At 36.8% G+C, this 72,089-nt stretch overlaps 1 protein-coding gene across 1 annotated transcript; it reads left to right on the forward strand.

Moving 5' to 3' along the window:
- The first annotated feature begins 24,525 nt into the window (after positions 1 to 24,525).
- LOC132306122 (protein TIC 100) lies at positions 24,526 to 54,231 on the forward strand. The gene is made up of 11 exons (XM_059803364.1): positions 24,526 to 25,469; positions 25,845 to 25,916; positions 26,122 to 26,211; positions 26,329 to 26,502; positions 27,797 to 27,887; positions 28,296 to 28,361; positions 28,471 to 28,537; positions 45,519 to 45,622; positions 45,784 to 45,910; positions 46,852 to 47,615; positions 53,500 to 54,231. The coding sequence occupies exons 1-11, from the start codon at positions 24,844 to 24,846 to the stop codon at positions 53,815 to 53,817; spliced, it is 2,499 nt and encodes an 832-aa protein (XP_059659347.1). The 5' UTR covers positions 24,526 to 24,843; the 3' UTR covers positions 53,818 to 54,231.
- Positions 54,232 to 72,089: the final 17,858 nt, after the last annotated feature.

A 72,089-nucleotide genomic window follows, 5' to 3' on the forward strand; every position in this document is an offset into this window, starting at 1 on the left:
TGTATTTTGGAGGATCAGTTGTATCAGAAGAGTTTATTAATTAATGGAAATATGTTATGAGGTTTATTATTAGATTATCATTTTAGTTTCTTGTCAGCATTTTATTTATTTTTCTTTATTCTTTTGTACTCTGTATTCGTTTATTATCAATTTGTTTTGATATCCTCGGGTATTCGGGTGTGGGCCTGGCCAACCCGCATTCGGAAATTCGGGGGTATCACAAGAAAAGTTCGATCGATCCAACTTTCATCGATCTCAGCACTTCAAGATGGATCTGAGCCATGTTTGTCCCTGTTCAAAGATCTCAAAGTTCGATCGATCCAACTTCCTTCTCTGATCGATCGAACATTCTTCTCCTTATCCAAACGATTGATCTTATCCAGTTGTACCACCCTATCAACCACTTTTGTCCTATTCCCAAAAATATCTTCAAAATATTTCAGATTTGTTTTTATCCAAAAAGGCGCCGCCATCAAGGATCGATCCAACTTCAGTTCGATGATCTCAGCCATGTTCGATCGATCCAAGTCTAAGGTTCGATCGATCGAACTTCCTCTAATACAAAAAAGTTAAATTTCCAGCTCACAAAAAGTTGTCATTTATCCAATTATTGGAGAATATTTGTTGTACGACCCCAGCTCATTTTGGGTGTCATTTGACTTACCTATATAAAGATAAGGATTACTTTTTACATCATATCATATCATACCTTGTAGAACTCTTAGGGAGGAAAAAAAGAAGAGGAGGAGGCTAGAGACACCATTGGAGACTTTTCATCAACCAAGGAACAGATTTCTTCCATGGAGTTTGCCCTTGAAGGTTAGAGGACATCATCCATGAGTGGCTAGACATCCTCTTGGGGCTAGAGTTAGCCCTAAACATGCTTTCTACTTCTTGATTTATGTATTTTTTAGGGGATTTGTATTGTGATTCATGTTTTGACACTTTTATATATATATATTTTGTTTATTCAATGATTTATGTGGTTTAATGCTTCCAATTGATAATTTCATTCTATCCATATGTTTATGTATGCTAGAATAGATGTTCATGTGTTTATCTCTATTTCTTGTGTTATTGATGCATGTCTATGTGTATTGATGTTATAGATCTAGAGATTGTCAAGATATAGTGCTTAATGTCATGTTCTTGTGGTTTATTTAATGGTTCATACTCATTACTTGATCGATTGTGCCTCTCCCATAGTTTAATTAGTTTAATTTCATGTCATTAGCTTAGTTGTAGTGTAGTTGTTAAATGGGAGGACAATCCATGCTTGTTGTTGATGTTCCATACTTATGAAAGTAAGTAACATGTATCTCTAACCTTGTGATGTGTTTAGATTATGAGCTTAAAGAAAGGATTAATGGCTTAATTTGATATGTTGCGCTATCCACCATGTTGTTTAGACAATATATGCTTAATTTGTCATCCATGCTTATTGAAACAACCGCACACACACACACTTTACTGCAATACATGTTTTTCCCCTTATTAATTATTCATTAAAGGTGTAGAAAAGCTATGCTTAGTGGCGATCTCTAAACCCCAAGATCTCTCTCTCTCTTTTATTCTCTCTATTGCATTATTGCTTACTTTAATTTAATTTGCATCTAGTTTAATTCATCCAGCCAATCACTATTTTGATCACTTGACCTACTAACCCTAATTTTGATTCCTCAACCTAGTACGACAACTCAATCCCTTGGGACGATCCCTTCTCACTCATACTACATAGTATAGGTGTTAAGCGGTTTATAAATTTAAATTATGGTGCCCACTTGACACTAATTTCCAAACTCAAAGTTTTGTGCACCGCCCGAGAAGACACCACGGGGTCATTAGCACATATTTGTTCCATATGGAGGAGGAAACGGAGGAGGAGAGTACTGTAGCATTGGATGGTATACCAATTGTACAGGATTTTCTGAATGTTTTTCAGGAGATTCCAGGGTTGCCACCTAGGCGAGAGATCGATTTTGTGATTGACTTAGCCCCAGGCACTACGCGTATTGCTAGGGCACCGTTCAGGATGGCACCAATGGAGATGCGAGAGTTGAGGGATCAGATTCAGCAGCTACTCAGCAAGGGTTTTATTCGCATGAGTACTTCATCCTGGGGAGCATCGGTTTTGTTTGTGAAAAAGAAGGATAGTTCACTTCGCCTGTGTATAGATTACAGGGAGTTGAACAAGGTTACTATTCATAACAAGTATCCTTTGCCCAGGATTGATTATCTTTTTGATCAATTGAAGGGAGCTACATATTTCTTTAAGATTGATCTGCAGTCTGGATATCATTAATTTCGGGTTAGGGAGCAAGATGTTCCAAGGACAGCGTTCTCACTAGATATGGATCTTATGAGTTTCATGTGATGCCGTTCGGGTTGACTAATGCACTAGCGGTCTTCGTGGATTTAATAAACAGAGTCTTCAGGGCTTATTTGGATCAGTTTGTCATTATTTTCATAGATGACATTTTGATTTATTCAAGGTCAGAGGACGATCATACTAGATATCTGCGGATAGTCTTGCAGACGCTTTGTGAGCATCAATTATATGCCAAATTCCAGAAATGTGAATTTTGGCAGCGGGAGGTGAAATTTCTGGGTCATGTGGTGTCAGAAGGAGGAATAGCGGTGGATCCAGCCAAGGTTTCAGCAGTGGTTAAGTGGGGACAACTTACTTCACCTACCGAGATTCGGAGTTTCCTCGGATTGGCAGGATACTATAGTAGGTTCATCCAGGGGTTCTCATAGATAGCAGGACCACTTACTCATTTGACTAAGAAGGATGTACGATTCATGTGGGATGAGCATTGTTAGAAAGCTTTTGATGAGATGAAGACTAAGTTGACCTCTGCACCAGTTTTGTCTACCCCACAGAGCGGGATAGAGTATCTTGTCTACACAGATGCTTCATTGCAGGGTCTTGGATGTGTTTTGATACAGGAGGAGCGACTAATTTCATATGGATCTCAGAAGCTTAAGCCTCATGAGCTTAATTACCTAACACATGATTTGGAGTTGGCAGTTGTGGTCTTTGCCTTACGTATTTGGAGGCATTATCTGTTGGGTGAGTCCTTCAGGTTATTTAGCGATCAAAAGAGCTTACAGTTTTTGTTCACTCAGCGGGAGCTGAATATGAGACAGCGTCGATGGTTAGAGTTTGGGAAAGACTATCACTTCTCTATACAGTACCATCTAGGGAAAGTGAATGTGGTGGCGGATGCACTCAGTCGCAGACCCGTTGCTAGTCTTTCTGCTGTATTCATTACTGAGTGGAATGCTTTGAGGTCGGTGGATGAGTTGTCGGATGCTTTCATAACTTGCATGGTAGTTACACCTTCTATCATTCACAAGGTTTTGAAAGCACAACTCGTGGATCAGCAGTGCATTAACAGAGTTGCAGAGATAGCTTCTAGAGAGGTCCCATTTTACTATGTTGGGACTGATAGAGGTTTGAGGTACAAGGGCCGTTTGGTGGTACCTTTTACTGATGATTTGAGGAAGGATGTGATGACTAAGACTCACAACTCTGAGTTTTATGCTCATCCAGAAGGCGACAAGTTGTATCAGGATATGAAGCGGCAATTTTGGTGGGCAGGTATGAAAAAGGACATTGCTATGTTTGTTTCTCGTGGTAGTACTTGTTAGATGGTCAAAATTGATCATTAGAGGCCGCTAGGAGCTCTATAGCCACTACCGATACCGGAATGGAAATGAGAGAGCATTTCTATGAATTTTATGGAGGGATTGCCTAATTCCTTTAAGGATCACAATTCCATTTGGGTTATCGTGGACAGATTGACTAAATCAGCTCATTTTTTTTTTTGCCTATTCGCACTGACTTCACTTCGGAGCAGTTGGCGAGACTTTACCTTATAGAGATTGTAAAGTTGCATGGCATTCCATTGTCTATTATATCGGACAGGGATTCAAGCTTTGTGTTAGGATTTTTGAAAGAGTTTTCAATAGGCTTTGGGTATAGAATTGTATCTTAGCACTGCTTATCATCCTCAGACTGATGGACAGACTGAGAGGGTGAATCAGATTATGGAGGATATGCTTCGGTTATGGGTTATTGATTTCAAGGGCCACTGGGAGGATTATTTGCCACTAGTGGAGTTTGCATATAACAATAGTTTCCAGAAGACTATTGGTATGGCACCATTTGAGGCATTGTACGACCGACCATGTCGATCGCCTGTTTGTTGGATGGAGGCTGGTGAGAGCAGATTCTTGGGTCCTAAGTTCATTAAGGATACCTTAGAGAAGATTACTCTTATTTGGGATCGCATACGCACTGCGCAGAGTCGGCAGAAGAGTTATGCTGATCGTCGCACTCGTGCTTTGGAGTTTCAGGTTGGGGATTAGGTTCTACTCAAAGTGTCTTCTATGAAAAGAATAATGCGCTTTGGGAAGAAAGGGAAGTTGTCACCGCTGTTTGTCGGTCCATTTATGATTACGGATCGAGTTGGAGCTGTCACTTATCGGTTGGCACTTCCGGATAATTTGGATCATGTACACAATGTGTTCCATGTTTCTATGTCACGAAAATTTCTGCACGATGAGGATCGGTATTAACATATCGATGTTGGGGGGATTGAGTTGCAGCCGGATGTAACGTATTTGGAGCCACCGTGTCGTATTGTCGACCATAGAGATCCAATCCTTCGTAATAAGGTTATCCTTTTGGTGCATGTTCAGTGGAGTCATCACAATGAGGCTGAGTCTACTTGGGAACGGAATGATTTCATTCGCTCGCAATTTTCTGAAATATTGGAAGAAGGTAAGAGCGAATTCCGAGAACGGAATTCCTTTTGTTAGGGGGGAAGAATGTAATACCCCTAATTTTAAAAGGATAGTCTCGGCATTTTATTATTTATTTTATTGCTTTTTTATTTGTTTCATTATTAATTTTGGTGGTTTAATTGTTTATTTGCATTTACTATTTGATTTTATTATTTGATATTTGACTTATTTGAATTAAATGGAATTAATTGTATTCTTTGTTTTATTTTCGCTACATGAATTAAATGTTTTAATTTTAATTTGAAATTGCTTTAACTGTATTCTTTGTTTTATTGTCGTTAAGTGAATTTAATGTTTTAATTAGGTAACTTAGTTTTATTAATTGGTAGCGAACATAGATTTAACGTAGGTTTTGTTCTATGGGCCGACTAAGGTTTAACTTAGATTAGGGTTTCCGTCTGGGATTACCATTAGACTTAGGTTATATTTGGGCCTATAAATACACGGTAATAGTCTGTAATAAGGGTTGGAGAAACCCTATTCACGTACCAAAGCTACAGAAAGAAATAGAGGGTGGTTTTGAGAAAACAGAGCACGTTCGGTGAGGGTTTCGGCTGCTGCTTAAAGGTCGGACCTAGGAGAAGGGAAGAGCCAGAGTAGTAGGAGGCTTGACGGTGTTCAGTATTGCCGGAACTTTGAGACGACGTCGAGATTTCGTTATTGAAATCACAGGCAAGTTCTTTTCTTCCTCTCTCCCATTGGCTCGTGTTCTGTGCACCTAGATACTCTCTAAGGTTTAATTGATCATTAACTGAAACTTACATGCTTATTATATGTTATATTGATGATTTGTATGCGTTGAATAAATTCTGTTTTAGTTCTTGCATGTCTAAGTTTTAATTTTTGTTCTTTAAGCATGCTAAATCAGTACGGTTGTAATTATTGTAATGGCTTTCAACTATTGTAAACAAACCATGGGGATGCTACTGGGGTTATATAAGACTCTTAGGTTTAGTATTGAAGAGGAACAGAGGGGTTGGAATGGCCGGAGACGGAGCAGATGGGCTGAAACGGAACGAAACGGGACAGAAAACTCTCAGAGGAGGAGAAAGCCGGCTCCATGGAAGTGGGAGCCGAGTCCCACACTCATAAAGCCGGCTCCAAGAGTCATGGAGCCGGCTCCATGCACAAAAGAGCCTGCTCCCAAAGTTATGGAGCAGGCTCTCTCAAGTTTACCTTTTCTGATGGTTTTTAATGCATTGTTTTGAGACTGTTTAAGGGTTGAACTATTCTGAATGGTTCTGGGACTTCACAGAGGGATTAAGAAGTTAATTTTGGATGTTATTAAGACCTTTAATTGATTAAAGTTTACCTCTAAGTTAATGGGACAAATAATTTAAAATTAATGCACTTGTTATGCTGTTAACGGATGGAAGAGAATTAATTGCTTAATTTAATTTTAGCAATATAATGGGATATGGTCTGATTATAAAACTTATTTTATATGCATGATAGGGTCATTTATTTATTAGATTTGATTTATGCATGTTCTGAATGCTAATTGTTGGAATATTAAACCTTTTTCTACAACTTCATGGATTAACGCTTGGATGTTAATTGCTGGAATATTAGACTCTATTATGCAATTACCTGGATTATCGTTTTGGATTTTAAATTGTTGTACTATTAGTTATGGTCTGTAATTTACATGATTTTGGACTTTAATTGCTGAATTATTATATTAAATTCTGCCAATTATCTGGATATTGTGGATTGTATGAACCGGTATGGGACAGTGGCATACTAAGGATGGTTTAGCTCAAAATGTTAAGACCTACCCTATTAGATTAAAGGAAAGGATTGTAAAATATTGAATCCTAATTTTATTTAAGTTATATCGACTGAGTAAGTTGAGTGACTATCTAGATTAATTGTTGTTTGTGGTTAAGATCAACTGAGTAAGTTGAATAACTACCTGGATTTATTGTTATTCGCGGTTAAGTCAGATCGACTGAGTAAGTTGAGTGGCTAACCGGATTAGTAGTCTTATGTCAGATCAACAAATAATTGAATGACATACTCTGGTTTTAGACGGACTTTATATATATGATTATAGTACTACGATATGAGTTTGAGTCTCAGAGTCGATGGTTAGGCCGCATATATGCAGTGGATGCGTAGCTGGTTATGATAGGTTGAGGTATACCCTGTTAGGCTTAGGTACTCATGCCCACTTAGGTGCGTTTTGCATGTTGCCTTCTATTCAGGTTGAAACCCCCTATATAGTCTAGTGAATGTCCTTAGTGTGGATATGTATATATGTATGGACTAGATAGATATTGTTGGGATATCTAGGATGTATTTGCATATCGAGTCACCATATGGATTGCAGTTAGATTAGAACTTGTTCGTGGGCCTGACCCACTCTTATATTTTTCAGGTATCGGACGGTTCCAGTCTTAGGCTTGATCGTGCTGAGCAGAGACTATCATTCACTTTACCAATGACGTAGGGTTTCATTCCATATTTTGGATTTGGTTTTATTTCCAGTTATTCAGTTTCAGTTGGGATTTTATTTAGGGGTCTACTTAATGGATTCCCGAGTTGTACTTTGGAGGTTTTGGAGAGTTGGATTATGTAATGTTTAACTTTAGAGGATTTTTTTATTTAGTATTTCTTTCAGCTTTATTCTATTTCATTTTTATTTTCTGTGTTCATTTTAAAATATTAATTTTTTGATATTCCCTCGGGTTTGGACGTGGGCCTGATCAACCCGTGTCTCGGATCCGAGGGGTATCACATATACTCTCATAGGTAAGGTGCTTAATATTTTTAAGTCATTTAGCAGTCTCCTGATCTACAGAACTTCACAAATCCCATATGCAACTGATTTAAACTCAGCTTCAGCACTACTTCTAGCCACCACATTTTGTTTTTTATTGCACCAAGTAACCAAGTTTCCTCCAACAAAGGTGCAGTAGCCAGAAGTTGATTTTCGATCAATAACGCTCCCAGCCTAGTCTGCATCAGTGTAGACTTCAATTTGTAAGTGTCCATGTCTCCTGAATATATAGGATGCCTTTACCAGGAGTTCCCTTTAGATACCTCAGTACTCTGTATACCGCCTCGAAGTGTTCTTGTCCTGGTGAATACATGAATTGGCTCACTCTGCTTACTACAAAAGCTATGCCAGGACGAGTATGGGATAAGTAGATAAGTCTTCCAACAAGTCTCTGAAACTGTTCAATATTCATCACATCCTCCTTTCTTGCAGGCTGTAGTTTTTGGTTGGGCTCGGTTAGAGTCTCAGCTGCTTTACATCCGAGTAAGCTTGTTTCACTTAACAAATTAAGTATATATTTGCGTTGAGTGACAAAAATACCTCTTAGATCTAGAAAATTCCATGCCGAGGAAATATTTCAACGCTCCAAAATCCTTGACTTCAAAATCTTTAGCGAGACCTTCTTTTAATCTTTCCAGTTCAATACTATCATCAACTATGAGGATTATGTCATCTACATAAACAACCAAGATAGCAATTTTACCTTCTCTTGAGTGCTTATAGAACACTGTATGATCTATTTGACTCTGATAGTAGCCATAGTTCTTTACAGCCTTCCTGAATCGTTCGAACCATGCTCTTGGAGACTGTTTGAGACCGTACAATGATTTCTTCAGCTTGTAAACTTTGCCTTCTCCGAATCTCTATTCAAATTCTGAAGGTTGGTTCATGTAGACTTCTTCTTCTAAATCTCTGTTCAAGAAGGCATTTTTAATGTCTAATTGGTGTAGGGGCTAATTGAAATTTACAGCCAAGGATAACAAAACTCGTATTGAGTTTATTTTTGTTGTTAGAGTAAGGGTTTCTTGGTAGTCAATTCCAAAGGTTTGTGTAAACTTTTTCACTACAAGCCCTGCCTTATACCTCTCTACGCTACCATCAGACTTGTATTTTATTATAAACACCGATGTGCACCCTATAATCTTCTTATCCCTTGGTATTGCAACGACTTCCTATGTACCATTTTTCCTCAAAGCATTCATCTCTTCCATAACTGCTAACTTCTAATTCGGATCATCTAGAGCTTCTTTGACGGTTCTTAGCATAAACAGGTTAGATATTTTAGAAGTAAATGCTTTATAGCTACTGGTGATTTTGTGATAGGATAGATAGTTGGTAATGGGGTGTTTAGTGCATTCTCGGGTTTTTTTCCTAATGGCTATGGGAATTTCAAGATCTGTGCGAATCGGTTTTGGTAAGGCAGTAGGAGGGACAGAATTTGAGGTAGGATCAGATGAAAATGATGAAAAAGTTGTTATAGGAATAGAAATTGGAAGGAGAATGGGATTAGACTTACCTGAACTACCCGGAGGACATTCGCTTAGAGATTCTGATTGACCTTGTGGTTGGATGATCTATTGGTCTTTATTTCCTTGCTAATTTTTTTTTCGAGTATAAACCAGTAGCTCAGGTTTAGTTTGATCTTCCTATAGTATTTCTCCCCCTATTTGTGACTATTCTGCATTTGGCAAACCTTGACTTGGAACTTCATTTTCAATATCGTTAACAAGTTGTTTTTGTAAGTCAGAAAAAACAGTTTCAGAGAGAATGAGATTCGGTAAAGGGTCTATAGTCTCCCAAAAAATTGTCTTTTTCCCTTTCTCTCTCCCCCTGAAGATAATTTTTGCTAAAAAAGGATTGATTTTTAAGAAATTAAACATCCATACTCGCCTGAATTTTTTTCCGTTTGTGGATTATAGCACTTATATCCTCTTTTATTTGGAGCATAACCTATAAAGACACATTTTTCAGATCTCGGGTCAAGTTTAGAGTGAAACTTATTAGGTATATGAACAAAAAACAATGCAGCCAAAAATTTTCAATGGTAAATCTGAGGTAATTCTACATTCGGGAAAGATTAATTTGAAATAATCTAAGGGTGTGACATATTTAAGAACACAGGCAGGCATCCTATTAATTAAATATGATGTTTTTAAAACAGCCTCTCCCCATAAATATTTTGGCACATGCATAGAAAACATCATGGCACGAGCTACCTCAAGTAAAAGTTTGTTTTTTCTTTCTGCAATTCCGTTTTGTTAAGGAGTATCCCGACAAGTAGATTGATGAAAAACACCTTTTTCCTTTAAAAAAACTTCCCAAATGTTCATTGAAATACTCAATTCCATTATCGGAGCATAGTATACTAATTTTTTATTGAAATCGGTAATCGACCATTTTGTAAAAATATTTAAATAGTTTTTCAACTTTAGATTTCACATTCATCAAATAAACCCAGCATAATCGAGTGTGATCATCTATGAAAGTTATAAACCATTTTTTCCAGACCCCATGGTAACCTTAGAGGGTCCCCACACATCATTGTGAATCAAGTAGAAAGGTTTTGAAGCACGATATGGTTTTGAAAAATAAGTAGTTCGATGACTTTTAGATAAATGACAATTTTCAAATTGAAAGGAAGAACAATCCAAATTTTTAAACAAACTAAGAAACAAATGTTTTAGATAAGGAAAACTAGAATGTCCTAGTCTCAGATGCCAAAGCATTATTTGTTCACGAGCAGAAATTGAACTAACACTACTATTAAAGCCACGAGCTATTTTATTACTGGAAAAATTGTCATTGAAGTAGTAAAGACCATTGATCATCTTAGCATTGCCAATCGTCCTCCCTAAGTTCTGGCCCTGAAATTTATAATAAGAATCGAAGAAGATAACATGACAGTTAGAGTCTTTAGATAATTTGCTGACAGATAACAAATTGCAGGCCAATTTTGGAACATGAAGGATAGAATTTAGAATTATATTTTCTAAGATTTTTATTTGGCATTTTTCTGCAATAGGGGAAAAACTACCATCGGCAATCCTAATTCTTTCATTCCCATAACATGGTGAATAAGTATCAAAAAGGTGAGAAAGAGACGTCATATGATTAGACGCCCCGGAGTCAATAATCCATGGTACAAAGTCTAGGCTACAGGATAAAGCATTAGGATTTCTATCTGTTTGAGCAAAGGAACTACTAGGAGTACCTAGTGAATAATTGGACTTTAGCAATTTGAGAAAATGATCCGTCTACTTGTTAGAGAAGGGACCTGTTTCAGCTTCGTTTGTCAAAGGGAATGAACGATTAGATCTGTTGCCCGGTTTGCTGCTTTTACAGTTTGCTAGCTTTCTATGGATTTTCGGGTATGACGTGGCCTATTGCAAAAATCACACCACACCCGCGACCTCTCATACTACCTCCTCTGATTGGTGGCAAACACCTTGTTCGCACTTACATCAGATGCAACCAACGATGAGTTCTCGACAGGTGCAGCAGCTCCCTTTTCTCCGAGCATGACATTTCTGTGGCTTTCTTTATGTCTAACTTTAGTGAAGACTTCACTAATTGAGGGCAAAGTCTGTCGGCTAATTATTCTCTCCCTAACTTCGTCGAATTCAACGTTTAGACCTGTAACAAACTTGTAAATTTGATTATTCTCCACCATCCTTTTGTTATGATCACAATCTTCTGGCGATTTCCACTCGTAATCATTGAGCATGTCCAAATCTTGCCATAGCCGCTTCAAAGAATTGAAATACTTGGTGACATTGTCCTCTCCTTGTCGGATTATACTTAGTTTTAGTGTCAACTCAAAGATTTGGGACTGATTTCCTAGATTATAATACATCTAATTAACATTGTCCCAAAGTTTCTTAGTTGTCGGATAGTACATGTAATTACAGTTGATATCTTCCTCCATGGAATTTATGAGCCAAGTCATGACCATGGAATTTTCCGCATCCCAGGTTGAATACACCAAGTCTTCGTTTTGTGGTGCCTTCTTATCTCCTGTCAGGTAACCAATCTTTCCCCGTCCATGGATGTACATCTGGATAGATTGAGACCAACACAAGAAATTATCACCATTCAATCAAATATTGGTGATTTGAACAGAGTGTGACTCAGAGTTGGAAGCATGGGTTGCAGGAGTTTTTGATGGGGCAGTGGAAGAAGTGGAATCAAATGAAATTTCTGACATGGTGAAGAACGGCTGGAAGAAGAAAAAAAAAAGGTTTCTGTAAGAGTCAGAGATTAAGTCCCTGCTCTGATACTATAAAAACGAGAAGAAAAATATTGAGAGAGAATTATTTTTTTGTATATTTCTCGTAAATCAAAGAATTATACAAAACCTATATTAATAGGTGACACATAGCGTAAGAAAAGGAAACAAAAATAACTATTGATCGATTCTAATCTAAAGTCAACTCTCCTATTTTGTACATAATTAACTATTTACAACTAGAAGTCAACTCTCCTATTTTTTACATAATTAACTATTTACAGCTAGAAAATTCCTAAGGATTCGGCAATATCTCAGAGCCAAATAACTACTTTTTTCAATAGGAATCTATTCCAAATTTCATCAAAAGTTTATGTTTTGTATGCCCCGTTTCCAATAATCCCCCACATGTTTGGAAATTGGTGTCAATTGAAAATGATGAAAATGCAGACACAAGAGATAGTACTATTGGAAAGTTACTGCATCAGGATAGGTAGCTTTTGGCCTTAAACCTTCCCTAGTGTATTACTGTGATACCCTTAGATTTCCGGATGCGGGTTGGCCTGGCCCACACCCCAATACCTGAGGATATAAAAAACAAATCAACAATAATCAAACACAGAATAAAAAATAGATGAATAAGAATAAATAAATTTCGGAAGAAAAAAAAATAAAAATAAAAATAAAAATAAAATGATAATCCATTAATTGAAACCTCAGAATAAAATTTAATTAAATAATAAATTTTTCTGATATAATTAATCCTCCAAAGTAATATAACTCGGGAATCCATACTATGTGGACCCTTAGAAAATCCCAACTGAAAAAATGACAGTAATAACTGTCTACATCAGAAAACTGAATCATAAAGGAACTCCTATGCAGATAATCCGGAAGAGTGAAGTACACTGATCCCTGCTCAGCATGAACAATCCCTACTCCTGACAAATACTTGAAAAATAATGGTGGGTTAGACTCATAAACAAGTTCTACTCTACTACAGTCCAAGCAGATATCCGATACACATATACATCATAGTCAATCCAACAATAACTAGTAGTCCGTATATATATATATATATATATATATATACACACACACACACACAAAGGGACTCTCACTGGACTACAAGGAAGTCTCAACCTGACTAGTAGGCAACATGCAAAACACACCTGAAGTGGACATGAGTACCTAGATCTAACAGGGTATACCACTAATCATCATAGCCAGTTATGCATGCCACTGCATATACGCTCCTTAACCATTGATCCTGAGACTCAAGCTCATATCATGGCATCATAATCATATATATAAATAATCCGTCATATCCAAACATAAATAAATATCCAGTAAAAAAAATAATCTTCCATAAGTCATTCAACTTTTTCAGTTGACCTGACTTGAATATAAATAGGATTTAACATTTTTAGTTAATCAATTCCCTTATACAAACTAGGTAGGACTTAACTTCTTTGGTTAATCCGTCCCTAGAATGCCACCGTCTCATACCAGTGCATTTAAACCACACAATCCAATACATGATGCAACAGATAAAACAGAACGTCAAGTAAATCCACATTTGATGCAATAATTTAAATACAACATAAAAAAATTCTAGAATTAAGCATAATAAGGTTAGACCAAATACTTGACCATATTATTCTACCCATGCATGATTAAAATCTTATAACATCTATATTACTTACTAAATTATTTTTTAGCAATTAAATTCCTCCCTTCCATCTAATAATTGATGAAGAAATAAATTAACTCCAGAAATCAGCATACCCAACATTAGATAAATACATGACTAAATTATACTGATAATCCACGATGTAAATCATTTAACATCCATTTGAATTGCTAGAATAAATTTCAACAATTAAAACATCCACTAACAACATGTAAATTTAATTAAAATTTCATATTGTTCAAATCCTTAGCACTTTAATATAGATTATGCACTGTGGGTATTTAACATGTCCATTATAGTTATTTACAACCCTTAAAGTGACCTACACAGCCCTGAAATACCCCAAAACCAAAAACAGTAGCCAAAACCCACGTACAGTGAAGTCCCAAGAGTAGAGCCGCCTCAACTTTGAGTAGAGCCGTCTCAACTCCAAGTAGAGCCGACTCCATTCGAATGGAGCTGCCTCCACTTCGAATAGAGCTGCCTCCATTCCTTCTACTCTCCGTCTTCTTTATCTCTGTCGTCCTCTGATCACTCCGACCATCTTCCTTAAGGTTCCTAACCTTCTGTTCTAAGTTCCAGATGATCCCAATAAATTTATAAAGTCCATATGTATTATAAACACGAATTAAAACAAAGTTCTATAAAATTAATTTCAAGATTAATCAAGAACACATATAAACACACATGTACTGTTTTAATTCAAATTAAGCATGCATATTAAGTCGATTTAAAATCTAAGTACCCCTGGAATTAAACTAGGCATGTATAGAAATACAAAATCTAAGGGAGAGAGTTAGAAAAAGAATTTGCCTCTAGGTTTTGGATTGAAACCTTAACTTCTTCTACCTAGCTTTTCCGGCGATTGTGACTGCTGTGAAGACTCCTCTGCTACTCTTGGTTCTACCCACTAGCAAGCCCTCTTCTTTCCTTCTTGGTCCAGCGTTCAACCTTTGGCCAAAACCCTAGCCTTTTCTCTCTCAGTTCCTCTCTTTCTCTCTGCCTCTAATAACTAACGTGAATAGGGTTTTTAACCCTATGTTAGACAATACTTATATATATAGGCTTATAAAATATAACCTACTCCTAATCCCTCTTCAATTCCTTCCTTAATACTAAATAAAATAAACATATATATATATATATATATATATATATATATATATATTTAACTTATAACTATATATATATATATATAAACTAACTATACTTATTAATATAATTATTTAATATACTAATAAATATAATATACATATATACCCATATATATATGTACCAACATCCATGGGTAAATATTCGTACCCATTACTATTATTCATATCCGTTCCTTAAAATATACAATAAAATAAAATAATTAAAATCATTCAATCCTAACACAAAATTACAATTAAGCAACACATCAACTAAGCAAGTAAAATCATACAAACAAATTACACCCCATCAAAGCAAGCAAGTCAATTACCACATTAATTAAGACAAATCATTTAAGCACACAATTAAGCAACACATCAACTAAGCAAGTAAAGTCATATAAACAAATTACACCTCATCAAAGCAAGCAAGTCAATTACCACATTAATTAAGACAAATCATTTAAACACACAATTAATGTAAACAATTAAGCAACTAGCCAAATAATCAATTAATTAATTAAAAATGCAAGTAAAAGAAATAAAAAAAATACCAAGACTATCCTTTAAAAATTAGGGGTATTACAATTACAGTCGGATTTACTGGTTAACCAGTGTATATGATGTCTTGAATTGTTCAGCTGTTGATGTAAACCAAGTCAATAGCAAACACATAGTTCCTTCCCGCACAAAGTCGGTTCTCACGGTTGTGTTCATATGGCCCTGAATAACTCCTGGTATTTTATGAGTGCTCTAAAAAACTTAGCCTTCGAAGTTCTCATGGAAGCAGTCCCACTTCACACTCATATAGATGACTTCTTATTAAGAGTATCTTACCATACCCCACTTGAATTTTCAAGGTATAAGAGTCATTAAAAGCATACCTTATCATAATCCTCGCTGTAGGTAGCACTGTCTCATCATAGAAATGGGTAGAAGATTAAATCTTCCCAGTGCTTCTAGTGAGTCATTCAAAATTTCTGTTGTCCATTTGAACCTAGATCTTGGGATCGCCAGTAAACTAGGTTGGGTTTCCATTAAGATGACTCATTAGCTTTCGGCTTTAACTCATTCCCCTCGATGAGCTATACACTTGCTCTCATGTCAAACCTTTTGTAAACGGATCCACTAAATTATCTTTAGACCTGATATAATCTATTGAGATTATCCCACTTGAGAGCAATTGTCTAACGATATTATGTCTTCGAAGTATATGTCGAGACTTACCATTATACATAGTACTTTGTGCCCTTCCAATCGCTGATTGGCTATCACAATGTATACAAATAACGGGCACATGTCTAGGCCAATTTGGAATATCTTCTAAGAAATTACAAAGTCACTCAGCTTCTTCTCCAACTTTATTCAAAGCAATAAATCTAGATTCCATAGTGGATCTGGCAATACAAGTTTATTTTAAAGATTTACAAGATATGACACATCCTCCAATAGTAAAGACATAGCCACTTGTGGATTTAGAATCCTTTGTATCTGATATCCAATTAGCATCACTGTATCCTTCAAGTACCACTGGATATCTTGAATAATGCAATCCATAACTTATAGTATATCTTGAATACCTTAGAACCCTGTTTATCGCAGTCAAATGGTTCTTTCATGGATTACTTGTATATCTACTCAATTTATTAACTAATTATGTTATGTCTGGTCGTGTGAAATTCATCAAATACATTAAGCTTCCTATAATGCGAGAATACTCAAGTTGTGATATACTAGGACCAGTACTTTTCGATAAATGAAGATTTATATCAACAGGATTCTTTACAAGACTACTATCTTCTTTATTAAACTTTTATAATATTTTATCAATATAGTGAGATTGAGATAATACTAGACCATCTGATGCTTTAGAAATCTTGGTTCCTAGTATGACATTAGCTATGCCTAAATCTTTCATATCGAAATTTTTGGTCAACATCTTTTTAGTAGTTTTAATTATAACATTGTTACTACCCATTATTAGCATATCATTCATATATAGGTACACAATGACATATCTATTTAGAGTGTTTTTCACATAAACACATTTATCACATTCATTGATTTTAAAACCATTGAACAACATCACTTTGTCAAAATTTTCATGCCATTGTTTAAATGCTTGTTTTAATCCATATAAGGATTTTACAAACTTGCACACCTTATTTTCTTTCCTTGGAACTATAAAACCTTCAAGTTGTTCCATATAAATTTTATCCTCTAATTCACCATTCAAGAATACAGTCTTAACATCCATTTGATGTATTTCTAAATTTTGTAACACTGCAATAGCAAGTAACAATCTAATGGATGTTATTCTTGTTACTGGTGAATATGTATCAAAATAATCTAAGTCTTCCTTTTGCCTGTATCCCTTAGCAACAAGTCTAGCTTTATATTTATCAATTGAATCATTAGGCTTTATCTTCCTCTTGAAAATCCATGGACAAGGATCACCTCAAGGTTCACATTAGTCCATTTCCTCCATTTTTGTAAGTAAAAGTACATCACAACATTTTCGTAAGGTGCATCCCAATATTTTCCTACTGTGCATCCCAATATTTTTCTACTATGTATCCCAAACATGGGTGACGTGGCCATTTATGGACCACACATTTCAAAATGGAGGAAATGTCACACTATTTTACTGGAGGTAATTTTCACCCGAAAATCCACTGATACCCTAAAGGTTTAGTACAAGGAGAAAGATCCAACAGCTCCCAAGTATGATTTTACATGATGAATTCAATTTCACTATTAATGGTTTCTTTCCATAAAAGAGTTTCAGGAGAAGACATAACTTCGTTATAACTTTGTGGTTCATTTTCTAATATATATATTAAAAAATCAGGAGCAAATGATTTAGACGTTCTAGCTCTTACTACGTTTAACTTCATCCTTATTTCCATCATCTATAGACTCTTGATCTATACACTCTTGATCTATATTCTCTTGTATATTGCTATTATTAATGTCATGATTTCTTTTAAGAGGATTTTTATCTTGTATATTTTTACAATGAAATATATACTCAAAGAAACAAGCATTCCTTGACTCAATAATTGTATTGACATGGATATCAGGAATGTCTGATTTATGCATAAGGAAATGATGTACACTACTATTATGTGTATAACCTATGAAAATACCATCAAAATTTTTGGTCATATCTTAACTTTCTCAGGAATAGGAACCACAACCTTAGTTAGACATCTCCACACATTTAATAAATTATAGGAATGTTATTTACCTTTCCATAATTCATAAGGTGTCACATTTGTTTTCTTTTGAGGTATTTTATTGAGAACATAATTTACAGGGAGCAAATCTTCCCCCAACAAATTATGGGTTAAGCCATAACTTATCAGGATAGCATTCATCATTTATTTTAAGGCACGGTTGTGACGGCCCAAGTTTTGTAAACCCGGTGCGTCAGTGATGACCAAAAGATGACCCGATAATAGATCCGAAATGCGGAAGCGAAAGGTGAAACAACAGTCTCTAGAAATACAATGCATCTCTAAAACACCAATGTGACCCTCAATGAGGTCACGGAACCCAAAGGAAACAAATGCAGAAGTGTCATTTCAAAAACGGACAAAAAGAACCTAGGAGCAAATGGTCAATTTGCAAAAAGTGAATTCAGGTGTTATCGAGCACATCGCTAGAATGACAATGACAAATTAGTCAAGTTCAAAAAAAAGTTTACTCAATTTGGAGTCCGGACGGGGGAGAAAGGTCAAAAACAAAAATGATGTCGTGGCAGCCCGACGAGGACAACCCACTACTGCTGCAACTAAGAGTAAAAACGGGTATCTAAACGGACTTTTTTGGAAAAAGTCAAAGAAGAAACCCCCCCTAAAATCAAGTTTCCTACCTCGATTGCAAACGGAAATAAAAAAAAAATGTATTGTAAAATGCCCAGAATGCCCCCAAGAAAATCAGGTCAAGAGGAAAAAAACTAATTCGAGCTACTGCCTAAGTTTTGGAAATAGGGCTTCGGGAGGTTTTTAAATTGCCTACATTGAAAAATGCAATCTTAAAATTCAACCACAAGACCTCCGGAAGTTTCGGATCGGTCGTGACGATTTTCAAAAAAAAGTCGATGAATAGTACCAACTACATTTGTACTAAAAATTTACAAAACCTGGCAGCAAGGATTTTTCGGAAAAATATTGATTTTTGAGGGCCAAGATGATGTTTTCTGGAAAAACACAAAGAATAAATCCCCCTCAAAATTGAGTTTTCTACATGACTCGCAAGGAAAAATGAAAAAAATGCATTGCGAAATACCCGAAATGCCCCTGGAACAGAATAGGGTAAAACTCCCTAAAAATGCTACTTAGAGTTTTTGTTTCATCAAGGAAGGTATTGTTTGCCAAAGTGAGTATGCAAGTGTATGTAATATGATAAAATAGATGTGCTACAATGGCTTATGGCCTCATTACAATACATTTACAACATTTGACATGTCAAACCTCCAAGTTAGAAAAATTACATTTCATAGACAAATCATGAACATGCTAACACTTGCATGTGAACAAGAATGCTTCTAAAGAAGCTCAACTCAGCAAATCACTCAAGCAATTGCAATCTCCAATCTTGTATCTTGTACCTGAAATATGCCCCAGTATCGTAGGGGTGAGTAACATAAAGCTACTCGTAGGAAATGAGCATGCATCGACCTAAAGTTTTACAAGTTGCATGATTTAATTATTATGGTTCATTCCACCTAACATCTATGTCAAGGTGAGACTCAGGGAGCATCCTAGCTACCTAAGATCATTTCTAACATCAATCACCTCATTCATGCAATTTTAACAACATATGGTCATGCTTACACAAAGCAACCACATAGGAGCATGCTTACACAAAGCAACAACATAGTGGTTCTCAAGGTTATCAACTTGAAGTCTAAAATGCAACATCAACTAAATATAACAATTTAGCATAATTAGAATATCTAATACCACACATTAAGACATAAATTCTCTAGGTTATCAACTAGCAATCTAAAAGTGTGAAATCAACTAAATATATCAATTTAGTATGGATGTACTTAGCAACATCAAATCGCCAATTACCAAAACCACAAGTCACAATTAAACATTGGTTGTCAACTTGGAATTGAATGCGAAATCAAATAGTGGAAGACTTGGACATCACAGCTCGGATTTCCGCCGAGACAGGGCAAATTTGGAGCTATTAACCCCCAGGCAGCCTACCCAACGCGCGAACTTTTGACTTAGAGGACTCTTGTCCCCGTACTAGAGCCAAACCCTAGCCATCACAACTTAACAATGTCCTAAGCAACTCCAAAATAAATAAGTTAACAATTTATATACGTATTAAACAGTACACGAACTACCTTCATGCACAAGTAGGTTGTAACCACACAACACATGCTCTAAATCCACAACAACTATAGGATGACAATGTCGAATCTTCAGAGCGCGATTCGTTACGTGCTATAATAACATCACATGTCGAATCTTCAGTGTGCGATTCCCTACACGCTATAACAATATAATCTAATATTGAAAACATAATTTATAAATCTATTACAAGTCTAAAATCATGCTTCAAACATACTATCAATGCCAATTTCAGGATTTAATCATTAAAGCAATAGAAACGGAATTTAATCAAATAAACTAATTAAATTCCCTAACTTTCAAATCTCAATCAAATGGCCCCTAATCAATGCATATTATACAATATAGCATAGTATATACATACATTCACTAAAATCTCAATTAGGCCAATGGCACAACAAGGTAGAATTTAATTATATTATGATAATTAAACTTCTAAATTTCAAAGCAATTTCAAATGGTCCCAATTTAATATATACTAGTACACAAGTCCTAGTCATCATGATTATCAAGTAAAAAACTTAATTGGGCCAAGGGAACAATTAAATAGATTTTAATTAATCATTTAATTTAAAATCTCTAGATTTTCATACTTGTCCAAATACTCTCAAATTAAAGTATGTTAACAAACATGCTAAGACTTAATTTAAAAGCATACTACAAGTTCATTTCATGAAAAGTATGGCCATGGGATTTAATCTTTCACCAAAGATAAATATGAAATAAAAAGTGCAATTCTTATTCAATTAATCTCAATTTAATATATGTTAACAAACATATTAAAACATGATTTTCTAGCATGCCACAATTCCATTCTAAGTTATAGACATCCTTGTGAATTAAATTTCATACAAATAAATAATTAATACTAATTTTTTCGAGTTAATACAAGGCATGCAATTAAGTTGTATAATCATGCTAAACACTCAATACAACACACACAAAAGCCTAGAACATCCCCTACCTCAATTTGAGATGAAAATCTTAAAAGCCACCAAATGGAAAACCGCTCCGAATCTGACGAAACTTCTAGGTTTTGTCGGGGACTACACCGTGCACATAACCCCCAAGGAAGCCCCATCAAAATCACAACTTGACTTCAAACCCAAACTCAAAGAATGGTCAGAAATGGGTTCTAATAAGGGTGAAAGAAGCGCGTAGTCAACACGAACACTAAACGCAAAGGCCCTTCTATGTTCTGACGAAGGAATGAAGCTCAAAAGAGGAAAGAGAAGGTGGCGGCCTCCCTTGGGCTGCCATGGAAGCTTCAGGTCGTGCAAGAGAGTGGGGAAGATGAAAAAATAAAATATCTCACCCCCCTTTTATAGAAATCTCAAAAAGTGCCCCGAACGGGCCTCGTCGGGTCCGAAAAAGTGAAATTTGAGCAGACGCGCTCAAATGACAAAACTCTGTGAACAAAAAAGATTCAAAATGAGAAAATATAAATAACGGAAGAAATGGCGTCAAAAATCGAGTCCCGAGCAGAAAGTTATGCCCCAAACAAGTTTGACACTAACTGGGGCGAAAAACTCTGAAACTGGAAAACAATGACCAGAATGAATTTCTAAGAGTACACGACTCGACGAAAAGTGAAAATGAATCCCGTACGAGGATCCAGGCTCAAAATAAGGCATTTAGCAATAACTTTTATTAATTGCACAATGGCCCCTCCAAAAAGTGAAAATGCACTAATGCCCAGAATGAAAATATTTTCTTAAAAACCCCTGAAATAAAATATCTTCAAAAGATATTTATGAAAAACACCCCAAGAAAAGAAAATAATTTCAAAAAACTTTTCATCCATGCCCCTATGGACACCGGGAGCAACCAGAGTACTTTCTTGCAAAAGTAAAGATACGTATTTCGTGGAAACCACTCAAGATGGAGATACATGAAGTCAAAAACCAACTTCGAACACAAGAAGTGTGGTTACGCCAACAAAGTGTCAAATGGGGAAAAGACAAAATAGGGAAAAGGACGAAATAGGGAAAAAGACGAAAAGTGAATAGTATCAAAAAATGAAAAATATGGAAACGACTCGGTCCTCAAAGGAAGTTGTCAATCCACAGAAAAGAGTCTCAGAAATCACTCCAGAGCACTCGAGACGACACTAAGTGAAGAGGAACTGAACTCAAAAAGGAACAACAACGGAAAAAAAATATCCGTGAAAATCCGGGTCATTACAACGGTTTTTGCGTTCAATAACACCATTCTGTTGAGGTGAATAAGGAGTAGTAGTTTGGTGAATAATACCATGTTCTGAACAAATGTCAACGAATGGTGTTTTGTATTCACCACCTCTATCACTTCTAAATACCTTTATCTTTTTGTCAAGTTGATTATCAACTTTATTCTTGTAATGTTTAAACATTTCCAAGGCTTTATCTCTGTTTCTTAGCAAGTATACATAACAGTATCTTGTGCAATCATCAATAAGAGTAATAAAATATTTTTTCCCACATCTGGTTAACATAGATTTAAAGTCACAGATATCACTGTGAATTAATGCTAGAGGTTCAGTACGTCGCTCTATGGAGTGAAATGAGGTTCTAGTTAGTTTTGCTTCTATACAATTTTGACACTTTTAATTTAAACCAATACTAATTTTAGGTATAGAATCTATGTTAATTAATCTGTGAATCATATCATACTTAACATGTCCTAACCTACCATGCCACACATCAGATGACTCAATCATATAAGCAGAAACATTAACTTTATTATTATTAATAACTTTGGGTACAACAGTAATTTCATTGAATTTGAATAATCCATCACTTAGGTACCCTTTACCCACATACACCCCATTCTTAGTAAGTACAAACTTATTAGAAACAAAGACCAGTTTGAACCCATTCTTGCTTAAGAGTAATCCGGAGACTAAGTTCTTCCTGAGATGTCTGGTACATACAGCACATTATTTAGAGTGAGCTCTTTCCCCGAGGTCATTAGTAGCTTAATCTTTCCTTGTCCTTCAACCTTGGCAGTAGAAGAGTTCCACACGTAGAGTTGTTCTCCATTATCTATAGCTTCATAGGTAGTGAACATCCTATTTTATGAGTAAACATGACGAGTAGCCCCTGTGTCCACCCACCATTCTCTATTGTTGCTCACCAGGTTGATTTTAGAAACCATAACTGAAAGATTTAGCTCTGACACATCAGCTGTCAATTTATCTTCCTCAGCAATGTGCACCTCAGTGGTCTTTTTCTTGGAGTCATGTTGTGTTTTGCGGCTACGACAGTCTTTAGCTTAGTGTCCTAACTTGCTGCATATGTAGCACTTCCCGTTGAACCTCTTGTAGCTTCATTGGCTGGGACCTTCTCCAGAGTGCTTCCTCTTCTTATTTTCCTGTACAACTTTCCCTACATTTGCCTTTGACACCAATAAAGAATTCCCAACTTTCTTTTCAGATGTGCGGTTATCTTCTTTAATCCTTAGCCTGATAATCAGGTCATCGAGCCCTATTTTCTTGCGTTTATGCTTCAAGTAATTTTTGAAATCTTTCCAAGTAGGCGGTAATTTTTCAATGATTGAAGCCACTTGAAAAGATTCACTTAAAGTCATATTCTCAGTATGTATCTCATATAGGATCAGTTGGAGCTCCTGCACTTGGCTCATGACAACCTTGGAGTCTATCATTTTGAAGTCTAGAAAGCGTCTGACCACGAACTTCTTCAAACCGGAATCCTCTGTTTTATACTTCTTGTCTAGTGACTCTCATAACTCTTTAGCAGTATTTTTTGGACTGTATATTATATAAAGTGTTGTCCAATCCATTGAGGATGTAGTTCTTGCATAGGAAATCTCATACTTCCATGCATCAACAGCTCCTAACTTTGTAATATCAGTCTCTCCCTCTTGTAGCACTAGGGTAGTCTCAGTTAGGAACTTGATTAAATTCAGAGTTGTAAGGTAGAACATTATTTTTTACTGCCGCCTTTTAAACTCCTACCCATTAAATTTTTCGGGCGTCTCCCCATGACTTGCGGGAATATTAGGCATAGTAGTAATTGTACTTGTCATTCGTCTCTTATATATGAAATATACAGATCACAAATCAATTTACAACAATATAATAACAACAATAATATTGCAATATAATAATAATAATAATATTTAAATAATTAATACTATAGTAAAAGTAGAATCTGTATTAAGGTTGTTGTTTAAGATATATGGTCTAAATATATCATATATTACTATTTAAATATTATGCAAAAATATAATGTATATTTATATAATTATTATTATAAAACAATAATATATATATATATATATAAATTTTTTATTATAAAATATAGTTATATATAATAAAATAAAACTAAACAAAAAATCAAACAATCTGCAAATAAGTGGAGGATAGAATTTAGTTCTATATTTTTAAAGGTAGATTCATCTAGCTACAGTTGGCTGACGTCTACCTTCTAAGATATAAAGAGTTTTCTTCTTCCGGTAATAGGACTGCAAACCCAAAAAATAGGCCAACTAACTTGGTGTAGTATTCTCTCTACAAGTTGGTGTAGGCTACGGCTATATGAATGCAAGAAGAGAAGTCAATTCGGAGTAGGACAAGAAGTATTTTGAATTGGTGTCAATTGCAAATGATTCCAGAGGGGGTTTATTTTTATTTTTATTTTTATTTTTATTTATATTTATTTTCAAACCCTATTTACATTTTCCAGGCATGAAATAGCGCGTTAACTTTGACAAGAGCTGCGTAAGGTATCTGTGTATTTAAACACCTTATCTTCTTCTCGACACTCTCTCTCTGGGAAACTCAGCTAATCTTCTTCAACTCTCTCAAACTCTGCGAGCAACTGAAAATGGCGGACGAAAAAGCAAACCCACAAATTGAATTACAAAATGAGTCAAACCCAGAAGACCCTTTTGCAGAAAAAGCCTCACCAGCTTCAGATGACTCGGACTCAGACTCAGACTACGACTCCGATGATTCATCCGAGTCAGACCGCGAAGTCTACACCAGGCTTGGCGAAGCTGACAACGACGACATCCCCGAGGACGACGACTCGGTCGAATCGAACGTGAAGCGTTTCATGAGAGTTCTCAGAAGCAAGCGAATGAGGAAAGAGCAAGAAGAGGAAGACAAAGAGACGGTGTACCATGAGGACTTGTTTGATTTTCCGAGAGATCCAGAGAACTGGAGAGAGGAGGATTTGAAGGAGCTTTGGGCCGATGCTCCGGTTAAGATGACCAAACCCGGTTGGGACCCGAATTGGGTTGACGAAGATGAGGTGGATGTGTTGAGGGAGGAGATTGAGGCCGGTAGAGACCCTCCAATTGCACCCTTTTACTTGCCGTATCGGAAGTCTTATCCGGCCATACCCGATGATCACTATGATATATCCAATCCAAAATCTGTTATTGAAGAACTGGATAGGATTGAGGAGTTCTTGAAGTGGGTCAGCTACATTTTCCCTGATGGGAGCTCGTAAGTGTCAAGTATTCCCATATTTTTTTATTCACTTCATGTTCTACATCACATTCTTATACTACATTGTTGTCTCTGTTACCACTCTGACTGTTGTGCAATTTTGATTGAATAAGTAGGAATTTTGATAAATATCAATCTTTTTATTTTAGTTTTATCAAGGGTTGTTGATATTTTTTCAAATTGTGTTGCTTTTAAATCATAGGAACAAATGAGAAAGCAATTTTTTGTTGTCAAAGATCGAATTAGGAATATGAAACTGGTAGGATTGCTGAATCACAGAGGGTGTGAACGCAGTTTGTACTTTGAAATTCGCATATAAAGCATTTTCTCCCTATAACTCCTTCCATCACTGATCTCTTCTTTTCATTCAAGGTATGAAGGTACTGTTTGGGATGACTTGGCTCATGGAAAAGGAGTTTATGTAGCTGAACAAGGGCTGGTCAGGTTTGTGTATTCTTAGTTTTCGCATCCATGACTTACTGAACTGTTGTATATAGTTACGACTCTTTTCTTTATATATTTTTCTCAGATAGAATAGTATATGATCTTGTAAGTTACTGCTAGTTCGCAATGAATGCATTTATTCTTTTGAGAAAGATGTCAGTTTTTATCATGTAAAGATTTCTTACATGACAATTACTGCTTATAGGTATGAAGGTGAATGGCTGCAAAATAACATGGAAGGTCATGGTGTTGTTGAAGTTGATATACCCGATATAGAACCTGTTCCAGGTTCGAAGTATGTTTACGATCCCCATCTCCACAATAATGTAGTCATGCCATACCTCATTGATTAGAGTCGGAGCAGTTGTTGACAAAATGATTCTTATTGAGTTTCCCTTATTCATTTTGCCAGGCTTGAAGAAAAAATGCGCGCTGAAGGGAAAATAATATCAAGAGATTTCATGTCCCCACAAGACAGAGAATGGTTGGAGATGGATATTGAAGATAGTATTCGTTTAGCGGGGGGAACGTATGAGATTCCTTTTTATGAAAGCAACGAATGGATTAAACAATTTGGGAGGAAACCGTGAGTTTTAGTTTCCATAGCTCATTTCTCTTTTTGTGTCTTTTCAAAATAGTCACTTCTATTCTATTTGATATCCTATTTAATTTTAAATTTGATGCCTTCATTAAATTATGGTTCGGCTCTGTTGTCTCTCTGTGACGTTTGCAATCCCATGTTAACTGTAAACGTAGTTTTTGAAGCTTTTATATTAAATTGTGATGCTCACGCTGTTTGAGAAGTTTTTCATATATTGATTTGATGGATTTTCAGCCCTTTGTATCTCATTTTAAAATTAATGTACCTTTTTCCTTCTAACATTTCCAGTTACATTTGTTGATATGGAATTGCAAGTAGTTTTTATATTTTAAATATCTTCCCACAACAAATTCAATGGAATTGGGTTTACTTATTGAGAAAAAGATTTTTTTTGGAATATATAGCTATTAACTAAGCTTGCAATGGTAATGCTGTGATACTATTTATGATATGTAGGAAGACAAGTGCTGAGTCAATATGTATTACAATCCTCTTGGCATGTTTTGATCACTACAGTTGGGAGTCAACTTATCATATTATCAGTTCCCTGAATGTTTTTCCACAAGAAAATTGACGATGAAGTTGGTGCTTTTCTTAGATAAGGTGATGGCATAATAATAAATGATTCAGGGAAAAATATAAAATATTCTAGAAGTACGGAAATCAAGTTAATATATATTCAGGCAAACTTGGTCGCATAATTTGTATCTTATTGGAAATTTAGTGTTTCTAATTTCTTTCCGGCTTAATATTCTCTGACAACACACACTCTGCAGTTGGCATTTTTAGGCTCAAGCATGACTTCAATTGGTTAATAGTATGTATAGAGTTTGTAGGTTCTGCTCCACTTTTACCACCTTTCAGTTTCGTGAATTTTGCACAGAATAATAGAGAGAAGAAGTCATATTCTGTATTGCTGTGTAAAACTAATATATAATAATACAGTACAAAAGAATAAAATATGCCCTAAACTAACTAAAGCATGGAAAGTACAATAGTGCCCTTAGTAATAAAATAACTCCTCTAACAAGTTAGTCACTTATTAAATGCAAATTTTTAATTTTCTGAAGTTGGAGTGGCACTGTGGCAGTCATGACTCAAACTTCAGAGCAACAGAAACAGTATCAAGAATAAGGTTTTGTTTGGTTTTGTTTTTCACTTTAATTTCCAGATCATGAAAATTTTGTCTTCTTTGTTATTGTGGACACAAGCATATGAACTTCTTTGCTAAAAAATTATTCTGTAAGGATTTTTTTTCATAATATTCACTTGATTCCAGGGAGAAAGGTCGCTACCGCTACGCTGGTCAATGGAAGCATAGTAGAATGCATGGGTGTGGCGTATATGAAGTCAATGAACGTACAATATATGTAAGCACATGAAAGATGCATCATTACTTGTCTAAACATCTCTCTTCACAAAAGTTTGTAGGCCCACTTTCCACATGAATCATATAGAAAGGTCAAACTTGGAAATGACATAATGTTTAAAACTAAAAAATATATATTGCTCTTAGTTTTCTATAGATGTAAAGATACATGTTTTCTACTAGTGCCATCCAGAAGAAAGTTAAAAAAAAATTGGAGTACCCTACATGATATTTGAACAATAGGTGGTGTGAAAATATAAGACATCTCACTAATTTTAGGTTGAGAACATCCAAGTATGGTTACAACTTTAATTATGTAATGTTTGGATCAAAAAACACAAATCTTATCTCACTGTTTAATTTATTTAATAAATGTTATAGAACGATGACTTCTATGTTCAATATGTAGGGCCGATTCTACTTCGGAGAGCTTTTACAGGAGGAATCTACTGGCTGTGATGAGAATACTTCAGCGGTATCTTTAGAACTTAACTCTTTCATCTCTCTTTCTCCGATACACCCCCTTCCTCCACCGGGGATTTTGGGAAGTTATTGCTTTTTTGCCTGATGAAATGGTCTTTCAGTTGCATGCAGGTATAGCCGAAGTGGCTGCTGCTAAGGCTAGGATGTTTATTAACAAGCCTGATGGAAGTATGTTCTTCTAACCTTTTTATTTATTTATTTTATGTTTTTGTTTCTTATAAAATTATGGCCTCTAACACTAGAATTTATGTTTAATAAGAAAAGCTTGTCCATTCATGAAAGATGGCGTTATGTAGACAGTGATGGAGCCATGAGTGTTTACTTTACAGAGGCAACGTTTTGGAAGCATTGCATAATCACCTCATTATCAACAACGCTAAATATGTCCTTTTCAATCTTCTACCAAATCCTACATTGGATTTCTTCACAATATTTATAGCAGAAAATTCCCTTTTGACAGTGACGACCACAATAAGTAGGATAAATGCCAAGGTTGCCAGCAAAAAACTAATGGATATACCTCTTTTTATTTTAACTTTTTTGTTTCAACTACATTTTTGTACAAGATTGCTGTTCCCTTTTCAATATTGAGAACTCACTGCTTGGGCATATATCAATAATGTTGCAAGTCTCAAGTTGATCACCAAATACCATAAGCCTGAATGCAGATTTTTGTTGTTGTTGATAATAAGCAAGGGATATTTGTTTTTGCTTGTGAAAGATGAGAATGAATCATCAGGAGATAGACATGCCACACAAAGAAGCAACTCCTTTTCCTTGGCGAAAACAACTATTTAGTCCTTGAAGTTCTATATCCATGATAGTATAAAGTAACAACATGATAGTGATGCAAATTTGTGACTTGTTGAGCTTTACGTCGTGGTCATCATCGAGTTAGAAACATATCTTTCAGGAGCATCAATGATTTAATATTATGTTTCTCACAAAAATAGGAAACTTCATCGAGTATAGAATCCACCTATGCTTGCTCTTTATTTGTTGTTGTTGCTTCCATACTTTAACCAAGGACATGACATTTACAATATTTTTATCGTTGTTTTGTATTGCCTTGGACAATTCATATGTCATTCTCAAATACAGTTTTCGATAGATGTTTACTAAATATGAAATTAAATGATTGCATTTACTTCAATAAATTATTTGGTTAATATCTTTGTTCAGAATTTGACATATCATTTGCGACTAAAGTACACCAATTACAAATGAGAACATTTAAGAGTAGGATTATGATTTAAGCCTTCCTCACTTGAAAGCTCGCCATTGTTGATTGCTGTCAAGCAGTTTCGCTTTCTTTGAGAAGTGCACTGTTGGAACTGGGTTGGAACGCCAAGCGGCTCTAGATTCAGGGGCTCTAGCTATAGCCGAACACGAGGGAAAGACCATTCTGACTCCTTTTGTAATAAGCACTTTAAGTTCATTGAACTCGTCTTATGTATTAGTGGCCCCATATAATCTTGCCTACACAATCTAAAAATATTCAGTCCATGTCTAGAAGATAATTCATCAATCATCATCTTAAGTGAGAGTGATAGTATTGCTAACATGTTTGATGCCTAACAAATTGCTCAATTACATTTACATATTCATTCTTCTCCAACATAACACAAATTACACAATACAACCTTTTGCTCCTTTGTTAATATGCCACATGATTCAACAATCAAAAGCCGCCAATTTCTCCAGTAATATCATTGGTGGTTTCAACTGCAATGACATTTACAATGTGGGTATGTTTGGCAGCACCGTGATGGAGCCTTGGAATTGGAATTGGGAGCTCCAATCCCAAATCCATTGTTTGGTTGCTACCAACTAAGACAAAATTGGGATTGAATTACAATTCTAAATATCCCAATTACACAGTTTGAATCCCATAATTTGAGCTGAGATTTGAAATACCAAATAAACATAGGATAGGTCCACGATTGAAACGTCTCTCTCTGGTTTCTCTCTCTCCATCTTGACAGTCCTTCGGCGTACATACGAAGCTCAAGACGGCAACGGAATATGTGCCTCCGATGGCAGCTATGCTGACAGCGGCCTTGATCTGGTCATTAACCTGAGTTTTTCTCTTGCCCTTTCTCTTCCTTTGTGCACTGACCGCCATCGGTTCCGGATTGTCTACGAATAGCCATTGATAAACTGTTACCAATGGCTATTTGCTTGGTGTGTCAACAATTAGACTTCAGGGTTTGTTCTTTGGTTCTGGCCTTGCTCAGCTTGTTTGGTGACTTTGGTCCATTTATTTTTCGGCTTTGTTTGGTCCAAGACCTTTTGTACATATCTTTTGTAATTGCTGGATTTTTTTGGATTTTTTTTTCTCTCTCATTATAGACATTCATATGAAAACTAATTGTTATAGGTATATACAAATACTTTTATTTATATATGTATATTTGTTAATTTGATATAAGTGTGTATGTCTATGTAAGTGTATGTATAATTGTATATATATATAATTTTATCTACACATACATATTTATTTACACTAATTAATTATTTTTAATTCAATTCCAAATCATAATTTATCCAAACAATAAAACTAGTATTGAAATTCAATGGCACTTTAATTCCAAAGTTTACCCAAACAAAAGATTAGGAATTGTATTGGTGGGATTGCAATACCATGAAATTGCAATCCTAATGCAATCGCAATCCAATCCTAATTCGGCGCAACCAAACATAGCCTGTCTGTTTTTGAAAACTCAGATGTTGTTGATTTGAGATTTTCAGGAACTTTATTTCACACAATGATTCTAATATCTTCATTATAATATAAGAAAAATATGCTCAATAAAGTTCCTTGGTTGCTTGAATCCTAAAAGTCATAGATTTTGTGAAATGCGGGCCCTTGTAGTAAAAGAAATCAAATTCTATCCATTAATGCATTCAAGAGAGTTCATCCAACTTGAGCTTGGGCTGATTGCTTGAAGAAAATTGTAAGAAGATGTATCATTTTTGGTTCAAATTTGGTTGTAAGCACTATTGGGGATTTTGAAATATTTCTTTCTTCTAATTTGAAACCATTTGTCTACAAAGGAGTCACCACCCGCTTGATCTCCAATATTTGGTCTGGAAAGATGGCATCATGTGCAAACTGCAACACTCTTCCTATGCTATGTTTTGATTAATTATAATATTCACTAAACTAAGTAGGGTTGAACCATCGTGACCCTTCTCCAAATTTATTGCATGGAGAAGTATGGCTTTTAGATTGGCAAGGACTATTTTTGCAGATACACTTTACAAATCTCATTTCGGATATTAGGATTGGTTTTGCGGTCCAGAATCTATCTGAAGATTGCCAAGTTGATTTGTACACGACTTTGCTTTGAACCTCTTTAATATTCTTTTGAGATATTTCTCCATCACTGGTCCAAAATTGAGTTTATATATTTGTCCGTAAGCAAAGTTCTAATAAAATCATATCTTCATGAAATAAGATCAAGAAAGAAGCCCTGATATGAGATAAGTAGTCCAAAGAAGTTCCTTAAATTAGGGAAATTAAAAGTGCATCAGTAGCAACAATTGGAGCTACATCATGACAAAATGTGGTTTTACTGCTCAATCCTCCTCGTGGCCTAAAACTATAACTGGGTTGGCGAGAAAATGGAATGGGAAAGGTTTGCAGAAAGAATTGGGAAACTTTGTTTTGCAGCTTCTGTATATAATATTGGAAGGAAAGGAATAATAGAATATTCCTTCACAAGTCCAGGTCTAGCACTGTCATTCAACATGACATTGTCTTTGGTGTGAGAACCAAGTTGCTTACATATTGACTGTGAAGCCGAAGCATCAGAATATATAGGTTGTTAGTCAGTGGGATATTGCAGAAGCAGTGAAATTCAGTTAAATAAAATTTCTTGCTCAGCGTTGCTGTCTTTTCTGATGGAGTGGGTTCTGTTATTAAATGGTCTCTCTGGATTGTTTAGTCCTATGACTAATATGCTTGTTTTGCACTGCAATTTTGTTTCATTTGTTGACTGGGTTTGCTGGTCTTTTTGAGTTTGCTTGATATGCTGTAGTTGTTCCTTTTGTGGACTGTTGTTGTTGGGTTTTTTGTAGTTTGTCTTGGTAAAGGAGTTGCTTTTTTTCCATAGGTAAAGAGGAAAATAATATATGAAACAATGATGTACATGGCCAGAAGCAAAGGCATACCTTAGCAATACAAGGACAAAGTCCAAAAACAAAAGCAAAATGAGGTTATTAAAGCCAACAAAACAAACTAAGAAGCAACAACATCAAAGCAATTATAACAGTGCTTCAGTAATGATACTGGAAGTGTCCATAACGTCCCACCAAATCAGTCTGGCAACTACTACTGAAAGTCTGCCAACATGTTGGTGGAATCTAAAATTTCTCTTCCTCCAAATGTGCCATAAAGCTGTAGAAAATAGTCTTCTGTGCAATCTGTGCCTGGTGCACTTAGAACCAAAAGCTGTTAGAAACCAACTAGCAATATGCTGAACAGAAGAAAAAGTAGGCATATTCCAATGTAAAAGATCTCCAAATCAGGCCAAAATATCCCTTGCAAAATGACATCCAGCAAAAAGGTGATCCACAAGAAGCTTTTCCTTGCTTCTAAGTGCTAAGAGAAACACCTTCTCTTAGTCTTCCTTGGGCCACACCAGCCCTTACAAGATTTGAATAAGATTGTTGAAGTACAAGATGATCTCTCTTAGATCTAAAGGACAAGATTCAGCTCACTCTAGAGTATGTATGAATAAATTGAAGCTCAATACTCTTTGTAGATATGGAGTATGTGTATGATGATAAAAAGGTTCTATGATTGCAAGAATATCTTTCTCAAGGAATGCAATGACCTTTTATGAAGATCACAAGTCATTATATAGACTTTCAGATGTCTCTGATATGTATTCTAGCTGTTGGACACACACTTCGAGGAAAAATGGCCGTTTGAAATTTGAATTTTCGAAGGTTCGGTCATCCGAAATAAATCACTCTTGAGGTTCGGTCGACCGAATTGGTTTGAGGTTGATCGCTAGGCTTGGTTCGGTAGACCGATGAAAAACTCCCTTTGTTTCGGTCGACTGAAACTCCTTCCTCCTTTGTTCTAAAACATTCTGTGAGAATCGGCTCTGCTGATTCATTTGCCTCTTTAGTTTCGGTCGTCTGAAACTCAAGTGATGTTCTTTCATTTGCTAGGTTCGGTAGACCGAAATATAATGGTCCTGAGTTTCGGTAGACCGAAATATAATGGTCTTGAGTTTCGATAGACCGAAATTACTTAGAAGTTTTGATCCAAGCTTTTTGATAGAATCGGTCGACCAGTTTAAATTATCCCTTCCATTTCGGTCGACCGAAATGGAATTTATATTTTAGGAACATGTTTTGATGATGTTTAAACTTGGTCCAATGATCCTTAAACCTAATAAGTGAGTTTCTATGTATGATTATGAGAATGTGAGCTTCAAGATGTTCATACATGCTTTAACAAAAGTTTCCTAAAAACTCACCATCTTAGCTAACCCCATTGATGAGATCTTGATAACTTCTCTTGAATCTTGATTCCTCTTTGTCATATCTTGATGATGCTTTTTCCTTTGAGCTTTAATTTGTAATGACTTGTCTTGATGAATACTTTTGATCTGTAATTTTGCTCAAGGTAGACATTAGTACAAATAGAACATTATTAATGAATTATGATCATCAAAATCCTTAGATTCAAGGTCAATAATCTCCCCCTTTTTGATGATGACAATTCATTGATGTGTTCGTCAAATGAGAATAAAAAGTGTGAACAGTTCTCCCCCTATCAATGTGCATAGTTTTTAAAAGTGAGGATATACATATAAGAGATTTACAAATCTCCCCCTTTCCTTGTGCAGTCATCTAAACATTATTAGCAAGACATATATAAAGCATGTATGCATGTATAAAAAAAATCAAGACAATGTATTTGAAAACATGCAATTCATAAATACCAAAAACATGTATTTCCATTTGATTCATGAATTCAAAGTACAGTCAAGTCAAAGATCACATCAAAATATCTACACCATTTCACTACCCTATTCACAACTTCATAATTATATTACCCATATTTTTGACCACCTTAACTGTCATAACTACAATTTCAACATCATTTCTCCCCCTTTGTCATTCATCCGGGGGGGGGGGGGGGGGGGGGGGCATCAAAAGTGAGGAAGTCCCGTAACTCGAAGATCAGCGAGGTTGTGCTTGATAACGTCGACTTCGTTTGCTACCTCTTCAACTCGTTTGCGCAACTCGAAGATCAGCGAGGTCGTGCTTGATAACGTCGACTTCGTTTGCTACCTCTTCAACTCGTTCGCGCAAGGCGAGAATGTGGTCCTTATTTTCCTTTTCAATGGCAATTTGCTCTTTTGCAAGACCAATACTCTCAAGGAGAAGCTCACGGAGGGACCTTTCTTCGGAAGGAGGGATATTTATAGATTCTTGTTGTTCTTCCTCTTCTTTGCCTTCTTCTCCTCATCCTCTACTTCCTCTTCTCTATCTTCATCACCACCCTCTTCAGCACCTCCTGCTTGGTGCTCTGCCATGACAATGTCTTGGCCTTCATTTGGCGGAACTCCAAACTTAGGGTCATACCAAATGTTGGCTTCGGATTTTTTTAAACCCATTCGAGTTAGCAATTCTCTGTCGAATCTGTAGAGATTGGTAAACTCCTTTTTATCCTCTCCTTCTATTCGCACCTTGTATGCTCTGAAGATTAGGGTAAGAGGCATGGCATAGATAGGTGTGTTTTCTCCTTTTTAATGCAATCTTGCATGTGGTGAAAGATGATGAAGGAGAGATCAAACTGCTTTCCGTTTAGGACACACCATATGAGAAAAGCTTCCATAAACGACACATCCGAGCGTCCGCCGGATTTTGGAAGGATGGTATGGATGATAACATGATAGATGAGACGGGCTTGTACGGTTAACTAACTTGCAAAAATCTTGTCAGTGTTTTCAGTAGGGAAGTGGCTCATTTGTTGGACTGCTTGGAGAGGATCAAACTCTTCTCCATGATACCAATTATAGGATGTAAAGTAGGTGATATCGCCGTGAGGAATTTTGAGAATGCGGCGTATACTGGACAAGGTAAGGTGAATGTGAGTGCCTACAACGAAGGAATCGTATGTATGTTGCCCTAGTTCTTTCTCCAGATGAGTGTAAAACAACCTTACAAGCTTAGGGTAGTAAGGGACTTTGAGTGATACAAATTCACTTAAGCCTATAGCATCAAACAGTGAGAAAGTATGTCGAATCAATGCTTCATTTTCATTATTATCGAAATTTTTTCCCTTTTCAACTATCTTATGGAGGAATCGGGTTTCATAGACTTCCTTGAACTCGGGTTCACGGAAAAGACGCATATTTGGAGCGGGATAGGAATCGGAGTGCTCAGGGTTTGGTGGATTAGACCCTTCGGCATCCATATCATGAGAATGCCTAGTCGTTTTTCTAGGTTTCTATCAGTTCTAGAAGGATTTTTTCGGGAAGCCATGGGTTCTTTTCAGAAGATGAGGAATTTTGTGAGATAGATGACAAAGTTATGTGCAACGCAATCTAACTTAGAATGATGCAACAGAGATAGATAATAGCAGAAAAGAAACCTGATGAAGAAATGATTGATTTGAAGTGAGTGAAGTGCAACTTACCTTGATAGCGAAGAGAGAGAGAGTGAGAGAGGGTTCGCAGTCTCCTTTTGAGAACAAGAGAGAGAGAGAGAGGGTTTTGAGATTGAAAACAAAATGGGATTTGCGGGCCTCTTTAAACTCAGATTTGGGCCTTACGAGTTGGGGCCCCGAAGAATCGGTCAACCGAAATGGATTCATCGGTCGACCGAAATGGCTTTTGAAGAGAGTTAGCATTTGCTTATTACGGATGACCGAAATAGAATATCGGTCTGCCGAAATATTTAAATCGGTAGACCGAAACATAGTTTCGGTCTGCCGAACTGGAGTTAGAGGCACATCTTTTTCTTGAAGGATTCATCAGTGATCATGAATCTCTCTTTCTATAGCCATTCCGATTTCTTGACGAAGTGTGCAAAATCTATCTTCTTGAAGTGGCTTCGTGAGAATGTCAGCCAATTGATTCTCGGTGTTAATGAACATCAATTCAATATCACCTTTAGATACATGATCCCTTAAGAAATGATATTGAATCTCTATATGCTTTGTTTTAGAATGCTGAATGAGATTCTTTGATATGCAAATGGCGCTGGTATTATCACATTTGATTGGGATTTTGTTGAAGAATAAACCAAAGTCTTCAAGCTGTTGTTTGATATATAGGATTTGAGCACAGCAGCTACCAGCAGCAACATATTCAGCTTCAGCGGTGGATAATGCGACTGAATTTTGTTTCTTGCATGACCAAGATACAAGTGACTGACCTATAAAGTGACAAGCGGTGCTTGTACTTTTTCTGTCAACTTTACAACCAGCAAAATCAGCATCCGTAAATCCTACGAGTTCAAAGGATGTGTGCCTAGGATACCACAAACCTAAGTTACTAGTACCATTCAAGTATTTAAAGATGCGTTTGACAGCATTCAAGTGAGATTCTTTGGGACAAGATTGAAACCTAGCACATAAGCACACACTAAACATGATGTCCGGCCTACTAGCCGTTAAATAAAGAAGACTTCCGATCATCCCTCTATATTGCTTAATATCAACTTCCTTGCCTTTCTCATCCTTGTCAAGCTTTAAGGAAGGACTCATGGGAGTTTTAGCATGTTTGGCGTCTTCCGAGCTAAATTTCTTTAGCAAATCTTTAGTATACTTTGATTGGGAAATAAAAATTCCATCAAGAGTTTGTTTGATTTGCAACCCTAAGAAGAAGTTGAGTTCGCCCATCATGCTCATTTCAAACTCGTTTTGCATGGAGGTGGCAAACTCTTTACTTAGAGAGTCATTTGTTGATCCAAAACTAATGTCATCAACGTAAATTTGAATGATCAACAAATTACCATCAATGATTTTGGTAAAAAGTGTATTATCAATTTTACCTCTACCAAAACCATTTGAAAGTAGGAACCCACTAAGTCTTTCATACCAAGCTCTAGGAGCTTGCTTCAAACCATATAAGGCTTTAGTCAATTTGTAAACATGGTTTGGATTATCATAGCTTTCAAAGCTTGGTGGTTGTTCTACATGTACTTCTTCATCTATGAAACCATTTAAGAAAGAGCTCTTTACATCCATTTGAAATAATTTGAAAATTTGTGAGATGCAAATGTAAGTAACATTCTTATAGCTTCAAGCCGAGCAACGGGAGCAAAAGTCTCTTCATAATCTATACCTTCTTCTTGATTATAGCCTTTTGCAACAAGTCTAGCTTTGTTCCTAACAATGATTCCCGACTCATCCTTTTTGTTTCTAAAAACCCATTTTGTGCCAATAATTGTTTTATTTTGAGGTCTAGGGACAAGATGCCACACCTTGTTCCTTTTGAATTGAATGAGTTCTTCTTGCATTGCCAAAAGCTAAGATTCATCATTTTCAGCCTCATGTATGTTTTTAGGTTCGAATTGAGAAACAAATGCCACAAAATTGCATACATTTCTTAACTGTGACCTTGTGCTAACACCTTTGGATGAGTCACCAATAACTTGATCTAAGGGATGATTATGAACTAACTTCCATTCATTTGGAGTAGCTCTATTTTGAGAGATATCATCACTTGAATTAGAAATTTGATATACATCAATAGGAGACTCATTTATGTTGAGTTCATTGATACTCTTCTCAAGTTCCATAGGGGACTCATTTGCATTGAGTTCATTGGTTCCCTTTTCAAGTTCAATTTTTTCATCATTGCCCATTACACTTTTAATAGAAGTAGTTGGGGATTCATCAAACACAACATGTATGGATTCAACCACAACTAAAGTCCTTTTATTATAAACTCTAAATGCTTTACTTCTAGAGGAATAACCAAGAAAATGCCTTCATCGGATTTAGCATCAAATTTTCCTAGATTATCCTTGTCATTGAGGACAAAACATTTACACCCAAAAACTTTGAAATAGCCTATATTAGGTTTCCTTTTCTTCCATAACTCATAAGGTGTTTTGTTGAGAATCTTTCTAATAACAACTCTATTTATAACATAACATGAAGTATTGACGGCTTCGGCCTATAGAGATCTAGGTGATTTGTGCTCAATTAGCATGCTTTAAGCCATTTCTTGAAGAGATCTATTTTTCCTTTAAACAACTCCATTTTGTTGGGGAGTCCTAGGTGCCGAAAGATTGTGATTGTATCCATTTTCGTCGCAAAATCTTTCAACGTCTTGATTGTCAAACTCTCTACCCCTATCACTTCTAATGGTTTTAATTTTACACTCCTTTTCGTTTTCGATTTTTTTGCAAAATTTTGAAAGAATTGAATGAGCCTCATTTTTGCATGCAAGAAAGAATACCTAAGTGAATCTAGAGTAGTCATCTACAATCACAAAGGCATAAAGTTTACCACCAAGACTAGCAATTTTCTCCGGTCCAAAAAGGTCCATGTGAATCAACTCAAGTGGTTTTGAAGTGGTTATATCCTTTTTCCTTTTGAAGGAGGACTTGATTTGCTTACCAATTTGACAAGCACTACATGGTTTGTCTTTTGAGAAATTTGTCTTAGGAAGACCTTTGACAAGTTCATTTTTAGACAATCTTGAGATTAAATCCATGTTAGCATGACCTAACCGTCTATGCTACAACCAACTATGTTCATTAGATGACACGAAACATTTAACGTCTTGTTCTTGAAGTTCACCTAAGAGCAAGGTATATACATTGCCACTTCTAGGAGCACAAAATATTTGAGATTCATTTCTTTTAACAATGCATTTATCCAATTTAAAAGTCACATCAAATCCATTGTCACAAAGTTGACTAATACTAAATAGATTATGCTTTAAACCTTCAACAAGTAAGACATGTTCAATAGACAAAGAGGAATAAATACCTATGATTCCAATGCCAATTACCTTGCCTTTGGAGTTGTCTCCAAATGTTACGCTTCCTCCGTTGCACGCTTCTAGAGAGGAGAATTTTGTGCGGTCACCCGTTATATGTTTTGAACATTCGCTATCTAGAAACCATTTGTCCTTGGAAGATGTGAATACTTTGAAATCAACCTACAAAAGATATTTCAAACATTTTCACTTGGTACCCAAATTTTGTTGGGTCCATGGGAGTTAGCTAAGAGCACATATGTTCCTTTAGGAACCCACTTCTTTATGATCTTCGGCCTTCTTTTTGAGCAATCTTGAATAAGATGACCCAATCTTTTACAATAGTTGCATTTAGAATATGTGTTCGTACTTTTAACAAAATAGTTAGCCAAAGGCTCTCTCTTTTTCAATAGGCATGCCTTTTTATCAAAAGGATCAAATCCTAGTCCATTTTTATTAAAGACACTCCTTTGAGCACCTAGCATGAGTTCTAGATTTTTTGTTCCTTGAGTGAACTTTACTAGACCATCAGTTTGGTCTTCAATAATTAACTTCAAGGATTCATTTTCATTTTGAAGAGTTTGAAGTTTGTTTTCAATGATAAGCTTTTCTCTTATTTGAGAAGCACATTTGTTGACCATTTTACCTAGTTCATCATGCAATTCTCTAAAGCCATCAAGTAAGCCATTGTAAGCATCAACCAAATCATCATAAGACATTTCACATTTAGATGAAGAGTCAAAATTAGAGTTTACCTCATCCCTGTTTGTCATGAGATAGAGAATAGCCTTTTCCTCATCACTTTCGGAACCGTTTGAGTCATCATCTTCCCAAGTGGCTTGCATTGCTCTTTTCTTTTTCTTTTCCTCTTTATAAGCAAGACAATCAGCTTTGAAGTGTCCCGCTTTTCCGCAATGAAAACAGGTAGGAGAGTCTCGTTTGCTTTGTTCATTGGATGATTCACCCTTTTTGAATCTTCCCTTGTCATAGCTGTTAAAGGCGCCGAAGGCGCGCGCCTGAGGCGCAAGGCGCCTCCAGGCACCACCCTGGCGCCTTGAAAGGCTTAAGGCGACTCTGTTGTAGTAGGCGAGTGCCTCTAAGAGAAAGGCGCAAGGTTAGCGCGCCTGCTTGAAAAATAGTTTTTTTTTTAATTATTTTGTTATTATTTTGGATGTGTATGGTTTATTATTTGTTTATTCTTAGTTTTTATTTGTTTATTACAAAACCTATACAAGACTTACAAGTTACAAAACAAAAAAAAAGAAAAAGAAAAGAGAACCAAAAAGCGAAGAAAGAAGAGACAGAGAAGTACAAGACAAGAGTGAAGAGCCTGATCTGCGAAGCCTGGACGGAGACTCTCGGATCTGTGTCTGCAGGTAAGTTCTCCTTCCCTCTCTTCTTCTTCTCTCCTTCTTGCTTCTTCTCTTCTCAGATCTGCTGGAGGCCCGGATCTCTCAGATTTTTTTTTTTTTTTCTCTATTCTTCTTCTTCTTTTCTTTAGTTCTTCTTCTTCTCTCGGCTCTCAGCCTCTCTCGGCTCTTGCTCTTCTTTTATTCTTTTATTTATTTATTTATTTTTCTCTATTTTTTTATTTTTTTTCTCTATTTTTTTATTTTTTAATTTTATTCTTCTTCTTTTCTTCTTCTTCTCTCGCCTCTCTCGGCTCTTCTTTTGTTTTCTTATTTTTTTATTTTATTTTTCTCTATTCTTCTTCTCTCGGCTCTCTGCTCTTCTTTTATTTTTTTATTTTTATTTATTTATTCTGGTCCTCTGTTTTTTTATTTTTATTTTTATGCTTGTCTAGAATAGTGCCTTGCATGTGTTTGGACTTTGATGATCAATCTGTTTCTGTTTTTATGCTTGTCTCTGTTTTTATTTTCTTTGTTTTACAGTAATTAATTAATCCAAACAGTTTTATTGTGATAGTCCAGAAATGTCTATTCTTTTTAATTGTTTGACACTGATAAAAAAAAGTCATTGAGTGAGTTTGTGCATTTCTGTAATCTTGTATTAGGTTGCACGTTTTCCTTAATTAGTCTTTTCTACACGCTGACACACGCATATATATAATAAACACACACACCCATATATATATATATATATATATCTTCTATATAAAAATTATAATTCTGTCAAACCTTGACGGCAAATTTTACAATTTGCTTCAATTTAAATGTACAATCCACCTTTTAAATAATGTTTTAGTGTGAAAAATTATAATTCTGAATGTTGACTTTATTGGGTGGGTTTTATTTTTATTTTTTTTCGACGTGCGCCTCGCTTCAGTCGGGCGCGCGCCTCGCCTTGCGCCTCAGGCTCCAGGAGGCATTTGTGCTTTTGTGCGCCTTGAGCCTTTAATAACTATGTCCCTTGTTGAATTTCTTTCTATGAAGAAATCTTTTGAAGGATTGAGTGATAAGGGCTAGATCATCATTTTCACTTTCATTGTCGGCAACTTCCTTTTCTATTTGAGAAGATTTAAGAGCGATTTCTTTCTTTCGATGATGATCTACTTCTCTATCTTTTAGTGTGATCTCCCATGTTAGAAGAGAGCCAAGAAGTTCATCCAGCTCAAGTGTGTTGAGGTTGTGAGCCTCCTTAATAGCTGTGGCTTTTGCATCCCATTTTTCCGGTAAGCTTCTTAGAATTTTCCTTGCAAGATCAGAGTTAGTAATAGTTCTACCAAGATGCTTTAAGCCATTTATAATGTCAGTAAATCTTACAAACATTGCACTAATAGACTTAGTTTCATTCATACGAAATAGTTCATATTGATGCATAAGAATGTCAATTTTGGATTCCTTAACTTGTGATGTCCCTTCATAAGTGATCTGAAGTTTATCCCAGATTTCTTTAGCTGTGGTACAAGTGGAGACTCTATTGTACTCATTAGGGCTTATGGCACAATTCATATTAACTTTGGCTTTAGCATTTAGGGAAATGAGTTTGTAATCCTCAATGTCCCATTCAGCTTCAGTTTTGGGGACACTTCTTGAGTTAACAACTTTCATTGGAACAAAGGGTCCATTGACAATAACTAACCAAATTTGATAGTCTATAGATTAACGAAAGTCTATCATTCTATTTTTCTAATAACCATAGTTTGTTCTATTGAACCAAGGAGGTCTAGAATTAGATTGACCTTCTTGGTGATAGTGACCATTCAAGTTTGCCATGATCATTCTCTAATACACTTAAGTCTTTTAGAGATTAGGCTTTGATACCAATTGTTGCCCCAATTAATGACTCTAGAGAGGAAGGGGGGGGGGGGGGGGGGGCAATAGCAAAGTAGATTTCTCAATAATAATTTAACAAAGCAATTTGAAGTCTAAGTTACACCTATCAGCAATTATCAAGAAATAAATTCAAAAAAATTTGAAGCAATAGATATAAGAGATAAAGAGAGAGATTGCAAACAAGTACTCGGCGATTTTAGTGAGGTTCGGAAACTCCTACTCCTCGGCTCAAGACCCTTCTTGAGACTTCCCAATTCACTATGGCTTCTCCTTGCGGGTGGAGAGCAAACCTTTTACAAGAAGCTCTTCCTTGCTTCTAAGTGCTAAGAGAAACACCTTCTCTTAGTCTTCCTTGGGCCACACCAGCCCTTACAAGATTTGAATAAGATTGTTGAAGTACAAGATGATCTCTCTTAGAATTAAAGTACAAGATTCAGCTCACTCTAGAGTATGTATGAATAAATTGAAGCTCAATACTCTTTGTAGATATGAAGTATGTGTATGATGATAAAAAGGTTCTATGATTGCAAGAATATCTTTCTCAATGAATGCAATGACCATTTATGATTATCACAAGTCATTATATAGACTTTCGGATGTCTCTGATATGTATTCTAGCTGTTGTACACACACTTAGAGGAAAAATGGCCGTTTGAAATTTGAATTTTCGCAGGTTCGGTCGTCCGAAATAAATCACTCTTGAGGTTCGGTCGACCGAATTGGTTTGAGGTTGACCGCTAGGCTTGGTTCGGTAGACCGATGAAAAACTCCCTTTGTTTCGGTCGACCGAAACTCCTTCCTCCTTTGTTCTAAAACATTATGTGAGAATCGGCTCTGCTGATTCATTTGCCTCTTTAGTTTCGGTCGTCTGAAACTCAAGTGATGTTCTTTCATTTGCTAAGTTTGGTAGACCGAAATATAATGGTCCTGAGTTTCGGTAGACCGAAATTACTTAGAAGTTTTGATCAAAGCTTTTTAATAGAATCGGTCGACCGGTTCCATTTCGGTCGACCGAAATGGAATTTATATTTTAGGAACATGTTTTGATGATGTTTAAACTTGGTCCAATGATCCTTAAACCTAATGAGTGAGTTTCTATGTATGATTATGAGAATGTGAGCTTCAAGAACCGAAATGGAATTTATATTTCAGGAACATGTTTTGATGATGTTTAAACTTGGTCCAATGATCCTTAAACCTAATGAGTGAGTTTCTATGTATGATTATGAGAATGTGAGCTTCAAGATGTTCATACATGCTTTAACAAAAGTTTCCTAAAAACTCACCATCCTAGCTAACCCCATTGAAGAGATCTTGATAACTTCTCTTGAATCTTGATTCCTCTTTGTCATATCTTGATGATGCTTTTTCCTTTGAGCTTTAATATGTAATGACTTGTCTTGATGAATACTTTTGATCTGTAATTTTGCTCAAGGTAGACATTAGTACACATAGAACATCATTAATGAATTATGATAATCAAAATCCTTAGATTCAAGGTCAACACTCATGTTTAAAACAGAGATGACAAACAGTAGGTAATACCAAGCCTCTCATCCTTAAAATATGCAGTGAAGGTAGCTTATTATGAAAAACTAAGCAGCAAGTTATTGAGACCCTTGGCCTGCACCCATTCCAGCAGAGAGAAAACCATGTAACTTGAAGATTATGAGTTCTCACTGAATCCCACATGTATCTGAATTTATAAGGACCATTCCTCCATAAGACAGAATCAATTCCCTGTTGCAACTGAACAGAAATAATAAAATTATTAAGCTGATTTATCAAGGAAGAATGAGGCATAGGCAAATGCCAACATCCAACATCATTCTGACTTATTAAGTTCTACTTAAATTTACTAGGCCTTGCTCACCAACATGATTCTGACTTGATAATCTAGGCCTTGTTCACCAACATGATTTCAACTTGATAATCGTCTTTAAAATTTACTATTAAATTTGCTCTTGCATACCTCTCTATAGCATGTTACATGGGTGTGTCCAATACTTTTGGCCTTCGTGTAGCTTTTGGGATGCGTTCCCCATTTGAACGTTTTCTATATCATTCTTACTTATAAAATATATATATTTTATTGCTTCAAAACAAGTGAAATACTTATATTGATTTCTATGTTACATAAAAACTTATATATGTATTTTACTTGAACAAATAAATTTAAAATATTAAATAATATGAATATTTAGCAGTGTGTACATATGTCCTTCTGTTTGGCAGCTTTGGTCATTTGCACATCTGATGCTTGCACACACATACCCGCACCCGAGACACATACCCGAGTCCATGTAAAACAGGCCCCCACCAAGCTCTATATAAATCCGTCCTTGCATTTGGATACTAGAAACTGTCACTGCCTCTGAATTTGATAATTGGACAATCATGTGCCAAAGAAAATTTGGATATAAAATTTTAGTCTGGGATACTATATGTATATTGGGTGAAAATTGTTTTAGTCATCAACTTCAATGATTTTACATTGTAAGTTATGCCTAGATAGAGACCTGAAGAAATGATCCATTTCACTCGTATTAATTTCATTTAATTGTATAATGAAATGATTTTTTCTTTCTTTCTTCTTCTTCTATTTTTTTTGGTTCCCTTCTGAAAACCTATTGATATAGATCAAATATCCGATGCAAATTGAATTAGTCTATTATGATGGCATTTAAAAACTGCTTAGTGTGCTATTAATAGATTTAAAGGAGTCAACTCAGTGAGGCTGTTTACCTCAGTACTTGCTTAATTTTAGGGCATTCTTTAACATCTGTGATCTGAGTTATCTTCTAGTTTGGTGGATATGATGGGGTGCCCCCATATCACTCTATTGAGGTTCTGTTAAAATGTTTTTCTGAAACAGAATGGGGAAACCTTACATTTCATTTTGTTGGTTTTGTGGTCTCCTCTAAAATTAATTTTACTTTGCCTGCACAGTGGTCAGAGAAGAGAGGGGTCCATATAGCGATCCTCAACATCCTTATTTCTACGAGGAAGACGATGTGTGGATGGCACCAGGCTTTATCAACCAGTTTTATGAAGTATGTTAAAATTCAGTTGAATTTTTAGGTGGTTAATAATCAACTTGTTATCAGAATATGTAAGGAATTGAGGGAATTCAGTTGAAATTTTTAGCTAGTTAATAATAAACTTTTTATTTGAATATGCAAGATATTGAGGGAAGGACATGTTTTGGTGGCAGGTTCCTGATTACTGGAAAACATATGTGCATGATGTGGATCAAGAAAGGGAGATGTGGTTGAACTCCTTCTATAGAGCTCCGTTGAGGATACCTATGCCAGCTGAGCTAGAATACTGGTGGTCAAAAGGTAATATCATTGTTTCTTTAATTTGAAAAAGTAACATGTTACCTGCTCCCTTCTCTATATTGCTACTTCTTGATCCATCATTTGGATTATGGAGCTAAGATGAAAATATATGTATCTGGAAACATTTCTTTGAAGGGGGTTTACCTGGCATATTGTTGAATTGTAAAATGATGGGCGTTCCCTATGCATGTTCTATGTGCACAACTGGGTGACGTGGTTTAGCATATTCCAGGGGAGTTTTCCATGTGACCACCAAGCATTAGCTTGAGAAGTTTCTCCTCCACCTTTCAAAGAGGAGGTTGCGGGTTACTGAGACAATTAAGACCTATAGATACCCTTGTGCTAAAATGGGTTACCGAGTCATGAAGGAAATAAAAAGATAAGGTCCCAATTTTTTTCCTTGCTTCGATCTACCCGGAAGATTAAACAATACATTGGTCTCTTTAGTAAAAAAGGTAAAGGGTGGAAATAAGGTAATTTGTTCTAATTATATATTTCTTCTCTCTCTCTCTCTCTTTATTATTATTATTTTTTTTTTGTGAAAGAAATTTGTGGTATTCCTTGTGATAACAATGAATGTATGTGTTCAAAAAAAACATCAGTACCCTTTTTTGGTCTTCAGTTCAATTATGTTTTAGGTGGAAAAAGATGGGAGGAGAAAGACTAGAAATTTGGTATTTCACTTGTACTTATAAGTTTCATGGTGTGGTGGTTGAATAATTATAATAGAAGTGTGGGAGAAAAATAAGAAATTTGGAGTCATTTGATTAAAAAATTAAGTAGTTTGTATTTCTAATTTTGTCTATGCCCATTCGTGGTCCCGATGATTCTTGTTTGTAGTGCCTCAATTAGTTTACTCTTACAGCTCTTTTCTAATGGATTACAGCTATTTTTGTCTAAAAAGCTGCAACTAATACATAATTTTTTTGTTGTTTAATCAGATGAAAATCCAGAATTCATCCTTATAAACAAGGAACCAGAGCCTGATCCTGAAGATCCATCAAAGCTTATATATAATGAAGATCCCCTCATACTTCACAGACCAACTGGACGGGTAATCAATTATGTCGAAGATGAGGAACATGGGATCCGCTTATTTTGGCAACCACCGCTAAAAGATGGGGAAGATGTGGACCCAGAGAAAGCCCAGTTCTTACCCCTTGGATTCGATGAGTTCTATGGACGTGATGTGCTTGTCAAGAAGGAAAATACATGGAAACGCATTGTGTTAGCGGTGGAAAATGCGTGTAAACCACTGTTTGATAAACTAGAGAAATGGGCTGAAGAGAAGAAGAAGGAGAGTGATATGAAGATGAAGCTGATAGAGAAAGAGCTTGAAGTAGTGGAGGCTGAAATATGTCTGGAGGAGGCCATTGAAGACATGGATGAGGAATTGAAGATCATACAGAAAGAGGAGGAAAAGAAAGTGGAAAACGGGTTGCAAGAGGAAGAAGGCACTTTACCTTCTGAACTGGCCAACCAAGATGAGAAAGCTTCAGCTGAAGAAGATGAAGTGGAAGAGGAAGAGGAAGAGGAAGAGGAAGAGGATGATGCAGCACCATCAAGTTTTGGGTCTGCATTTGAAGCTCTGGACTCAACAAAAAATGACCATAAGGGAAACAAACCTGGGAAGTCACCAAATTCTACATCATCATCATCGTTTGCCTCTTGCAGCCTTGTTTGTTCTTTCAGCCTTGTTTCAATGGTGAGTTCTGACTACCCTTGCATTCTATTGTTGGATTATCTTCTGTACATGTTAAAAAAAAAATAATCAAGAGCAGGTGAATACTTAAACCCAAAATTCAAATTTATTCAGAAAAATAACCTTTGTTTCTTTAAGCCGTAGCTCATTTCCTGTAGATCAAAGTCTTAAAATCAAATTCCATGATTAGTAGGAAAAATACCACGGATAGTTAGGCCATGACCTAATGTGGAATATTACATTGGACTGTTGCCCTTGGCAGTATCCTCACTCTGGACAACCTCAGGAGGAGACTTCATATTGTGGTGAACTGGTGTTGCATGTGTAAGACGGGAGAGTCTGTGAACCACCACCTTCTGCTTCACTGCCCCGTGGCGAGGGATGTATGGGCTATGTTCCTGGTTGCTTTTGGTTTGTCTTGGGTTTTTTCCAAAATCCACAGTGGACGTGTTAGAGGTTTGGAAAGGGTGTATAGTGGAGAGTGGAGTCAGAGATGTTTGGAGGGCCACTCCCAGGGACCTAGAAACGTAAGTGAGTGGGGATTGAAATTTTTCACCAATTTCAGGGGGGGCAATAGTATAATTTTATAGGTATATATATCAAAATTCTAAAAATATTAGGGTATAATTTTTAAAATTTTTTTTTTCTTTCAGCGGGGGCAATTGCCCCCATTGGGCACACATTGGGTCCATGCCTAGCCACTCCCCTTTGTATTTGGTGGGGTTTGTGGCGCGAGAGAAATAGGAGATCCTTTTCTGGGAGGAATCTCCTATTTGGTCTCTCTAAGCGAGAACTGAAATTATTATTATTGGGTATACTATAATACATCACGGAGAGTTGGCCCTATGTAGCCGAATACAATTTGTACAATCAGAAAAAGAATAAAAGTTTGAATCCCATAAAATATGGGATTTTCCTAACTAAATCAGGTACTAGCTAAATGAGGATTAATTTCCAACTAATTACAAAGTCCAAAGATTCCCCCCCCCTAATTTAAAGTTGTACCTGATTTTCCTATAAATAGAAAAATTGCGACTTTCCAACACTCCCCCTCAAGCTGGTGAATGAATGTTCTCCATTCCCAGCTTGCCATTGAGTTTCTGAAATGCATGTCTGGGCAATCCTATCGTTAGAACATCTGCTAGTTGACCTGCTGTTGAGACATATGGAGTGCAAATTAGACCACTATCAAGTTTTTCCTTTATAAAGTGCCGATCCACTTCCACATGTTTTGTTCGATCGTGTTGTACTGGATTGTGAGCAATGTTGATAGCCGACTTATTGTCACAATATAGCTTCATTGGTCCTTCTCACGTGATTCTGAGATCCTCCAGAATTATCTTGAGCCATAAAAGTTCACAAATTCCTAGTGCCATTGCTCGAAACTCCGCTTCTGCACTCGACCTGTTGTTTTTTACTCCTCCATGTCACTATATTTCTCCCAAAAACGTGCAATAGCCCGATGTCGATCTTCTATCAACCACTGATCCAGCATAATCTGCATCTGTATATGCCTCTAAGTTCAAGCTCGTCCCTTTCTTGAATAAAATTCCCTGCCTGGACTAGCTTTTAAGTATTATAGGATCTGATATACAACTTGAAGATGTATTTCCTTGGGATCGTGCATAAACTGGCTCACCATGCTAACTGTAAATGCTATGTCATGCCTAGTATGGGAAAATCAGTCTTCCCACCAAGCGTTGATACATTCCTTTATCCACTGATTCTTCCTCTGTACCCTCACCCAACTTTTGATTGGCTTCTATTGGTGTTTCAGTTGGTATGCACCCTATTTTTCCAATTTCCTTGAGAAGGTCTAGCACGTACTTTTGTTGTGAGACGAATATTCCTCCCCTTGGCCGAGCAACCTCTATGCCCAAGAAATATTTTAAGCCTCCCAAATCCTTTATTTCAAATTCCTCTGCAAGGCGTTGTAGGTGCTTCCTTTTCTCTTATGTCGTTCCCAGTGACAATGATATCATCCACATATACCAGCAAGACGATTACTCCCCCTGAGTTCAAGTGCTTTACGAATAGAGTGTGATCATCTTGACTTTGTTTGTAGCCCATTCCTTGCATTGCCTTTGCAAATCTCCCAAACCATGCTCTTGGTGACTGCTTTAATCCATACAATGCTTTCTGGAGCTTACATACTTTCAAATCTCCAGTGTCAACACCAAACCCTGGGGGCCTCTTCATATAAATTTCTTCTTCAAGATCCCCATGTAGGAAAGCATTCTTTACATCGAATTGATGTAAGCTCCAATCTAGGTTGGCTGCTAAAGACAACAATATCCTCACTGTATTCATCTTAGCCACTGGTGCGAATGTTTCCTGATAAATCAACTCCATAGGTTTGTGTATAACCTTTCGCAACTAATCTGGCTTTATACTGTTCCAGCGATCCATCTGCCTTGTACTTCACCGAGAACACCCACTTGCATCCAACTGGCTTCTTTCCTCTGGGTAATTCTACTAACTCCCAAGTATTGTTCTTCTCCCGTGCATCCATTTCCACTTTCATAGCCTGTTTCCATTTTTCCTTCCCTAGAGCCTCAGACAGTGTTTGTGGTATGGTTATAGAGTTTAGGTGGGTGTGAAAACTTCTATATGAAGATGACAATTTTTCAAATGACACAAAATGAGACAAAGGGTGTTGTGTGCAATTTCGAGTGCCTTTCCTTGCTGCAATGGGTCGGTGCAGGTCATTTTTTTTCAATTACTTCAGAGGATAAATCAAGAGTAGGAAGAACTGGGACATCTGTTATAAAAACCTCTGTATTTACTTCATTCCTGAGAATTGGCTTGGACACTTGGGCCTGATTTAGTTTAGCAGTGGGACCTCTTTTCCTTGAATATTGCTACAATGGTGTCGTGACAACAGGTTCCATCGGATTTTCAGGTTGTCTTGGAGTCTCGGGATCATGTGGTTGTTTTGGTGTTTCAGGTTGAGGTTGTTCGAGCAATGGATCAGGTGACTCAGGAGGTAGCAAATCAGGTGAGGTTATTGGGTGGCTGTTTTGAGCAGGATGGTCTATGAGAAAACCAAGATCACTAAAATCCTTATCTTCCCTAGTAGAAGTCTCCCCCGGAAGATAAGGGTGAAAGAAATTCTCATTTTCAACAAAGGTAACATCAGCGGAAATGAAGGTTTTACGTGACGATGGATGATAACATTTGTATCCTTTTTGCGTTGAGGAGTACCCTATGAAGACACACTTGAGTGCTCGAGGATTAAGTTTGCTACAACTCTTGGAGTGACTGAACAAACGCAACACACTCAAATACCCGAGGAGCCAATTGGTTGTGAGAGGTAAAATTTGGAATTTTTTTTTGATAACACTTCCCAGGGACTTTTAAAGTCACGAATTCGGGATGGAATACGGTTTATCAAGTGAGTGGATGTAAGGACAGCTTCCCCCCATAAATATTTTGTAACTTTTGTTTGGAATAGCAGTGCTCTGGTTGTTGATAAGAGATGACCGTTTTTCCTTTCTGCCACTCCATTTTGTTGGGGTGTATCGATACAAGAAGATTCATGTACCCTTCCTTTTGAAAGTAATAAGGAGATAAAACTTGATTAAAATATTCTTTTGCATTGTCAGATCTTTTTTTTTTTTTTTTTAATTTTATTTTAACCCCAAATTGATTTTTTATCATGTCGTGAAAGATTGGAAAAAGCGTACACACATCAGATTTTTGTTTCATCAAAAAAACCCACGTGACCCGAGTACAATCGTCAATAAAAGTGACAAACCATCTGGCCCTAGAAATATTTGCGATTCTTGAGGGACCCCAAATATCACTATGAATCGAATAAAAGGGAAATGAAGATCTTTTATTACTCACAGGAAATGGAACACGTTTATGTTTAGCATACTCACAAATGTCACAATGAAATTGACTGATATCAACACCCCTAAACAAGGAGGGAAACATGACACTCAAAACTCTAAAAGGATGCCCATACTGTAAATGGTAGAGCCAAATTTGGTTTTTTATTGATGACTTGGTATCGGACAGCAAAGAAAGTGATGAATTGACCTTATTGTTCACAGTTTTATTCGGCAAATCCAGGTAGTAGAGGCCACTGCTGAACACATACTCGATGGTTTTTCCAGAGAGTTCAGCAAGGATCTAAGCCGTTCTATGTCGTCTTTGTTGAATTCCTTGCCACTGGAATTTTCTCGACTACTGGAACCATCATCATTAGCTTGTGTAGATTGGCCTGCCCTTTCCGTTGCTAGTTCGTTGATCCTCCACCATTTTGGTCAGGGTCTTGTGGTCTCCCATGAAGCTTCCAACACTGCTCCTTTGTGTGTCCTGGCTTCCTGCAATAGTTGTATTATTTGTATACAAGATTTGTCCTATTCCCATTTCTTGGATCTGGACGTTTGCTTTCAGTGTTGGCAGCAAATGGTTTTTCTGGAGTTCGTTCCTTCGGGTCTGTTGTAGTTAAAGCCGAGCCTTGTAATAACCATTACTCCTCTTCGACTTTCCTCAGCATGAAAAATTGCAATAGTCTCATTCAGAGACGGTAATTCCTCTTTTCCAAAAATCTGCTCTCTTACTTGATCAAATTCGATATTGAGCCCTGCCAGAAAGTCATATGTTCTATCCTTCTTAATAAAATTCTTAAGAATAGCAGCATCCTCACTATCTTTCATTTTGATACATGTATAGTAATTCATCTCTTGCCACAAATTCTTTAATAAGTTGGCATATTCAGTGACCGAGAGATTACCTTGTTTAGTGGCTGTGAGTTTAGTCTTGTTCTTGTAGCTTTGTGCCGAATCATTCACCTTGGAGTACGTCTATCGGATTGCTTCCCATATATCTTTGGCCGTGGTCAGAAACATGCAGGTGTCACTTATTTCTGGCACCATTGCACTCCATAGCCAAGACATGACCATGGAGTCTGTCTCGTCCCAAGTGGCAAATTTGGGGTCTTTGGTATCGGGTCCAGTTCCAAGGAGATGACTAAGTTTTCCTTTCCCTTTGAGAAAAGTTCGGACAATTTGGGACCATTTCAGATAGTTCTTACCATTCAGTCGATATGCGGCTTGAATGTTCTGCAACTCACCCAGTCACCCGTGGCCTGATGGGTAGTCGTCTCCTCGGATTGACCGGTTCCAGATTCTTCTGACATCTTTGGTTCGCCGTTTTACAAAAGGATTGATTCCCAGGAAGAGAGCCTAAAGCTTTGATACCATCTAAACGAGAACTGAAATTATTATTATTGGGACTACTATAATACAGTACGGAGAGTTGGCCATATATAGCCGAATACAATTTGTACAATTAGAAAAAGAATAAAGTTTGAATCCCATAAAATATGGGATTTTCCTAACTAAATCAGGATACTAGCTAAAGAAGGATTAATTTCCAACTAATTACAAAGTCAAAGATTTTCCCTCCTAATTTACAGCTATACCCGGTTTTCTTATAAATAGAAAAACTGTGACTTTCCAACAGTCTCTCAGATACAATATACTCTGTTCGTTATTCTTTGGGTCAATGGGCAGAATTGTATATCTTCAGACCTTTTGGATTTTGTGGGTAGTTTAAAATTTTATAGTTTTAGTGTTGCTGTGGGTGGCCTTTGTAATCTTTTGGGAGCGCTTCCCCTTTTTTGAGCGCCTTTAATGAGTTCTTACTTATCTAAAAAAAAAAAAAAAAAAAAAAATTGATAATAATACGTTGATGAAAAGGACCAAAACATTACCTCAAAATCTTCTGAATAATTTTTTGATTGAATTTCTTTCAAACGATTTGGGAACTTCTTCCAAATTATTATGTTATTTCTAATTTATTATTTGGAAAGCAATTAAGACTACCATAGTACAGTTTTGGCTAATTGCTTTCAAATGCTTAATGCATTCTGCAGGTCCCGTCTCAGATACAACAATCATTTTTGACGTGGAAAGTGGGGAAATTGCGACGAGAGAGTTCCTCGTGCTCAGTTAGTTTCCCCCTCATGATTAACCAAAATTTGACACTGACGGCTGTGAGGCAAGCAAATCATCGGGCTAGTTACATACCCAATTTGCCATTGAGAAATTGCTCTACCCGGAGGACTTCCATAAAACACACAAGAACCCTGGCAGAGCAGAAATCACTACGTAGAAGTTGGCCAACTGCTCCGGAAAAGGACTTGTGCAGCATTTTGTCTTTGCACACTAGCCTAGATTATGCCGTGCAGTGAAACCTCTCTCTCTCTCTCTCTCTGTCTCTCTCTGTCTCTCACTATTATTGTTGCTATTATGAGGCTATACTTGGATAGAAGTAGAAATCATAATTCCTAGCAATCAGTTTTGTCACACTAAATGGATGGATTCTTTCTTTATTTAATCAAGTGGAAGAAGCAATTTATCAAAATATAAGCAGTCCTTAGATTAATATAGAGGGATAAATTTTATCCAACATGTTGGATCTATTCATGATTATTGTGAATTGGGAGAGTTTAATGGTACTAGTGTACGCCAAGAGTCGATGCCAATGGTATTGAGTTGTACTTTTTTGTCTTCTCCTCCTGAATCTCATTCAAGTGCTCCAAACACATACACTGAGTGTTTTCTTTTTATTTATTTATTCTTTATTTTAGGGTACCTTTTATTTATTTATTTTTGTTTGAGAGACTATATTGAGCTATTAATCGTTCATTACTAATTAATCAACCAATTCTGTTGTCCAAACAAATGACTCAAGAAGGGGTGGAAGGGGTCTTCAGGCAAACTATTGTCGTTCTTGGCCTTTTTCTCAAACACTTTGTGTGCAATAAAAAATGGTAATAATATGAACAGCAACTTAATGTAAAGAGTTACGGATAGAAAAATGCAACTTGGACAAGCATTTTTCATGCTTCGGCTCGCTTACATCGACGACGTAAGAGCACCTCTTTTTCGAGATTTCAAACCTCCGCTTTCAAGCTCTCATTCATGGGTAAAGAGCAAAGCTTCTCAAAGCTTTACAAGCTTGTTCCTCCTTTGCTAAGTGAGCATGTTACCAAGGATTCACCAACCCTTTTACAACAATCTCAAAGATATACAAGTTTTGAGTACTAAGTTTTATACTCTTCAAATGATGAATATATATGTGGAGGGAAATTTCCCCACCGATCATAATACACCACGCATCCGCATAATAAGAAAGGCCCATCATCAGAATAACCAACCCAAAAGCCCAACATAGTCAGAAGCTGTAACGACCCTAAACCGATACTATTTAATTTTTTTTTTTTTTTGGCATGACCTCTGCTAAAAAGGGGCATTTTAAGACTTATCCAACATGTCCCAACACACAATACAAAAAAATATAATACATTTCCCAAAACAACAATATCAACAACCTCCTCAAGTTGGCCCATCATCGTCATCCCATTCAACACAAAATATTTACATAGTCTCGTTTCCCTTCAAAATACCAACAAGAGTTATAGTTTATAATACACGACCATGGCTTGCAAAATGTGTACACTTCACTATGGTTTTGAGACTTTACAAAAGTGTAGCAAAATACAAAAGATAGCAAAAAAAATATTCCTAGTCCTTCTTAAGTTTGTGATGGTTCAGTGTCCAAAGCTTTTTTCCCGAGTCCTGAAAATAATGTTAAATGTAATGGGGTGAGCAAATTGCTAAGTAGGTGGTGCCTAAGACACACCTCTTGTAACCCAATGAATCCAAATACTGAATAGGGATAGAGGATAGGGGTCATGTTATGCCGGAAAAAAAAAAAAATACAATATCAATTCCAAATTCAAAACAAGCAAATGTTATGCTATGAATGCAATGCCATGCATGTCACTCCCCATTTTCAGAAAACATCCATCGCTTCACTAACTGTTAATATAACCCGTCCTTTGGTGACTCCGCAGCGACACGAGAGAAGGGTTGGCTATTGTCCTGACCCTTGGTACCCCCACGGCGTCATTTGGGGCCCAGTTAGTTCCACCATGCTAATGTGTTTCTCTTAGTTCTCTCTAGGTTACATTAACACACCGGCCCTTTGGTGACTCCGCGGCGACCGGGTTTTCTCAAAACCATTTTATCAAAATTTTCCCCAAAAATGCCTTTTTCATCCTTTTCAAATCATTTTGCCCTTTTTCTTTCATGCCCAATGCTACGGATGTATGTCACATGCTTTATCATTTCCAGGGAATTAAAGAAATTTCTACTACACAATTTAGCATGCATCCATATAGTCATTTTAGCAAGATAATAAACATTTAGACATGAAAATTAACACTTTAGCATATTTTTCATATAATTCCATCAACACACATAAGCATAGATTTCAATTACAACAATTATATCATTTTCAAGGAAATCAATTTAAATAAGGCATGCTTTTCATACTATTTAACAAATACACATAATTAACATGGTTCCTCATAATAATTTCTAACAATTTAACGAACACAATAGGCATAGAAAATCAACAATTAGGCATGCTTTCCATGTAAATCAACAAATACACACAATTGGATACTTCATATACACAATTAAATCATTTAAGAGATAATCAATTCAAATTAATCATGCTTGACAATAATTAAAGTTAAAAAACTCACAAAGGTGCAAGAAAGTGAGGATTAGAGATCCCTACATCAAGATTATGCAAAACCCCCAAATTAAATGTCCTATATCTCGAAATTCCCAAGTGCACCAAACTAGGAATTGCTCCTATTAACTTGTAGACCTCACCGTGAGCATCAATTTGCCGCAAACGGCATTAAAAAATACCAAGTATTGAAGGAGAAATCAAGAATTGAAGCCTTGAAGTGAAAAAAAAGAAAAAATGAAAGCTGAGAGGACGAGAGAGACTAGCGGGAGAGAGGATGAGAGAACAGAGACCAAAATGTGGTCTCATGACCACTTAAAAGTGGTTGTGGGTCCTACCAATTTTCTTTTTATTTTTCCTTTTTCTTTTATTCTCATTTTACACCATATATATATATATACACACACACACACACATTTAATAATTTCACAACCTTATATAACACATTAAATAAAATTCATGGAATGCAAATGGACCCAATTAAAATCCCTGTATGTAACAATTTCGGAAGCGGGTCCCACACGGGACCATCCGGCCTGAAAAACGAAAAATGCGAAAATGGTCACCCTTGCATTTCAAAGAGTGCTAAACTCAATGAAATGCTCCAAACAACTCACTGACACACCCGGCACACCCCACGATGTCCGGTACGCACAACGTGAAAATACAAAAATGCCCTCGCATCAACAAAATTCCAGAAAAATGAAAAATGGAGAAAATTGGAAACATCACAATCTCCCTAACTTAAAAAGATTTCGTCCCCGAAATTAAGACATACCTGAGGAAGAAAACAATGCTTGATACTTGGAGCGAACCTCCTGTTCGAGCTCCCAAGTAGCTTCTTTGACTCCGTGGTGTCTCCAAAGAACTTTCACCAATGGTGTCATCTTGTTCCTCAACACTTTCTGCTGTGTGTCAAGGATCTGAACTGGTCCCTCCTCGTAGGAAACATCTTTAACAATGTCCACATCAACCCAACTTAAAATATGGGATGGATCTGGCTCGTACTTCTGTAGCATTGATACATGAAAGACATTGTGGACTCTATCCATCTGTGCTGGCAAAGTAAGTCTGTAGGCGACCTCTCCTACTCGGTCCAAGATCTCAAAAAGTCCAATGAATCGTGGCGATAACTTGCCACTCTTCCCGAACCTCAACAATCCCTTCCGTGGAGAAACTTGTAGAAAAACATGGTTTCCTACCTCAAAAGATAGCGGTCGTCTTCGCCTATCCGCATAGCTCTTCTGTCGACTCTGAGTTGTGAGCAACCTCTGTCTGATCAATTTAATTTTCTCGGTAGTCTCGAGTACAATGTCTGGTCCTAAGGCGGTTGTCTCGCCTACCTCAGTCCAACAAACTGGAGACCTACAGGGTCTACCATACGACGCCTTAAATGAAGCCATCTCAATGCTCGCCTGATAAATTTTGTTGTAGGCAAACTCAATGAGTGAAAGGTGATCCTCCCAATTGCCTCCTAAATCAAGTACACATGCCCAAAGCATATCCTCCAAGATCTGGATAGTACGCTCCGACTGGCCGTCCATCTGTGGATGGAATGCCGTACTAAGGTGCAACGTTGAGCTAAACGCCGCTTGATGTCCTTCTCAGAAATTTGAAGTGAACTTGGCATCCTTATCCCAAACAATGGTTACTGGAACTCCATGCAATCTTATAATCCCCTTCACATAAAGAGCACCAAGTGCCTCTGCATCATCTGTTGCCTTAATAGGCAAAAAGTGAGCTGTCTTGGTTAATATGTCAATGATGACCCATACGGCCTCGTTGCCTCTTCGTGATCTTGGAAAATCCGTCATAAAATCCATAGCAATCTGCTCCCATTTCCACTGCACTACAGGTAATGGTTGCAACAAACCGGCCGATCTCTGATGCTCAGCCTTCACCTGTTGACAGGTAAGGCACTTAGTCACAAACTGTGCAACATCTTTTTTCATCCCGTTCCACCAATACTGACGTCTCAAATTGTGATACATCTTGGTATCACCTGGATGAACTGCAAAGGGGGAAGTGTGAAACTTCCGTAGGACATCCTCACGACAAACTGTGGGAACAACCAACAAACCTTTGAATCGTGGACGTCCATCTACATGCAAAGTCCAATCCTTCACTATCTCACCACTGGAGATCAAAGTGTGAATGACATCCAAATCCGGATCCTGTCTCTGTGACTCAATCACTCGTACGACAAGAGTAGGCTTAGCCACAAGACTAAATAAGAATGCTGACTCACTGCAAACATCATCATCAAAACACTGCAATCCCATCTTTGCCAGACCTTCAAGCATCTTCCACTTCCGAATGGCCAAATTAGCCAAAGTTCCATGAGATTTCCGGCTTAAGGCATCTGCTACTATATTTGCTTTGCCCGGATGATACTGCAAGTCAAAATTATAATCTTCCAAGAATTCAACCCATCGCCTCTGTCTATTGTTCAAGTCTTTTTGGGAGAAAAGGTACTTGAGACTTTTATGATCCGAGTACACCTTGTAATGACTCGAGTTTTAATCAACCCGGTGCGTTGGCGGTGACCCGTACGTAAATCAAACAATGAAACAGAATACAGATGCAAAAGGTAAAATAATGGTCTCTAGAGATACTACATGTCTGTAAGACACCAATGTGACCCTCAATGAGGTCACGGAACCCAAAGAAAACAATTGCGGAAGCGACGTTTTAAAAATGGACAAGAATGAGCCTAGGGGCAAAACGGTCTTTTCTAAAATGGAAGTGGGTATTACCAAACATACCATTGGAAATACAACAAAAAATGAATGAAGTTAGACTCAAGAATCACTTGATTCGTAGTCCGGATGATAAAGATATGAAGATAGAACAAAGCGGCGTCCTGCACTAAGCGACACCGGGAACCTATCCCACTAAAACTGCCATAACTCTCACTATGATTGGAGTTTTAGGGTGGAGTTGGTACCATTGGAAATCTGACTTCAAGCTCTTGAATTTAGATTCAATAATGACCTAATTTGGACCTCGGATGAGTAAGTTATGACCATTTGAAAATAGGTCACCGCTGCAGCCAAACTTAGTCGGCTCAGTTGGCAATTGAGTCGGCTCTTTTAGGCCGAGAGCAACCGAGTCGGCTCGGTTGAGAATTGAGTCGGCTGGGTTAGGCCGAGAGCACCAAAATTGATGCCCAAATGAATCCAGTTGGCTCTTTTATGAACCGAGTCGGCTGGGTTGATGAAAGAGTCGGCTCCTTTGGAACTGAGCCAGCTCTTTTAGGCTGAGGCATGCTGCAACCTGCTACTTTGGAAAAAAAAAGAGCAAAAATAGAAAAATGAAAAGGATTTAGGATTTTTTAGGCCGAGACGACATTTTCTAGAAAAATGCCATGAAAAAACTACCCCCAAAATCACATTTTCTATGTAACAGAGTCAAGACCGGAATTTATTTCCCAAAGGAAAACCCCAAAATGCCCTTAAACCCTAATATGCAAGAAAAATGTGAAATGAATCCAAAGGAGGCTCATTTCACCAAGGAAAGGGTTTTTCCTGAAAACGATCATGCACGCAGACATAACTTACCTATTAGGACGTGCTACAATGATCTACGGCTTAAAAATACCGCCGATGCGAAAAATGACCTATCAAACCTCAAATGATCGAAAAATGTCCTTTAAAGGAAAAAGATGCAAGAATCGAACCTAAATGCAATCAAAAGGCCGTTTGGCCATTGGCCACACTTCATGCATATTGAATAAGTCCTAGTGGATGTGCCGGAACATACTTTGCGCCACCCGATTTGAAAATGAACCCTTAAAGGCTCGGATTTTACTATTTTAGTCCAAAACGCAAAATATGAAACTAAAATGTGAAACCTAAAACAAAATGGTGTTTGGCCCTTGGCCATACCTCATACATAGTAAATGAATGGCAAATAATGAATTTCATACGTAATGCACACTCCGGTGCAAAAATGACATGTTAGAACCCTAATTTTCATACTTTTCTCATTAAGGGCAAAATTCTACATTTCTCAATATACATGGATTTCAAATGAAGTTCGGCCCTAGGCCACATATCATAAACACGAAATAAGCGTCAAAAAGTATGCTTAGGCACACATTACAAGTTTGAAATCAAATATACACATTTGACAAATAAGGCTACAAGTGGCATTTCAAGCCAACCTTTACAAGAATTAAAACCTTCAAGTCTATAATCATCCAAGCAATGATGAACATTACGAACCAAGTCTTCGTACCTGAACAAAACCCCTAGTAACTTCGGGGTGAGTAAACAAGTTTACTCGTAGAGAATGAGCATGCATAGACTCGATTTCTTTATAGATTTATACATTAACTTGAAACAATTCAAAAGGGTCATGCCACTTAACGTCTATGTCAAAGTGAGACTCAGGGAGCATCCTAAGCTGCCTTAGATCATTTCTAGCATAAATCACATCATTCATGCAACTTAAACAACATTGAAGCATGTTATATAAAGCAACGAGGTATAGATTCTCAAAGTCCTTAACTTGAAATCTAAAATACGAAAACTACTAAAGTGGGTCATGCTACCTAATGTCTATGTTCTAATGAATCTATAGGATCATTTATAAGTTACATTTGAACATCAAAACACAAATCACAATCTAAATTTAACCAACATTGAAACTTCTAATACAACGCATAAAACATGATTTCTCAAAGTTAACATGTTAAAACTCAAAATGAGAAATCAATTAAGGAAGAACAAGTTACGATATCATCTAGTTATCAACTTGAAATGAAAAGTGAAATCAAACAAAGTGGATGTTCGGACGTCACGCCGGATTAGACCGACACCATAGTTACTTTAGGGTTACTAGCCCATGGGTAACCTCCCTATGTGCGCACTAGACTATAGAGGGACAATTCCCTGTACTAGAACCATGTCCTAGCCGAAGCCAAACAACGAAATCCCCAAGTTTCCAAAATCAACAAGTTATGCAACAACGTATATATCAACATGTATATAGAAGATAATCAACTATCTACCATGCACAACCGAATTTGGAAACACATACAATATATGTTCTAAGTCCACAACTACTAAGGTATGACAAATGTCGAATCTTCAGTGTGCGATTCGTTACACGCTATAATAATATATCTCAACATTGAAATCATAAACTCATGAATCTAATACTAGTCCAAAATCATGATTTAAACATATAACCAATGTCAAAAACATGATTAAATCATTAACGCTATAGAAACGGAAATTAATTAAATAAACTAATTAATTTCTCTAAATTTCAAATCTCAATCAAATGATCCCTAATTAACACATGTTAAACAATATTGCATGGCCATTACATACATCCATTCAAAATCTTAATTAAGCCAATGGAACAACAACATAGAATTTAATTAAATCATGATAACTAAATCTCTAACTTCTAAAGTAACTTCAAATGATCCCAAATTAATATATGCTAGTAAACAAGTCCTAGTCATTTCAAATACCAAGTTAAAAACTTAATTAAGCCAATGGAACCATTAAATAATTTTAATTAATCATTTTAATTAAAATCTCTAGATTTTCAAACTTATCCAAATACTCTCAAATTAACATATGTTAGGGAACATGCTAAGGCCTATTGTAATATCACATTACAAGCTTATTTCATGCAAGTTACATCTATGTAAATTAAACTTTCACCAAAGATAAATATTAAATAAAAGTTACAATTCTCATTCAAATAATCTCAATTTAATATATATTAACAAACATACGAAAGCCTAATTTACTAGCATGCCACAATTTAATTCTAAGTTGATTATCATCATGAGAATTAAATCTTTAACATAGAAAATAATTAAATTAAATTCTAGATTTTGAACAAAAGCATGCATACAAGTTGTATAAGCATCAATAGCATGCAAGATAACAAAAATAATAACCTATAACACCCCTACCTCCAAAAGAAAAATGCTCCGAATTCGACGATATTGCGGGGTTAGGTCGAGGACAACACGGTGAACGATAAACTCCAAAGTGGATATACCAAAATCCTAACTTGACCTCAAACCCGAACTCAAAATTTAGCCAAAAACGGGTTCTAATAAGGGGGAAAGGTAGAGCATGTCGAGGCCTACGATAAACGTTAAGGCCGAAGACTTTCTACCAAGGAATTCAAAGAAGAAGAAAAGGTGATAGCCCATGGGGCTTCCATGGCTGCCGGTCAAAGACGGAGAACGATGATGGAAAATCTGATTTTAGTCTTTAAGATATTCTTTTTATAGTAAAACCCTAAAAGTGCCCCGAAAGGTCCCCCCGGGTCTGGAAAAGTGGATTTTGAGCATACGCGCTCGAACGGTGAAACTCTGTGAACAAAAAAGAACTGAAATGAGAAAATATGAATAACGGAAGAAACGACGTCAAAAACTGAGTCCCGAGCAGAGAGATATGCCTCGAACAAGTTTGGTAACAACCGGGGCCAGAAATCCCTAAAACGACCAAAATGGAATTCTAAGAGTTCACGAGTTGACAAAAAGTGAAAATGAATCCCATACAAGGATTCAGGCTCAAAACGAGGTACTTTTATAATAACTTTCGTTAATTGCACAATGGCCCATCCAAAAAGTGAAAACTGCACAACTGGCCAGAATGAAAATATCTTCCAAAAATATTTTCTTAAAAACCCCCAAAATAAAATATCTTCAAAAGATATTTATGAAAAACACCCCAAGAAAAGAAAAAGAATCTGAAAAACTATGCATCCATGCCCCTATGGACATCGGGAGCAACCAGAGTACTTTACTACAAAAGTAAAGATACGCATTTCATGGAAACCACTTAGAATGAAGATACGTGAAGTCAAAAATCAACTCTGAGCACGGAAAGTGAGGTTGTGCCAAAAAGTGACAAACGGGGAAAAGACAAAATAGGGAAAAGGACGAAAAGTGAATAGTGTCCAAAAAGTAAAAATGTGGAAATGACTCAGTCCTTAAAGGAAATTGTCAATCCAGAGAAAAGAGTCTCGGAAATCATTCTAAAGCACTCAAGACGACACTACGCGACGAGAAACAGAACTCGAAAAAGAAAATTAAACGAAAAAAATCTATTCGTAAAATTTGAGAAAAAGGAAAGGAAGGAAAATGACTGGGTCATTACACACCTCGAATCTCTCACCATACAAGTAGTGTCTTCAACACTTCAAAGCAAATACGACTGCCGCTAACTCCAGATCATTAGTAGGGTAGTTGTACTCATGCATCTTCAACTGTCGAGACCCACAAGCCACTACTCTACCATCCTGCATCAACACACATCCCAAACCATCACGTGAAGCGTCATAATAAATCACATAACCCAAGCCACGCTCAAGTATCACCAACACTGGAGCTGTAGTCAATCTTGTCTTCAACTCCTGAAAAGATGACTCACAGGCTTCATTCCACACAAACTTGATCCCTTTTCGGGTCAGACGGGTCATAGGCGCTGCCAAACGGGAGAAATTTTTTTACAAATCTCCGATAGTAACCCGCCAGGCCTAGGAAACTCCGGATCTCAAAAACATTCTTGGGTTACTCCCAATTCAAAACTGCTCCAATCTTTGATAGATCAACCGATACTCTACCTTCTAAAACAACATGCTCCAAAAACTTCACCTCTTGTAGCCAAAACTCACACTTATTATATTTGGCATACAATTGGTGCTCCCGTAAAATCTGTAATACAATACTCAAATGGATCTCGTACTCTTCCCGAGATCGTGAATACACAAGAATGTCATCCATGAAAACTACCACAAACTGGTCCAAGTAATCGTGAAAGACGCGGTTCATCAAGTCCATGAATGCCGCTGGAGCATTAGTCAAGCCAAAAGGCATAACAAGGAACTTGTAGTGTCCATACTGTTTACAGAATGCTGTCTTCGGGATATCCTCATCCCTAACTCGCAACTGATAGTATCCTGACCTCAAATCAATCTTCGAGAAACAACTGGCTCCCCTGAACTGATCAAATAAATTATCTATCCTTGGCAAATGATACTTGTTCTTGATGGTGGCATGATTCAACTTTCGGTAAACAATGCATAACCTCAAAGAACCATCTTTCTTTTTAGTAAATAAGACCGGTGCGCCCCATGGTGACACACTCGGTCGGATGAAACCTTTCATCCTCAAATCATCAAGCTGCCTCTTCAATTATTCCAATTCAACTGGTGCCATATGATACGGTGCCATAGAAATCGCTACGGTACCAGGCATCAAATCAATAGTGAACTCCATTTTTTGGTGTGGAGGCAACTCCGTCAAATCCTCTGAAAAAACATCTAAGAATTCACAAAGGACTGCCGGATAAACCGCTTTTACAACTTCATCTTCTTCGGCTAAAAGACTAGCCTAGAAGTAATCACCACGACTTTTTCCACAAATTCCATAAAACGATGAAGTGTGGGAATGTAATACCCCTAGTTTTCAAAAGGATAAAATGGGAATTTAATTTTCAATATTAATTTGTATTTCATTTTTATTTAATTATTATTTTTATTTGTGTGTATTTAATTGAATTGCTGAATTGAGATTGTTTTAATTTAATTATTTGATAGATTGTTTTAATTGTTTTAATTTAATTATTTGATAGATTGTTTTAATTATATTATTTGAATTTATTTAAATTAATTGCCTTAGTAATATGTAACTGGTTGACTGTTTATAATTATTTAAATTGTTTTAAATTATTGGATCTTAAGTTAGGGATGTGGATTTTACGTATTGCCGACTTAGCATTAGTCGGTTCTTTTTCCGAGTGTATTAGGATTAGGGTTATAGATTTACTGAATCTATAAATATGTTGTTACGTTAGGCTTAGGGTTTTGAAAGAAATACAACCTTAGTCTGTTCACATAAAAACAGACTGTTCACCTAAAACAGAGAGATACGAGGGAAACGGAGAGTGATCTTGGGTGATTCACAAAGCAAAGTCAAGGAGGGGAGTTTGGTGTATGCTACTGGGTTGAACTAGGAGCAGTAGAGGTCGTTTAATATGACTGATGTTGCCAAAGTTGATAGAGACGACAGTTAGAGATTTTAATCTAAAGTCTCAAAGGCAAGTATCTGTTCTTCTCTTTCCCTTAAACTTGTGATCTGTGCATGCTTAGATGGACTCCAGGAGTTTAAATAAAAGCCTAAACAAACGTTTATGTATGCTTGACTGATAATTAGACTCGTTGAATGAAGCTGTTTCACAAAATTCTTAAAGTCTCTGTTTATTTGGTTCTTTTTGTTTATGAGTTTAAGCTTTGCTATTTGAGATTAATGATGCATATGGATGGCTTGTAGTTAGTTTAGTAGGTTAATTAGATGTTCGAACAAGAATTTATTACAGTGCAGAGGGCTGGAACATCACCGGAGTTGAAGGAGACGAAGCTGAAACAGACGAGGGCTGCTAAGGGGAGGGAGAGCAGTCTCCCAAAACCTTAGAGCCGGCTCCCAAAGAGGGGGAGCAGGCTCTAGAAGCATTGGAGCCGGCTCTTAGGGACCTAGAGCCGGCTCTTAGGGACCTAGAGCCGGCTCTAGGTCATTTAGAGCAGGCTCCCAATTTTAGGAGAGCCTGCTCTCTACTTAGGCTGCAACAGATTTGATTTTAGGGGCTGTTTGGCTATACAGGGTATTTGCACTTCGTTTAACTTGTTTTAAATGATGCTCAGGACTATAACAGACCTGTATTATGATGAAAAAACACTAATTTATAATTGGACTAGGGAATGGAGTAAGTTGCAGTTAAGGAACAATAGTAGAACGCACACTGTTTTGGTTATTTGAATTGCTTACTGAAACTTGAGATGGAGAAGGCTCTTTTGTTTCAGAGCCTTCTCTTTCTCTTGTTAAGAGGTAAAACTGATACTTAGGGTCCGTTTGGCTGAATTGGGGTTTGTCTAATGTTGTCTGGATGCTACTAAAGAGTGTATATCATTGCTAAAGACTTATAAAAATATTGGGAAACATGGTTATATTTAGACATTACAGATAGAAGTAACCTAAGGTTAACAGTGAACTTGTATGAGGATGGTTGGATTATAAGCTTGTAATTGCTTATTGTTTTAGGAATTTAACTTCTCTGCATGAACTGGAACGGTTAATCATATTTTCATCTGTGTTATAAGCATGTAATGGTTTAAATGCATGTATACTTAGATGGAAGTAATTGAGGTTTAAATCTGCTGTATTTTTGTATCAGTTAAAGTACTGTTTGGAGGAGTTAATTTCTTAATCATATTTTACAAATTTAAAGGACTGGAATAGGATGTTTAAATCTTGTATTAGATGCATAACTTGGTTATATACATGTTAAACTATATTTATGCTTGTTTTGGAAGGTGGTTGATATATAAATTATACTGTTTTTGTCAACTGTGTTAGCTAGAGGATAGTATGCACCGGTATGGGACGGTGGCATACTAGGTATGGATTAGTTCAGTCACTAAGCCTACCTAATCTGGATTGAGGTTCGGATTAACAATAAAAGTTAAGTCCGACTTCTGTTAGTGTTAGGTCAGTAAATAACTGAATGACATAATTGGATTTCTGGGATGAATTGTTGTACAGATATCAAGCCACTATTTCAGATGGATGATATTTTGTATTAGGAGGACACAGACTTTATATATTTATGTTATGATGCCATGGTATGAGCTTGAGTCTCATGACCATGGTTAGGGTGCGTATATCGCCTGGGATGGATAGCTGGACATAGGTGTTATTCCCTGGTTGGTCTAGGTACACATGGCCACATTATGTGCAATTTGCATGGTACCTTTACTCAGGCTGAGACAGACCTATTGGACTAGTGAACATCCTATAGTGTGTACTTATACATATATGGACTACTCTAGATATTATTGAGTCTATCTAGGATGTATCTGCGTATCGGGTTTATGTATGGATCGTAATAGAATAGGACTTGCATGTGGGCCTGACCCATTCTCTTATTTTTCAGGTGTTCGACAGTACCAGGCTTAGAGCTTGATCGTGTTGATGCAGATATAGACACTCACTCTTCCGGTTACATAGGATTTCCTTTCTATTTTAATTTTGGATTTTAATTCTGTAAATTTATTCAAGGATTTGGGATTAAGGGTCCACTAGGTGGATTCCCGAGTTATACGGATTTAAATTATATTAATTTATTATTTAAGGTTGATAATTTTTATTTTAGTTTTCTTTCAGCGCATTATTCTTTTATTATTAATTCAGTTTTTATTCCTGCTTGTTTACATATTGATTGTTTGGTATCCCTTGGATCTGTGCTCGGACTTGATCACCCATGGCTTTAGAATCGAGGGGTATCACAGGGAATCACTCCGATCCCCCGTGAAACTTTACCTCTGAAACAATCAATCGTAGCATGAAATGAAGCTAACCAATCCATCCTGAGAATGACATCAAAGTTAGTCATCTCTAGGAGGATAAGGTTAAACACAAAATTCCGCCCGGCTATCACAATAGAACAATCTCGCACAACTCGACTCAAGGACACTGAAACCCCAACTGGCGTATCAACTCACAACGCCCGATCCATGAAACTGACCTCTAATCCCGATGCAAGTGCAAATGATGATGAAATGAAAGAATGAGATGCACCAGAGTCAAAGAGAACACGAGCCCAAGAACCAAACACTGGAAAGATACCTCGGAGAACTGACGGTCCAAGAGATGCATCAGTCGGTGCAAGTACAAAGACACGTCCCTGCAGTACTTGTGCCTGAAAACTGCCAATCTGAACACCAGACTGCTGCACCGATACAGTAGGAGTATCCCTCCTAGTTGGTCGTGAACCCTGAGAAGACATGGCAGGCTATGGTGGTGGCTGTTGTCTGAAACCTGACTGAACTGTAGCCGACTGTGACGGCCTCTGCCGTAACCCTCTGCCACTAGTGGTGCCTGCTCCCTGACTCGGACAGTCTCGAATCAAGTGGCCCTGGCCACACCCATAACAAGCTCTCGGAGCTGAAGAAACTGAAGATGATCTCATGGGGCAATTGGACTTGTAATGTCTAGGCTGCTGACATTGAAAGCAAACGACTCTACTCTTATCAGACCCAGTTGGCATAGGAGTGGTATGAGTGGATTGTGTAGACTGCTGCCCCTAAAACTGAGACGAACCACCCCTGTTCCTCTTCTATAAAGGTCCCTCTGAAGATGACCTCGCATTCCTCTTTTGCTTCCACTGTTCCCTTCTTGCATCTTTATCTTTGGCCTCCGCATCTAGCATCTATACTCTTTCCACTGCTTCCGAATAATCTTTGAGGTACTGTGCCATTATCAATAGCCTCATTTGGTAATGGAGACTGGAAACAAACTTTCGGGTCTTGTCAACTTCATTGCTCACCATTTCTGAAGCAAAGCGAGAAAAAGACGTGAACTTATTCTCGTACTGTGTCACCGACATATTGCCTTAGATAAGGCCAATAAACTGATCCTTTAACTCCCATCTCTTGGTAACTGGAAAATATTTCTCGTAGAACAATTCCTTGAACTTCTCCAAACTCATATCTTCCACCTTATGCCGATTGGTGACTGACTTCCACCAAAGCTTGGCATCCTTAGTAAACTTGTAAGTGGCTAAGATGATTTTTATATAATCATTTGTCATATCCATAGAAGTCAATTGAGTTTCTACTTGGTCCATGTAGTCATTTGCTTTCATCGGATCTGCACCACCCTCAAACATCATTGGCATCAACTTTGAAAACCCTGAAATCAGCTTGAGACGCTTCTGTGCTGGCGTCTCCTCAACTTGAACCACCGGTTGAGGTACCGGCTGCGGAAGAGTAGCAATTGTAGCCCTCAAGGCTCTCTGTAACAAACGGTTCAGTGCCAGATCAGCCGAACCTTCACCCTCTTCAACGGGTGTCTCAATATCATCCCTTCTGGTGGAAACACCTCTTGGGGTAATCAAATCCCTAAGAAGTGTATCTTTTTCATTTTGCTAGAGCTTTCACCAACATCACCTCTTGTCGGCATAGAGCCAACACCTCCAGGTTCCTTTCATGGCGGCATCGTACTATAAAACAAGAAAACGGTTCAATAACGATAACACTAAGGTCCAATCGTGAACAACTCAACATAAAAGGACACTATAATAACACTTAGCATGCAAGACTATGCAATGAACACATTAATATAAGCACATAAGCACATAAGCATGTAAGCAAGTAAACAGTTAAACATGCTCCTTCAAATAATAGAACACATAGCAAACAATCACATAATCGACACAAACAACTCCCCACGTAACCCTATGGAGGCCTCTACCCATCGTCCTAATGGTTTTTGAACTATGCTCTAATACCAAATTTGTAAAGACCCTAAACTGATACTATTAAAAAAAAAAAAAAAATTGGCATGACCTCTACTAAAAAGGGGCCTTTCAAGACTTATCCAACCTGTCCCAACACAAAATACAAAAAAATATAATACATTTCCAAAAACAATAACATCAACAACCTCCTCAAGTTGGCCCGTCATCGTTATCCCATTCAACACAAAATATTTACATAGTCTCGCTTCCCTTCAAAATACCAATAAGTGTTGTAGTTTATAATACATGACCATGGTTTGCAAAATGTGTACACTTCACTATGGTTTTGAGACTTTACAAAAGTGTAGCAAAATAAAAAGATAGCAAAAAAAATATTCCTAGTCCTCCTTAAGTTTGTGATGGTTCAGTGTCCACAGCTTCTTTCCCAAGTCCTGGAAAAAATGTTAAATGTAATGGGGTAAGCAAATTGCTCAGTAGGTGGTGCCTAAGACACACCTCTTGTAGCCCCATGAATCCAAATATTGAATAAGAATAGAGGATAGGGGTCATGCTATGCTGGAAAAAAAAAAAATACAATATCAATTCCAAGTTCAAAACAAGCAAATGTCGTGCCATGAATGCAATGCCATGCATGTCACTCCCCATTTTCAGAAAACATCCATCGCTTCACAAACTGTTAATATAACCCATCCTTTGGTGACTTCGCAGTGACACGAGAAAATGGTTGGCTACTGTCTCTGACCCTTGGTACCCCCGCGGTGTCATTTGGGGCCCAGTTAGCTCAACCACGCTAAGGTGTTTCCCCTAATTCTCTCTAGGTTACATTAACTCACCAGCCCTTTGGTGACTCCGTGACGACTGGGTTTTCTCAAAACCATTTTATCAAAATTTTCCCCAAAAATCCCTTTTTCATCCTTTTCAAATCACTTTGCCCTTTTTCTTTCATGCCCAATGCTATGGATGTATGTCACATGCTTTACCATTTCCAAGGAATTAAAGAAATTTCTACTACACAATTTAGCATGCATCCATATAGTCATTTTAGCAAGATAATAAACACTTAGGCATGAAAATTAGCACTTTAGCATATTTTTCACATAATTCCATCAACACACATAAGCATAGATTTCAATTACAGCAATTATATCATTTTCAAGGAAATCAATTTAAGTAAGGCATGCTTTTCATACTATTTAACAAATACACATAATTAACATGGTTCCTCATAATAATTTCTAACAATTTAACGAACACAATAGGCATAGAAAATCAACAATTAGGCATGCTTTCCATGTAAATCAACAAATACACACAATTGGATACTTCATATACACAATTAAATCATTTAAGAGATAATCAATTCAAATTAATCATGCTTGACAATAATTAAAGTTAAAAAACTCACAAAGGTGCAAGAAAGTGAGGATTAGAGATCCCTACATCAAGATTATGCAAAACCCCCAAATTAAATGTCCTATATCTCGAAATTCCCAAGTGCACCAAACTAGGAATTGCTCCTATTAACTTGTAGACCTCACCGTGAGCATCAATTTGCCGCAAACGGCATTAAAAAATACCAAGTATTGAAGGAGAAATCAAGAATTGAAGCCTTGAAGTGAAAAAAAAGAAAAAATGAAAGCTGAGAGGACGAGAGAGACTAGTGGGAGAGAGGATGAGAGAACAGAGACCAAAATGTGGTCTCATGACCACTTAAAAGTGGTTGTGGGTCCTACCAATTTTCTTTTTATTTTTTCTTTTTCTTTTATTCTCATTTTACACCATATATATATACACACACACACACACACACATTTAATTTCACAACCTTATATAACAAATTAAATAAAATGCATAGAATGCAAATGGACCCAATTAAAATCCCCGTATACCACAATTCTGGAAGCGGGTCCCACACGGGACCATTTGGCCCGAAAAACGAAAAATGCGAAATTGGTCACCCTTGCATTTCAAAGAGTGTTGAACTTAATGAAATGCTCCAAACAACTCACCGACAAACCCGGCACACCCCACGGTGTCCGGTACGCACAACGTGAAAAGACAAAAATGCCCTTGCATCAACAAAATTTCAGAAAAATGAAAAACGGAGTAAATTGGAAACATCACAAAAGCCCAACAAAGAAGGCCTCAAAGCATTCAAGTTAGTCCAGGTAGAGGAATGCAGGCCAAAACGTGGCCCAGACCGAGTGCATTCAAAAAACCCATAACGCCTGTCATAAAGGAAATCACAGGAAATTAGGAACCTTGAATGCCCACGTCCAAAACCGCCAATAATAGCCCCATGAAAAGCTTTGTATGAACATATAAATAAGAGGTTAGTGAGAAGAGAAATTCATCGATTCCAATTCATCTTCTTCTTCTGTCAAACTTGTTTCAATTCAGTTATATTTTCATTATTGTAATTCTCGCATTTTTTCTTCTGATTTCTGGTATAAAAATCTGCACCTACAATATACAATCAAAGTTCTCTTTCTAAAGTAGTCCGTGTATCAAGTGATAAAAGCTCAACTCTAAATATATATATATATATATATATATATATATATATATATATGTTTTTGCGGATGATGCAATTCTGTTTTGTAAGGCTTCTATTCCAAAAATTCAA

The sequence above is a fragment of the Cornus florida genome, unplaced genomic scaffold (genome assembly GCF_030987335.1).
Source record: "Cornus florida cultivar Cherokee Brave unplaced genomic scaffold, ASM3098733v1 CherokeeBrave_3.0.0_Hap2_Chr05, whole genome shotgun sequence".
NCBI classification, from domain to species: domain Eukaryota; kingdom Viridiplantae; phylum Streptophyta; class Magnoliopsida; order Cornales; family Cornaceae; genus Cornus; species Cornus florida.

What these genes read in the sequence shown, in the direction of transcription:
- LOC132306122 (XM_059803364.1), top strand. Translation starts at nt 24,844, where the DNA reads ATGGCGGACGAAAAAGCAAACCCACAAATTGAATTACAAAATGAGTCA. An exon ending in GAACCTGTTCCAGGTTCGAA is followed by an intron (nt 26,212 to 26,328) that starts GTATGTTTACGA and finishes TCATTTTGCCAG; the next exon opens with GCTTGAAGAAAAAATGCGCG. An exon ending in AGAATACTGGTGGTCAAAAG is followed by an intron (nt 45,911 to 46,851) that starts GTAATATCATTG and finishes TTGTTTAATCAG; the next exon opens with ATGAAAATCCAGAATTCATC.